Here is a 70528-nt window from a genome sequence, read left to right as displayed (position 1 = left end):
ATGCCCCTCCGTGCGCTTCCCACAGCGAGTCCACCCAGGCGGGGTCCTGGGGAAGCCAGAAGACCTGCATGCACCACCACTTCACAGTCAGACATGATTCTCAGCCAGCCAGTAAAGCAGAAGGTTTATTTAGATGACAGGAACACAGTCCAAGACAGGTCTTGCCGGCACAGACAACAGGACCCCCCCCCCCAGTTAGGTCCATTTTGGGGTCCCAGGGCACCATAGCCCCCTTGGGAGGTCACAGCCCCGTCTGCCTCCCAGCCATGTCACCAGCCCGCTCTGAAACTCCCTCCAGCCTTTGTTCAGTTTCCCGGGCAAAGGTGTCACCTGGCCTCTAACCCCTTCCTGGGTTCTCATGTTACATGCTCAGGTATTCTCCTTCACGGCCAGTCTCCCATCCCCCAATGCAGACCATCCTAGTATTCAAAGACCACATTAAGAACAGTTCCAGTTCGTCACACAGCCATTCCCCAGTTTGTAGCTGTGCATTGGGGTCTCCCTTCCTAAGTGACGTTCTTTGCTCTTGTCTTGACAGAATTTCCTCCTGTTGATTTTGGACCAATTCTCCAACTTGTCCAGGCTGTTTCAAACTCTCAGCCTGCCCTCCAAAGTGCTTGCAACCCCTCCCGGCATGGGGTCAGCCACGGATCTTAGCGACATGCTCCCCACTCCATTATCCGAGACATTAATAAACATATGGAACAGTACCGGTCCCAGGACTGGCCCTGGGACCCCACTAGACGTCCTCACAGTTTAACCATTAATAGCTACTCTTTGAGGAGGGTCTTCCAACCAGTTGTACACCCACCTAGTGGTGATTTCTTTGAGCCCTCATTTCCCTGGCTTGCTTATGGGAATGTCAAAAACCCAACGAAAATCAAGCTCTATCTCATCTTCGGTGTCTCCGCCGTGCGTTAGGCCGGGAACGTTGTCGATCTTCTGAAACACCCATCCCCACACCTCCCACAGGGTTGCCCAGGGCATCAACTGCTCCCCACACATTTCAGTTATTATTTTGATTCCCTTAGTTACTGCCAGCAGTAACCAGGATCCTGAGGTTTTGCTGCTGCGTGTTCTTTCTCTCGCCGCTTCCGTTCTCTATCTGAACCAGCCTTTGGTTCTGCTATAAAGGAAGGAAGGGTGGGGGCTCTGGCCACGGCTGGTGACTGAGACTTCAGAGAGGGAAGCACCTGGGTCCGCTGAAGCCCACGATAACCAAAGGTATGTTTATTATTCTTCATTCTACGGTAGCAGCCGGTGGCTCCGGTTAGCGATGGGCATCCGGGAGCGCCAGGTGTTGTACGCACGTACTGAAAGGGTACTGTCTTCCCCAAAGATCTTGCAGTAGAAGATCAGGGTTCCTGTTGTTCCAGGCGGTGGACAGACCCCAATATTGTCTCTGTTGTGCCGGGTGCTGCACAGATCCCAGCCAAGATCAGGGCCCCGTTGTGCCAGGCGCTGTGCAGACCCTGACCGAGATCAGCTGCTGCGTATGCAGCTCATGACAGACAGTCTCTGCCTTCAAAACACTTGCACTCTAGATAGACCAAGGAAGGATCAGTCTCTCCACTTAACAGATGGGGGAAACTGAGGCACAGTGTGATGAAATGACTCAGACGGGTGTCTGGGGCTGACCCAGGAATAGAACGTGGGTGTCCTGAGTCCCACTGGGAACAGTGCTGCTCAACATGGCCATACATTGCTAGATTATTGGGCTCAACGGGTAGTGATCAATGACTCCATGTCTAGTTGGCAGCCGGTATCAAGAGGAGTGCCCCAAGGGTCGGTCCTGGGGCTGGTTTTGTTCAATATCTTCATTAATGATCTGGAGGATGGCGTGGATTGCACCCTCAGCAAGTTTGCAGATGACACTAAACTGGGAGGAGTGGTAGATATGCTGGAGGGTAGGGATAGGATACAGAGGGACCTAGACAAATTGGAGGATTGGGCCAAAAGAAATCTGATGAGGTTCAACAAGGACAAGTGCAGAGTCCTGCACTTAGGACGGAAGAATCCCATGCATTGCTACAGACTAGGGACCGAGTGGCTAGGCAGCAGTTCTGCAGAAAAGGACCTAGGGACGAGAAGCTGGATATGAGTCAACAGTGTGTCGTTGTTGCCAAGAAGGCTAACGGCATTTTGGGCTGTATAAGTAGGGGCATTGCCAGCAGATTGAGAGATGTGATCACTCCCCTCTATTCGGCACTGGTGAGCCCTCATCTGGAGTACTGTGTCCAGTTTTGGGCCCCGCACTACAAGAAGGATGTGGAAAAATTGGAAAGAGTCCAGCGGAGGGCAACAAAAATGATTCGGGAGCTGGAGCACATGACTTATGAGGAGAGGCTGAGGGAACTGGGATTGTTTAGTCTGCAGAAGAGAAGAATGAGGGGGGATTTGATAGCTGCTTTCAACTACCTGAAGGGGGGTTCCAAAGAGGATGGAGCTCGGCTGTTCTCAGTGGTGGCAGATGACAGAACAAGGAGCAATGGTCTCAAGTTGCAGTGGGGGAGGTCTAGGTTGGATATTAGGAAAAACTATTTCACTAGGAGGGTGGTGAAGCACTGGAATGGGTTCCCTAGAGAGGTGGTGGAATCTCCTTCCTTAGAGGTTTTTAAGGTCAGGCTTGACAAAGCCCTGGCTGGGATGATTTAGTTGGGAATTGGTCCTGCTTTAAGCAGGGGGTTGGACTAGATGACTTCCTGAGGTCCCTTCCAACCCTGATATTCTATGATTCTATGATCTGGAAAAACCTGTGAGGTGATCAAGTTTGCAGATGATACAAAATTACTCAAGAGAGTTAAGCCCAAAGCTGCCTGCGAAGAGTTACAGAGGGATCTCACCAAACTGGGCATCAAAATGGCAGAGGAAATTCAAGGTTGATAAATGCAAAGTAATGCACATTGGAAAACATAATCCTAACTATACATATACAGTGATGGGGACTAAATTAGCTGTTACCACTCAAGAAAGAGATCTTGGAGTCATTGTGGCTAGTTCTCTGAAAACATCCACTCAATGTGCAGCGGCCGTCAAAAAAGGGAACAGAATGTTGGGAATCATTAAGGATGGGATAGATAATAAGACTGAAAATATCATGTTGCCTCCATATAAATCCATGGTACTCCCACATCTTGAATACTGCATGCAGATGTGGTTGTCCCATCTCATAAAAGATATATTGGAATTGGAAAAGGTGCAGAGAAGGGCAACAAAAACGATGAGGGGGATGGAACAGCTTCCATATGAGGAGAGATTAATAAAACTGGGACTTTTCAGCTTGGAAAAGATATGGCACAGGGGGAATAGGAGAGAGGTCTATAAAATCATGAGTGGTGCAGAGAAAGTGCACAAGGAAGTGTTATTTACTCCTTCACATAACACACGAACCAGGTGTCACCCAATGAAATGACTAGGCAGCAGGTTTAAAATAAACATACGGAAGTACGACTTCACCCAGCGCACAGCTAGCCTGTGGCATTCGCTGCCAGGGGCACCATTTCAGATTGGGGGGGAAACTTTAACCATCATTCCAGGAGCTATGTAGGCAGCTGAAATCTTTAGTTTTTTGGCAGATAATAACTTAGAATTAGGTGGCAGGCGCTCTGTATCTAATTCCTATATGAAGAAAGAAAAATATAGATACAAACCCCAGTGAAAGCCCCATTTTACATTTATGTGTAAATTTAGAACAATCAGGAGATAACATAGCAAGATATTCCCACCCCAAGCCTTGAGGGATCGTAAGAGAATAAGAACGGACAGACTGGGTCAGACCAATGGTCCATCTAGCCCAGTATCCTAGCTACTACCAGAAGATGATGCCAGGTGCATCAGAGGGAATGAGCAGAACAGGCATTGATCGAGTGACCCATCCCGTCATCCACTCCCAGCTTCTAGCAAACAGGCTAGGGACACTTAGAGCAGGGGGTCACATCCCTGCCCATCCTGGCTAATAGCCACTGATGGACCTATCCTTCAGGAACTTATCTAGTTCTTTTTTGAACCCTGTTATAGTCTTGACCTTCACAACATCCTCTGGCAAGGAGTTCCACCGATTGACTGCGCGTTGTGTGAAGCAATACTTCCTTTTGTTTAGTCATTTCACTGGGTGACCCCTTGTTCTTCTGTTATGAGAAGGAGTAAATAACACATCCTTATTCACTATCTCCACTATCTCCGAAAACATTTTATAGACCTCTCTCATATCCCCTCTCAGTCATCTCTTTTCCAAGCTGAACAGTCCCAGTCTTTTTAAACTCTCCTCATATGGCAGCTGTTCCATCCCCCTCTTCATGTTTGTTGCCCTTCTCTGTACCTTTTCCAATTCCAATAGATCTTTTTTCCGATGGGGTGACCAGATCTGCACACAGTATTCAACATGTGGGCATCCCATGGATTTCTATAGATCCAATATTTTCTTTTCTGTCCTGTTATTGATCCGTTTCCTAATGATTCCCAACATTCTGTTCCCTTTTTTGACTGTCGCTGCCCATTGAGTGGATGTTTTCAGAGAACTATCCACACTGACTCCAAGATCTCTTTCTTGAGTGGTAGCAGCTGATTTAGATCCCATCATTGTATATGTATAGTTGGGGTTATGTTTTCCGATATGCATTACTTTGCATCTACTTTCCTATATCAGTTTTGAAGCCTTAATACAAAAACTAACATTTTAAAGTATATTACCTTTTGGAAAATTATAAGCAGGCAAATATATGCACTTTTAATTTGTGTATCTCATTGCTCATGAAAAAGTTGAGTCTAAAGTAGTTGAGTTTCCCCTCAAACATTCTTCTAAAACATGGAATAACTAATAAATTAGAGAAGTTCATTTTGGCACTAGCTTAATAAAAAGGAAGAACAAAAAGCTTTTCAGGTGATAATTGGAAAGAAAATATGACAATAAATTGGCCAACACGGGTTTCCCATCAGCTCTAAGAAACCCGAAGGTGTATTTCCAGTAGATAACAATGTTATCACCTTTTTACAATGGTGATGCATTTTCTTTTCTTATGAAGTTACTCAGTAACTAGAAATAAAGTCTTAAAGATTGTAATCTATTTATACAATGCATTTGATAGTTCTCCAGCACAAATGAAACACCCGCCAGTTCAAGGAACTCAAGGTGTAAAGATTCCAAACGTAAAAACCAATTTATAAATTGAACAAAGGGCTGAAATAAAAGCCGGTTTTAGCCTCTGGAAGCTGTTCAGTTTTATAATGTCCTATAGGAATCCTGAGTATGGATCTACAGTGACCCAGCTGGGTGATTCTCAACGTGCCTTAAGGAAAACACAATCTGACACGAGACGTGTCAAATGTTATCAAGCAAATTTGCCCCCTAACCAATGTCATTTCTAGGGCACATTCAGATACTAAGGAAGTTGGGAAAGAGACCTGTTTCCAGGCTGTAACAACCTGGTACGATTAAGAGCCCTCCAGGAACTGTGAAAAAGTCCCAGGGTCCATAGACTAATTGAAGAAAGAAAGCATTTGTATTTGCTGATGGAGACGCCGAGGTACAGACAATAACACCCTCTGGTTTCCATGAGGAGCGACTGAAACATCTCAGGGCAGCACCGACGGTGACACAGGAAATAAAACTGCCCGGCTTTGTGGGGGAGACTCCTGGAGCTCAGCACTCACCAGGTCCCTTCTGTGGGCCAAGGCTGGCCAGGACCTGCCCTCCCCTGGCTCCCATCCCACCAGCGGGGGACCGATGACCTATTTCCCCACAGGAAGGGCTTTGAGTGCCCGCTGGTGCCAGGGCTGCGAGCGCTGCTGCTGGCTGCGGGGGCTGGCAGGGGGGCTAATGGGCACCCAGACTCTCCCAAGCCGGAGGGGGCATATGGGGAATCTCGTTATACCAGCTCTGCTCAGGGTGGGGGCGGACAGAGCCATACAGACAGCTCCCCCCTCCCCCCCGCCCGGCCACAGAGCAGCAGCAGCCCACACAGCCGGGGATTTACATCCCACAGCCTGGCGCCAAGGGGAGGGGCGGGGGGGAGCTGTCGGTGCAGCTCCTGGGGGACAGCCCTGTCAGCCAGCAGCCACGTCCCACTCAGAGGCCAGCTATGGGCTGCGGCTTCCTCCAGGGAGAGCGTGAGGCAGCGGATCATTTTCCTGTTTGCACCCTGCTGTGGTGGGAAACTCGGGGGATGGGGGGCAGAAGCTCCCCTTGCTCTCCCTAAATGGCGCCCCCGCCAGGGGATGTTGTGAAACCCAGCAGTATAACTGGGTTCAGAAGACAATGAGATCAGTTCCTGGAGGATGGGTCCATCAGTGGCTATTAGCCCCCTGCCCTGGGTGTCCCTAAACCTCTGACTGCCAGAAGCTGGGAGTGGCCGACAGAGGCTGGATCACTTGATAATCGTCCGGTTCTGTTCATTCCCTCCGGGGCACTTGGCACTGGCCACTGCCAGACACAGGACCCTGGGCTAGACGGGCCATTGCTCTGGTGATGCGGATATATTTTCTAGTGGTCTTAACTCGTTTCATTTTCTTTCTAGTCCCATCCACATTGTAACTCTCAGGTTCAGACCGCCGAGGCTCAGAGACCTGATCAGTCCCAGCTCAAACACACCAGGTCCGTGGCTGAGACGGGGAGAGAACCCAGGAGTCCTGGCTCCCAGCCCCAGTGTTTGCCTGTTAATCACCTGACCTGTCAGCACTTGCTGTCCTACAGGGCCCACGTGACCTTGTGCTCTGCTCCATCATGACAAAAGTGCTCGTCACCCTCTGCGTCCTCGGCGCTCTCCAAGCGACCGCAGCAGCTCAGAACGAAACGGGTGAGTCACCAGCGGTTGGGGCCGGCAGCCTGAGCTGTGGCCACCCCATAGGGGACAGGAGGGGTGTGGTCCTGCTTTAAAGAGCCTGTGAGCCCTCTAGCGGTGCTCACTGTGTTCTGTGATTGAGACACCCCCAAACTCCAGGTCGTTTGGGGATAACGTCGGTTGGAAAATGGGAGGTCTCAGGGGGTCCCCCCCAATGGAAATTTCAAGCTGTCCATGGAAAATCGAAACATGCAAAATTTCAACCCTGAAACGCTGCTGCAGTGCCTTGTGGGAGCTGTAGTTCAGGGACCTTGTGCTCTTTCTAGGAGGGGAGTGGGTCTAGTGGTTAGAGCAGGGTGGGGCTGGGATCCAGGACTTCTGGGTTCTAGTCCCAGCTCTGGGAGGGAAGTGGGGTCTAGTGGTTAGAGAAGGGCCAGCTGGGATTCAGGACTCTTGGGTTCTCCCCCCCCCCCAGCTCTGGGAGGGGAGTGGGGTCTAGTGAGTTAGAGTGGGGGGCAGTCTGGGACCCAGGACTCCTGGGTTCTCTATCTGTTTCTGGGAGGGGAGTGGGGTTGAGTGGTTAGAGCAGGGGGCTGGGAGCCAGGACTCCTGGGTTCTCTCCCCAGCTCTGGGAGAGGAGTGGGGTCTAGTGGTTAGAGCGGGGGGGGGGCTGGAAGCCAGGTGCATCATGAGACATGTAGTCCAGGTAGGAGAATACGAGCAGGAGACAACTGAATTTCACCTCCCATGATGCACCGGGTGCTATTTCTGGCTTCAAATATGACCATTTTTGGCCCCCGAAATCAATTCAGTTTCTGGCTGTTCAGCATTTCAGCCACAGGGGGCAGGGAGGGCAGAGTGCAGTCTCGCGGGTGGGGAAAAACAAAGACAAAACAACCCCACCAGCTACCCAATGGGCTGTGGGTGGGGAACTAGCCCTGCCAATCAGCAGGAGGTGTGGCCCAGCTGGCTCTGATCAATCACCAATCACTGCCGAGGCTGCGGGCAGTGGGCGGAGCCTGAAGGCTATATGAGTCGGACCCCGCGCACTCCAGGAGGGCCGGGGGGTGAGAGGTGACCCACAGCAGAAGGGGTCGCTCAGCCGTAAGCCCTAGAGACAATGCCAGAGCTGGGTCTGACCCACGGTGTCATGTGCGGGCACCGATCAGAACTTCTGTGAAGAGACCTGCGCATGGAGAACTCACAGGGAAATGGGCTCGAAGCAAACAGCTGCAGATGATGGTGAAAGCTGTGTTGATGCACCCCTGTTTTGTAAGAACTGCTACGTCCTCTGCTTTCCTGTCTGCCCCTCACCTCAGTTTCTGGGGCGGCTGGGTCATCTGGGCCCCCAAGCAATCGGGGGGTGACATCAGAATATTCAGCCCTTTGCCAAGATCCATTTTCCATCCATGAATCGCTGGAATGGGAAATTTTACGCTGCCGTCGGGACCCGGCGGGGTAACATTTGCGGGTTATTATCAGGTGAACGCAGAAGATGTCACAGCCCCTTGGTGGTTTGATCTGCTCCTCAGCCCTGGAGTGGAATAGTGCCCCCTTGAGTGAGGGTGGCTGTAGGTGAGCGGGGCTATTGCACACTTCCAAGGGCTTTTGCACACTCAACCCTTTCCCCCGGGCCACTGGGTAGCAGTGCCAAGTCCGGGGGAAACTGAGGCAAGCAAAATTGGGAAGCCAGACGTTGGTTGGGTACAAAGATGAGTTTTTCTCCCTGCCCCCCCTCTCTTTTCAGGGACACCTCTGGCCTGTTTCTATTGCAAATCTGGGCAAAGCTGTCACACCGTCCCCCAGACCTGCTCCCCGCCCCAGGACGCCTGCATCATCGTTCAAGAACACAACACGCTCGGTGAGTCCCGTCGTGGCGGCTGTGGGAGGCGCCCGTGCGGCGGGAACCCTGCTCTTGGGCGCGTTTGCCATGCGGCTCCCTAGCTTCCTGAGTCTGCTCCCGAGGGCGGTCGTGGGGTCCCCATCAGCGGAGGTTTTCTGACCAGGTTGGACGAACACCTGTAAGGGCTGGTCTAGGTTGCCTTGGTCCGCCCTCAGCACCGGGGGCTGGACTGGATGAGGTCTCTTCCAACTAGCGGTGGTATGGGGCGCTCGCCGGGTGATCGCAGGGAGCCCCCCAGCAGCAAGGGGCCCCCCAGGCCTGGGGACTCAGTTTCTTGTCCCCAGGGACAATATGACAGCCAAAGGGAAGTGCCCGCCCCACTCAGCATCATGGCCTAGGGATGGCAGCCCCCCCGGTGGGATGATGCCACCCCCCCTGTGGTTTTGGGGGGGCAACGCTAGTCAGGACCCTGGAATTGAGCCTAGCAGGGAGGGCACCCTGGGACAAACCCCCCACTGCTTCCAGCCCTGCGGTCCTACAGAGGCAGCTGCTGATGGTTATAAGGTGGCGAGGGGTGGGGGGCGCATCCTGGAACGGCCGCGGCTCAAGGGCCATCCTGCTGAGTGAGGAGCCAAGGAAGAAAATGTAGAGGGAACGGCTGGGATTCAGGGCCCGATCCCCTGAGGCGCCCAACTCTCCTAGATCAGGGCCTTGGGCGGGAGGCCCCTCTCTCTGCCTGGGACGCTCTCTCCCCTGGAGGTGGGCGCCCAAGTCAGGCCAGGCATTTCCCGTTTGGAAAGAAACAAGGGAGACCCACAGGCCCGGCTAATCTCTGCTCTTGGAGCTGCTCTGACTGGGGCAGCTAACAGAATGGTCCCTGGGCTGGGGAGAAATCGGCTGTATCGCCCGGTGATTAGCGCCCTCACCTGGCTGTGGGAGACCCACCTCTGAGGATCTGCTCATGCCAATATTTAACGGGGGCCGTGCAGCTGCGGTGGCTCCGTCAGTGTAACCGGCACGTGATGTTCCCTTCTTGCTTCGCTGCCTTTCCAACAGGCGCGGAGAATTCGGGCACGTACCAGTCCTGCGCCGACTCCCGCCAGAGCCTCACGGGCTTCCTGGCTTTTTACTTCGGGGCCAAGGTGGCCGTGGAGATCCGGTCAGAGATTTGCAAGAGCGGTGACTGCAGTGCCGAGTCCACGCCCTCCAGTATGTACCACTGGCAGCGGGTCTGATTCGCAGGCGCGGGGAAGCCGCTGGGTCGAACCCCAAACCTCCAAGGCGCTGCTATTCCCGGCCTCGGGGAAAAGCCAGGAGATTTCCGAAGACCCTGGGGCAAGCGGGCAGTTCGGGGGGAAGTCATTTGTCATGGGAAGCAAGTGTGGATGAGACACATGCAGGGGAGAGAGGGAAGTTTTAATGCCTTTGTCCTGGTAAGACCTTCCCTTGCACACTGTGTCCAGCTGTGGTCCCCCACCTTCAAGGCAGATGAATTCAAACTGGCCCAGGTGCAGAGCAGGGCTATGGGGCTGGTCAGAGACATGGGGAGCCGGATTTATGAGAGGGGACTGGAAGAGCTGGGTTTGTTTAGCCTGGGATAATGCAGGCTGAGAGGAGACCTCATTGCTCTCAGGGGCATCTTCTGGGGTGCAAACCGGACCAGTAAGGGGTCACCCTGTAACCATGTGTGCCTTAAAATGCCCTACTTCTGTAGCTTACAGCCTGGATGCCTGCAGCCTGTCGTCCCCTGAGTGTCTGTGGGCTGGGCAGCAGGTGTCCAGCGCTCTGCCCCTGTACCCTCCACTCCGTGGCTGCTGCTTGCAAAGGTGACCCCAACCCACGCCCCCCTGTCAGAGGCACAATCCGGTTTGTTTGCTCCTTTAAAGAGACCCTGCAGCTTGCCACAGTACCAGCAGTTAACCATCGCTTCTGTTCAAACACAGCACCAGGCTGGCTGAGATCAGTGGTTTTCAACCTGTCTGAGATGTCCAAAGGAGTCCGCACCCCCATTCGGAATTCTTTAGGGCCATTTCGTACCGACCCTTTTCTTCAATCCCTTTGGTTGAAGAACCCATCTCGGCCTCCGTCGCTGGACAGGCACCAGCGGGCTGGAGCTCCTGCACGCGGAGAAACATGGGTCCTTCCACCAAGGCGGGTTGAAGCCCCTGGAAACTGCTGGCTTTTGTCTCTCCAAAGGAGCAAACGTGCGCGGAGCAAGGTGGACGCAAGCCCTGACTGGTCCAGAGTGTGCCCCAGAACACGACAGGGGGAAGCAGCCCTGAGGGATAAGAATGATAGAAGTTGGTGGATGAGGTGGGTGTGGGAACACACGGGCCAGGAAGCGACTGAGGCTGGAAGTCAGGATGTTTCTAGTGGCCAGAGGAGAGGGGTGGCGGGACAGCTGCCCTCTGGAGGAGTGGGGGCAAATAATCACGCTAGCTGCCTGAGCGGGATGATGTGCCGGGTTGATGGCCCGGGAGGGTCCTGCCTGTCCTACGTTCTCCTGCCGCGGTTTCTTCCCGGAGCAAAACCTTCTTTCCCCGGCTGCCTTTCAGGGCAGGCTATCAGCAACGTCCCCAACGGGCTGCAGTGCCCGGCCTGCTACGCCCCGGGCTTCGAGAGCTGCGAGAGCGACGGGAACCTGCGCTGCACGGGAGGTGCTGACCAATGTGCTGCCGTTGGCGGGACACTGGCGCAAGGTGCGGCTTCCTTCACTCCGGCGCGGGTTAAATCCCCGGGGAGCCGGGGGGTGTCCTGGGGCTCGTCCGCGCCGGCTGAGCTGGGAAACGTCCCTTTGCTTAGCAACAGCTGAAACAATAGAGGTAGGGATAGAACCCACATGTCTTGGCTCCCAGCCCCCCTGCTCTAACCACTAGATCCCATTCCCCATCCACAGCCAGGGATAGAACCCAGGAGTCTTGGCTCTCAGCCCCCCTGGAGATTCCAGCAAGACTTGGAGTCCTTTGGCATATTTTTGGTGATCCGCTCTGGTCAAAAGAGGTAAAAATATTTTACCCCCTTTGCTGAGCAGCAGCAAAATTCTAGGGCCTTGTAGATCAGTTTCCCACTGGAGGAGAAATCCATGGGGCAAAGTCTAGTATTTCCTTAGGGCAGCTTGCCTGTTTACATTGTTTCCACCAGTCCTGGAACAGAGGTGGGTGTAAATGGCATGCAGGCTGTCCCCTTAATCTCCGTTCAAACTCAAGGGACTCTCAGGGAATATTTCTGGAGTCAGAGATTCATGCAGAGAGCAATTTCTCCTGCTGCTTGCCACAGCTGCCCTGGAAAGATACCACATGAAAAAAACCGGACCGCAAGCTTGTCTGACTAGGTGAAACATCTGCCCGGAGGGCATTGCTTCTGTAAGATGAGCACACTACACCCCCTCAGAGCCCCCTGTGCCCCAGGAACTCCCTGCAACTCCTCCTTATTCCATGTGCCCCCCATACCCAGGTACCCCCAAGCCAGGGGCTCCGCATGGTCCTATCCACCAAAGCATGAGATGCTGTCATACGGCATGCAGGACCTCCCTTTGCTAGGCCAGTGATAACGATTCAGAGGCCAGGGCATCTTGCAAAGAAACGTGGGTGCATCTTGAGGACCGTGCTGGAAGAAGAGCGGGCTTCCCCCAACCACCAGAGATTTATTTTACCTCCATACTTGATACTGGTTCCACCGCTGATGGAATCCTGTGTCCAGTGCTGGGGTCGGGGAGCATGGTGGTAAATTGGAGTGTGTGTGGGGGGGGGGGGTCCAGAGAAGAGCCATGGGAATGATCCGAGGCATGGAAAACCTGGCTTTAAAGTCCGGGGGGTCTACGCTACGCAGGACGCCACGTTCACTGATCACAGGGGTCCTTCCTGGCCTGAGAATTTATTAACCGGGCTGGGAGCTACCCCAAGGCCACTAGGGCTTGGAGACGAGGTCCCTGGAGAACCAGCCTGGGCCCGATCATGGTGTCACGGAAGGGATTAGGCCGTGCCGTATCTGATCTGCTCTGGTTTCCCCACACAGGTGGTGTCGCGATCCCGTTTGCAGGCCGGGGCTGCGCTACCCAGGCGGCCTGCGGCATCAAGACACTGGAATCGGGGGTGTTCACCTACAAACTGACCAATGTCCAATGCAGCCCAGCACCCAAAGCGCAGACCAGCAGCGCCACCCCGACTCTGGCTTGGGGTCCCTTCACCCTGGGCAGCATCGTCCCCCGGGTCCCCCTTTTCCTCCCTGCCCTTCTGGGGCTATTCCTCTGCTAATGCCCCATCTGCATGACTGGCCACCCCACAGGCCATTAGTGTCTCAGTATAACCAACGTGCTCTGCCTTTCCCCGCGCCTGACTGTGCCTCAGTTTCCCCCTCTTTGTAAGGGGGATAACAATGGCGAGCTGCCCTTGCAAAGGTCTTTGGGATCCCTGGATGGGCAGGGGCTTGAAACAGTGTCCGATACAGCCAAGAAGAGACTCTCTGCTAATTCCGTTGGGGTTTGGAGCAAAGTGCTGGGTATTATTAATATCCCCTCACAGCTTCTCCCCCAGCCTTTCAAAGATCCCTCCGAGGGAACAGAACCCTGGACTCCTGACTTGCAGCCCCCCAGCTCTAACCACTAGACCCCACTCACCTCCCATAGCTGGGGATAGAACCCAGAAGTCCTGGCTCCCAGCTCCCCGGAGACTCCAGAAATGGTCCGAGTCCCCCTGTGCATTTCAAACTGCTCTGAATAAAGCATGGCCAGAGATGCAATTGCCCAGGAGCGTCCCTGCATTCACTTGTGTTTGTGTGTACCAGCGCTGACCCTGTCTGCTCCGCTTTCATGTGTCTCTGCCAAACACCAGTGCTTCAGGGAGCAATTCTGCCTCCAATCAGAAGCTTCAGGGCACAGCAAACCCACCTGCTCTTGCACACCTCCCTCCACACAAAAACCTTGCACAATTCCCCCACCCCAGAACTAGCAAAACCCCAGCACATCTCCCTGCGAGTCACAATCAGAAAAAGTCCTGCCCAGGCTAAGTGTAACAGCGCCACCTGGTGACACCTGCCCTAACAATATTCTGCCTGAATAAAAATATCCATTCACTATTTACATGTTGTTATGCTGAAGGTTGCTAAGGGCTGCCAACGGGTGACTCTTGGGTGCAAAGACAACCCCAGATCACATGAAAGCTGATGGCTGTGGCAAGCACCTGCCTTCAGGCTCAGTGCAAGGAGCAATTAAGCCCCTCTAAATAGCAGAAAGAGCTAGGAAAATAGAGGTGACCACCCAAGGCACATGGCTGCTCAGAGCTGAGCCCCGTGGGCTGTGGGGAACCCAGGCACTAGGAGGTCGGCTGCAGCTGCCGTGCCGTGGAAGAGAGCGAGCTGCAGCTAATATCAGCAGACTGGGTTGTGTTTTCCTCCATCGCGTTTCATTGCAGAAAGGAAGAGCAACAGCCAAGAGAGGACTGCAAATATTCCAGTGTTGCCAGCACTACTGATATGTGGTGCTTTGTTAGAGACCCTGCTCCGGGAGTCACGGGATTAGGTGAAAATTTCAGCTTTCATTAAAAAAATAGGTAAATTTCTAATAGAGCTGATTGAAAATTTTCCAGTGGCTAATTCCTCAGCCAGAGGCTGCTCTACATGGAGTGTCTGCAAGACTAATCAAGTCTTTGTAGGCTCCCAGGGGGTCTCTGTGTTTATATGGCCCAATATGAGTGAATCCCAACCAGCTACCACTACCAGCAAGTAGATCGACGCACATGTCTCCTTGACTGTGACTGGGGTCCCAGTGGGGGCCAGCTATGGTCACTCAATTAGGATGAACTGCAAAGAATGGGCAGTCTGTGGCGGGTTGGATCACAGAAACCCCCTTGGAACTGCCACCTGATTTGCTTTGACTACCTCTGAGCCTGTTTTTCCTGCCAGCCTGGGACTTCAGTGCCCTGCCTGGTTTGAGCCAGACCCGCTAGCCTGCTCCAAACGCAGCCCCAGGTCTGAACCACGTCCCCCAGCGGCTGCAGGCTTAACTAAAAACAGAAAAAAAGAAGTGCTCCTGTCTCTAACACTCAGATGCCCAGCTCCCAATAGCGTCCAAACCCCAAATAAATCCATTTTACCCTGTATAAAGCGTATACAGGATAAACTCATCAATTGTTCGGCCTCAATAACACTGATAGAGAGATATGCACAGCTGTTTGCCCTCTCAGGTATTACTACATACTCTGGGTCAATTAATAAGTAAAAAGTGATTTTATTAAATACAGAAAGTAGGATTTAAATGGTTCAAAGTGATGACAGACAGAACAAAGTGAATTACCAAACAAAATAAAACAAAACACAAACAAAATAAAACAAAATTACAGATGAAATCTCACCCTCAGAGATGTTCCAGTAAGCTTCTTTTACAGACTTTTTCTCACCGCAAGCGTTTTCGCTGGGTCTGCTTCCTTATCCCTGGCAATTAACAGATTTTTCAGTTCCTGCTCTGTGGCCTTTTTCTTAAAAGACAACCCCCTCTGTGAGCACAATTCTTCCCGGCTTTTTCTGTCAGGATCTCGATCATGGGTCACTCACTGTAACTGATTTTTAACCCTTAAACTCTCCAATATCAAAATTAAATTTTGACAAGCTGGTGGTTCTGATTCAAAAAGCCATTTAACCCATGGTAATGTGTATCCAAGCACGACTACACCACTGTGACCGGGGTCCCAGTGGGGGCCAGCTGCGGTCACTCAATTAGGGTGAACTGCAAAGAATGGGGCAGACAATCCCCATGAAGCTGGTGGATGTTCCAATACTTAGATTCACCAAACCAGCATAAAACAGCTTCTTTATTACCTTACTGGTTACTCAGACGTCCAAACAACACAGTTCCCTTCAAGTGACCCAGCCTCAGGCCTCCATCCAGGTACCCACGTCAAACATAATGAAAACTTCTGTAAATCTTATTTCATCCTATAAAAGAAAAGGTTCTACCAATCCCAAAGGATCGGACACATCACCTCCCAGGTTAAGGAATGTTTCAGATCTTAACGTATCGGGGGGTAGCCATGTTAGTCTGTATCCACAAAAACAACAAGGAGTCCGGTGGCACCTTAAAGACTAACAGATTTATTTGGGCATAAGCTTTCGTGGGTAAAAAGAAGTGGTTTTTTTTACCCACAAAAGCTTATGCCCAAATAAATCTGTTAAGTCTTTAAGGTGCCACCAGACTCAGATCATAACCAAATACACGCTACAGCCAATTTTTATTAACTAAACTAAACTTTATTAAAAAACAAAAGAGAGAGAGTCTGGTTAAAAGATCAATCTACATGCAGACATGATTTCAGTTCATTGAGGTGCAGATTCACAGCAGAGATGGTGAACTTCGTAGTTGCAGAGAGTTCTTTCAGAAATAGTTCATAGGTTATAGTCCAATGTCCAATATCACCTTCAGAGCCTACCAGCATAACTGGGACCTCAATCTTGCGACACAAACTTCCCCTGATGAAGCCTAAGCAGATCTGAGATGACAGAATCAGGACTCAAGGATCTTTTATACAATTTCATGTCTTTTGACAAGTTGGAGTTCCTGGGGGAACAAAAGGGAATTAGGATGACATTGAAGGAGGTCTATCACCGGTACTGAGCTATACAAATTAACGTACAGCCATTTGCTTGTTCCTCCACCATCCCCAGTACATTTCAAAGAGAGATGAATACAGAGATATCCCATGTTTGCGATTCATTTAAATGACAGGATGTTCTTTTGACCTCTGAATGATCAGAATACAGCACAGACAGGGACTGTTGATTACATTGTCCACTCTACTCATACATATGTAAATACACAAAAACTGAAACATTCTCTCCCCACATGTCTTTTGAGGGTTATTTATTTTGCAGGATGTTTAACCCTTTCTAGCCATGCGTCACACCCAACACGCTATCACTACCCGCAAGTGGATCCAGGCACGCTTCTCCTTGGTGACGGGCAGCAAAGGTGGAGGACATCAACTCACCCTTTTCCTCCAGGCCCTGGCTGGGTCCATCCCATCCTGACCCCCCCTTTCCTGCCAGCCCCCTGGGTCCCACTCATTCAATAAGACCTCTGCAGTCTGGGTGGAGAAGGACAGCTTGGTTCTAATTCCCCTCTGCCACCAACCCCCTTTCTCAGTCCAAAACCCATGGAAGTCAGTTGGGAGTCTCCCAGTGTAAGGACTGGTCTTTGGATGGGGTCTTTATTGTCCCACCATTAGCCAGGGCAGCTGGCAGGACCTTGGCTGGCAGGACAAATACTCGGGACCCCACTCCTGACACCAGCACTTCTCCTGGGGAAGTCTGTGCCCTCCCATCTGGAGTGGCTCCCCTGCTGGTGTCGGCAGTGGGAAATCATTGGAAGGTCTTGCAGTTATCAACTGGACTAGGTTCTGGGTTCGATCACTGGCACAGGGCTGGGGACTCAGGAGATCCGGATGCAACTCCCCACCCTGCCACTAGCTCCCTGTGTGACTCTGGGGCAAATCCCGTCTCCTTGCCTCAGTTTCCCCATTTACAAAATGTGGATAATGATCCTTCTTTTGTCTATTTAGACTGCAGTCTCTTTTGGGGGGCAAGGACTAACCCTCATTGTATGTCCCAATTTGGGGGGTGTGTGTCTGCACAGCACCTGGAGCAGTGGGGACCTGATTGCAGTTGGGGGGCAGGAGGGGAAGCTGGTGTGGCTGTCTCTCCACTTCCACCTCTGAGGGAGGCCACGGCTCCTCGCAGTTTGGTCTGCGATAGACTTTTCCAAGCAAAGATAAAAAATGGGGGGGATTAGCGGTTCTCAAGGGGCCCCAGCCTTCAAGCAGGACGGGGCCGTAAACAGTCCAGGCTCTGACCTGCAATCAGGCAGAGCTGTAGCCTTTTATTCACCCCACCTTTAAGCAGGGCTCAGGTAGGGGTGAGCGCCACATGCAGTCTATGGGGCTCAGATAGGGGTGACCGAGGAGCGCAGGCCCCCTGGCCCATGGAGGGGGAGTCCTGGCACCCCAGGAGTGAGGTGGCAGGGGGGACACGGGCCCACCCATCTCCACCGCATCCCAGCGCAGGGCTCTAACAGCGGCAGAGGGGTCTGCCACCGGGTCAGCGGGGATCCGCCCGCAACACGCTGGTCAGCTCTCGACCAAACAGTTGCCTGGTTTCCCCCGGCTGCTTCCTACTGTCCCCCTCAGGGATACCTGTGTCCGGGGGTCGTCCTCAGTCTCCCTGAGATACACCGCCAAGGGTAGTGGTACCAGCTCCTCGGCATCGGGAGTTGCAGGGCTTTCTGGTGGCTCGTGCAGGCCCTCGGGGCAGCCGCGGTTCTCGGCGCCCTGCTGGGGAAGACGCGTCTGTCTCCCTCGGCAGCTGCCTCCGAACTGAGCTGCTGGGCCGGCCTTTTATACTTCCCCTTCCTGTCCCCGCCTCTGCATGCTGGGCGTGGTCCTCCTGGCTCCGCCCACCAGGTGGCTTGCGGTGTTCCGCTTCCGTCTCGAGGCCATACCTCCTCGCTACAGGCTGGGTTTCACCCTTAGGAGATCTTAGCTGTTTGCTTGGAGTTGGTGCGATTTGTTTGCAGGACCACCCATAGGCTCATCAGCAGCTGCCACCCCATCATCCAGCCCCACATTTGCTTTTCCACCATTGCTTGGCCCCAGGGCGTCTCTGCGTCTCACCATGATGCTCCCCTCCGGATGGGCAGATGTCTTGTAAATTGCAACATAAATGTCACCCATCTCGCGGTAGCTCCCCACCCCAGGACAGCAGCGAAGGGGCAGTGCAAATTTCACTGGGACGCAGCAGGGGTCGTGATGTAACCATTCGAGCCCACTGCTTCCCAGAGCTAGGGACAGAACCCAGGAGTCCTGGCTCCCAGAACCACCCCACCTCTAACCCACTAGACCCCACTCCGCTCCCAGAGCTAGGGACAGAACCCAGGAGTTCTGGCTCCCAGACCCCCCATTCTAACCCACTAGACCCCACTCCGCTCCCAGAGTTAGGGACAGAACCCAGGAGTCCTGGCTCCCAGAACCACCCCCCGTTTAACCCACTAGATCCCACTCCGGTCCCAGAGCTAGGGACAGAACCCAGGAGTCCTGGCTCCCAGACCCCGCACTCTAACCCACTAGACCCCACTCCGCTCCCAGAGCTAGGGACAGAACCCAGGAGTTCTGACTTCATTTCTCCAACTGCTAGACCCCACTCCCCTCTTGGTGCCATGAATAGAAACCAGGCCTCCTGGCTCCTTTTCCTTTAACTCATTACCCGGCACACCCCTCCTGGAAGCAGGAGAAGAACCCAGGAGCCCTGACTGCACAGCTGATTTCGACATTCTGTTCCACACCCTACATTTGTTGGTCTTAATCCAAGGCGTGGCTGTATAAATATCAAAGGCTGTTTGTCACGGTCTTTCCTAGTTTGGCTGGCAGCTTCCACCAAGAAGAGAAAGCCCTTTGGAACAATCCCATAGCAGCCCCAAAGATGCACGGTGGTCACCGGGTGTGGTCCAGTTTCCCTACCCAGAATTTCCCCTGAGTGCATTCCCACGGCCGCCCCATGCGCCCACCCTGTGGGTTGCAATCTGGTGCCTTATGGCAGTGGTTCCACCCCCCATGCTCTAACCCTACCCTTCCCCCAATTGGAAGGACAATGAGGCAGTGACAATGCTCCCCAGGAGTGGGGTCCCCAAATATTTATTCGGCCAGCAAAGGGTTGGGCCTAAAGTCTCACATGGGGCTGGATTATGGCAATTCAGTGCTCACCCAGGCTGAAATAATCCCCCCCCCTGCAACTTCCCACCAAAACTTTTATGACTCTCAGATTTTTGAGCTTTTCAAGGTTGTTTTTTTTTTTAATGAAATCTGACGTTTCTTCTGTGTTGGGGGCGGGAATCCAATTCTACTCTTGCATAACATTTATGACAGTGTGAGAGAATTTGGGTGACTGATAGAAGGAAGAGAAACAGCGGCTACACCCAATTTACAGAACATTTTGGGGTTTAGGTTGAAAATGACTCACTTTTGGCCAATAATTGCTCAATTAGTAGCAATTTGTAGCCAAAATTTCTCCAGTTTTAAGCCCTTTCCACCCAATGTTATTTCTTATTTTCATCTAAACAATTTTCATTTTTTGGCTGAAATCATTCCCCTGCCCCCGCAACTTCCCACCAAAAATTTTACGACTCTCAGAGTTTTGAACTTTTCAAGTTTTTGTTGTTGTTAATTAAATCTGACGTTTCTTCTGGGTTGGGGGCGGGAATCCAATTCTACTCTTGCATAACATTTATGACACAGTGTGAGAGAGTTTGGGTGACCGATAGAAGGAAGAGAAACAGAGGCTACACCCAATTTGCAGCCAGCTTGAAACCAGAGCTGTTGTCAAGGTCATTAGGAAGGTGATGGAAACTCCTGGAATGATTTTGCCAGGTGCCAGAATGGTAGAATCTCGACTGCTTTGCAGGGCCCTGGCTCTTCTTCATGCCAGGTCCCCCTGTTCTGCTCTGCATTTAAACGGGGCGGAACATGAGTGTCAATGGAATGAAGGTGGGAAAGGACCAAAAACACCCTCAGAACTTTAGCCCTCCCCATGCCCAGCACATTAATGTACTACGAACTTTGCAAAGGTTATTACGAGATCTGGTGGAGATTGGCAATATTGCTATCATGTATAAAACGAAAAGGAAAGACAGGCCCTGTGACTTTCCCAAGGACACTGAGTGATTGGTGGAGCTGGGAAGAGAACCCGAACCCGGGAGTCCTGGTTTCCAGTCCTTCTGTACTAACCTACCAGAACCCACTCCCCTCCCAGAGCTGGGGAGAGAACCCAGGAGTCCTGACAACCAGTTTTAACTACTAGCCCCCCCCCCCCCATCATGTCTCAATGGAACCCAGGAGTCCTGACCTGCAGGCCCCCTTCCTCCTGTGTTAACCCACTAGACCCCACCTTCTTATGGAACCTAGATTTCCAAGGCCCAACCAATCCTACTCCACTGTGCCCCACTGTCCACTCTATAGAACCCAGGCATCCTGGTTCCCACCCCCACGTCTCTCACCACTGAATCCCGCTTCCCCAAGGACAGGAGTAGGACCCAAGGGTCCTGCCCTTGATCTACATGGCTCCAGGAACAGAACCCAGAAGTCTTGCCGCATTGTCCCATGTTTGACCTGTTACCCTACATTGCCACCCCAAGTCTTCCCAGGGGAGTTGGTTTCACTCATTCCTCTAATTCAGTGGTTTTTCCAACTTTTCCAGCTGTGTACCTGTTTCCAGATAACGCAGTCTACCATGTACGCTCGTCTGAGCAGCGTCTAACTTCAGAGCTGGGCGGCCGGACAGCAGCAGCTGCTGGCCGGGGGTTCATGTTGTTTGCATTGCGGGGGAATTAATTTCTCTAATCCTGCTCCCGTCCCTCCCACGGCCATTTTTGCTGACAAGAGTTTGTGTTTTCAGAGTTTGGGGTCAAAAGATTTTGGGGTTTGGGTGGAAAATGATTCACTTTTAGGCCAACAATTATTCACATAGTAGCAGTTTGTAGCCAAAACTGAGCCCGTTTTAAGCCCCTTTTAACTCTTATTTTTTATTTTCATCTGAACCATTTTCATTTTTTCGCTGAAATTCACGCATGCCCCTAACCTCCCACCAAAAGTTTTATAATTCTAAGGTTTTTGAGGTTTTCAGGGTTTTGTTTATTAAATCTGATGTTATCTCTAGGTTGGGAGCAGGAATCCAGCTCTGTGCTTGTATAACATTTATAACACAGTGTGTGGGAGTTGGGGTTGACTGACAGAAGGAAGAGGTGCAGAGGCTACACCCAGTTCACAACCAGCTTGAAACCAGAGCTGTGGTCAAGGTCATTAGAAAGGCGATGGAAAGCCCTGGCATGGTTTACCCAGCATGGTAGGATCAGTTCCCGTCTTCGCTCATTGCATTGTGTCTCAGCTGCACTGCAGGGCTCGGGTTCTTCTCCATGCTCAGGTCGCTCTGTTCCACTCTGCATTTAAACTTGGCTTAACATGAGTGTCAATGGAATAAAGGTGGGAAAGGACCAAAAACACCCTCAGAGCTTTAGCCCTCCCCATGCCCAGCACTTCAAGGTACTAAGAACTTTGCAAAGGGAGAGGTTTCTAGTTGCTTTGTGTGGGGAAGCGGAGACACATAAGAACATAAGAATGGCCAGACCAAAGGTCCATCTAGCCCAGTATCCTGTCTTCCGACAGTGGCCAGTGCCAGGTGCCCCCGAGGGAATGAACAGAACAGGGAATCATCAAGTGATCCATCCCCTGTCGCCCATTCCCAGCTGCTGGCAAACAGAGGCTAGGGACACCATCCCTGCCCAGCCTGGCTAATAGCCATTGATGGACCTATCCTCCAGGAACTTATCTAGTTCTTTTTGTAACCCTCTTATAGTTTTGGCCCATCTCTGAAGTTCTGCGCTGCTTCGGGCGGTGGCACTGACTTCAGAGCTGGGCAGCCAAAGAGCGGTGGCTGCTGGCTGGGGGCCCTGCCCCTCTAAAGATGGAGGTCCAACTACTCCTGTGGTTATCCACCGTTACAGGATTTCTCACATGTACCCCCGACGAGAGCTCATGTACACCCTAGGGGTACGCGTTCCCGAGTTTGGAAACCACTGCTTGAATAGGATTTCCGGGCAGGAAGAGAGGAGTATTTGTCAGGGTGCACAGGTGGGCAGGGCCGGCGAGGGGAACAGGAATGTATAGGCATGACCAGAAGAAACTTGCTAAACCATTTGTTTCTCTATTACATCACAGCATCTATAAGCCCGTCTATAAAAAGAAAGAGACAGGTGCACCTTTCTGTTTTGCAGAATTAGCCACCTACTTCACCCCAGGCAAACTTCTCTCTAAGGAGCGTTAGGTAAGTGATACCCCTCTGGTCTGTTGGTGCTGTAACCACTAGACCCTACTCCCCTCCCAGAGCTGGGGAGAGAACCCAGGAGTTCTGGCTCCCAGCCCCCCTGCTCTAACCACTAGACTCCCCTCCCAGAGCTGGGGAGAGAACCCAGGAGTCCTGGCACCCACCCCCATCATATGAATGCTGATGAAGGCAAGAGCCAGCATGCAAATGGGCCAGCTGATGGGTGCAGCAGGTTCACATCAAAGGAGAAGCACCATTGTGCTCCAGTTCCCCTCCCAGCGAGTGCAAACAGCTGCCTGAGACTGAGGGGTGGGGTGGGGTGAAAGAGCCACCCGCTGCCGCACCGGAGAGGTGACTCTCTGACTCCCATGTAGACTCTTGGACTCCTTCAGCCGGGAGCAGGAAATCAGCTCTGTCCTCCCCTTACCAGGGAGCATGGGGCAGAACAGAGCCGGAGGGTGGCTGAGCTCCCAACGACAGGTGGGGAAACTGAGGCAGCTGCAAAGCATTGGCAATGCTGCGACACCTGCCAAAGGTGGGAAGTGTCCAAGCGCAGTGCACGGGGTGGGAGGGAGAGGGCAGAGGTCGCTGCCCCCAGGAGGGAGAGGGGATGTCTCCCCCCACTCTATGGTTGCCTGACGGTCTGTGCGAACATGAATGACCCCAGGTGGGTGCGGGAGGTGTCACAGCTGTGTGGCGTGGGGAGCAAAACCCCCACTCAGTGTGGGGGAGGGGTCAGTAAAATTCCTCCTCCCCCTGGGGAACCTGGGGTGATTGTGCAGGGGCCCAAGGCCCTGGTCTGTGGGGAGGGGGCACAGAGGGAATTTGGCTCTGGAAGAGGGATTAGGGTTTGTCCTGGCCCGGGCCCTGGGATCCCTCCGCTGTTAAAAGTAGTGTGGGGTTGAGAGCCGCTTTGCAGGGAGCTGGGCATTGTGTATTGAGGACTGTTTGTAATGGCACGCTATCACTTTAAGAGTGCGTGGGTTGGGGGAGTGGGGTTTCCTGGTCCTGCTGGCAGTCTGGGGGCTCTGCGGGGAAGTGTGGGACCACAGGCAGCCTGCAAAGAACCAGCCTAGAACAAGGTGGGCTGAGTTGTCTCTCGCCGCCATAGGGAGCAGCCTGCTTTGTCTCCCTCTTGTTTTTGGTTCTTGTGTGTGATCATTCTGGATTCCCAGAAACAGAGTCACCTTACGCCGCTAACTTCCAGCAGGAGCATTTGAGGTTTGTCTCTGATTTATCTGTGTGGGTGCCACAAACATACCAGCCACGAAGGGATCGGAGGTGCGGCTAGCCCAGAACTGTGGCAAATAGCTCTGTGGTTTCACCCACCTTATCAATGGGCTCATGCATGTGCCGTCCCTTGTCTGATCTCATTTCAGCTCGTCTGTGATCAATCCCCCAGCCAGAGATTTGGCTGCATCCCAGACCCCAGCGCCGATCTACTGCTTCGCCATCACCATGGAGGCTTCTCTTGCCGTCTGCATCCTCGCTGCTCTCCTGGCTATGGGTGAGTGGGGTTGACAGTTGGCGTGCGTGCCTGTTCTTTCTGTGTGCCGTCGCAGCTCCGCGGGCACGGCAGACCTGGATGGTATCACCCAGAAAGACACAGTCTCAGTTCAGCGGCAAAGGGGCGAGAGAAAAAAGTCCTAGCGTCCTGGCTGCGTGGTTAGAGCGTCCTAACAGTTCAGTCAGCAGCCGGACAAAGGTGCCCTCGTATGATTTCTCTTTTATACCTTGATACAAACAAGTTGCGTATCACCCTCCCGACAGTTCATCCACCCTGCACCTTCTCCTGTTGGTTCGAACACACCATGTCCATCCATCACTCTGTCCTCCTACCTTTGGCTTCACTGGGGGTCGGTGTGGCCCTGCTCCGGCTCCCAGGACGGTGTTTATACGGTAGTTTTATGTTGGGGTGGACCTGTCCTCGCCTTCTGGAATGTGTTTACATGAATATCCAGTGCCTGGTACTTCTCTTGAGAACCCGTGTTTTAGCAACACTAGCAACCCTGCTGCCAAGTTCCTGTACCAGACGCTGACCTGGTAACTCTCTGCTTTGACTTTGGGTCCAGCCACCGGTCTTACACCAGACCCTGCGCTCCTGGCTCTCTCTTTACTACAAGTGGGGCTGTGTTCCTACAGGAGCTGATTTCCTAACTTCTCCAAAGTACCAACAGCTCAGAGCCGCCTGCCAAGTGAAACTGTTAACGAATGTAACCGAAAAGCAGCCGCAGAATAACGGGGGCTGAGCTGGGGGCGTCTGAGTGACAATGTCCGGAGGAGAGGGCTGGAAGTCACAAAGTCCCCGTGACAGCGAGTGAAACAATTGTGGAAATGGGAGGAAATATTTACAGTTTAAATCACTAGAACCAAGTCGTGACTGGGCACGTTTCAGAGCTGACCAGAGGCCAAGGGCATTTCGACCGGGGATTGTCTGTTGTGTGACAGGCAGCGGGTCTGAATTTCAGTAGCAGGAGCTCAAGTCTATATGAAGGGTCATTCTGTGTGATCCCCAGCCAGTGTCAGGGGGGGGGGGGTGCAGCTGCAGTGGAGTCAGTGGGGCCAGAGCCCAGCCGGTGTCGGGGGGGCCCAGCTGCACTGGAGTCAGTGGGGCCAGAGCCCAGCCGGTGTCGGGGGGGCCCAGCTGCACTGGAGTCAGTGGGGCCAGAGCCCAGCCGGTGTCGGGGGGGCCCAGCTGCACTGGAGTCAGTGGGGCAGGGCCCAGTTGGTGTCAGGGGGCCCCAGCTGCACTGGAGTCAGTGGGGCAGGGCCCAGTTGCTGTCGGGGGGGCCCAGCTGCACTGGAGTCAGTGGGGCCAGAGCCCAGCTGGTGTCGGGGGGGCGCAGCTGCACTGGAGTCAGTGGGGCCAGAGCCCAGCCGGTGTCAGGGGGGCCCAGCTGCACTGGAGTCAGTGGGGTCAGAGCCCAGCTGGTGTCGGGGGGGCCCAGCTGCACTGGAGTCAATGGGGCAGGGCCCAGTTGGTGTCGGGGGGGCCCAGCTGCACTGGAGTCGATGGGGCAGGGCCCAGTTGGTGTCGGGGGGGCCCAGCTGCACTGGAGTCAATGGGGCAGGGCCCAGTCGGTGTCGGGGGGCCCAGCTGCACTGGAGTTGATGGCAGGTGTGACTCGGCCCTTGCTGAGAGTGACACCAGCTCACACCTGCTGGGGATCTCTCTGGGATTTGTGAGGTGGGAAAACCCACTGGGGAAATAAAATCTGCAGCAAACCTGGGGAGATGCAGCCCCCGAGCAGTGTGAAACGTCTGTAGCCAGCGGGGATGAGGGACCGAACTGGGGCAGTGCAGTGGATGAGGGACCCCAGGGCGCTGTACATAGAGATTCCCCATAGAGCCCAGGGGAAGGTGAGGGAGGGACAAATCCAGGTGGCTCATGTTCTCTCTCTGTCTCCAGGGGCCTGTCTGCAGTGTGAGGTTTGCGATGGACCAGGAACCAGCTGCACGGGCGACCTACAGACCTGCCTTGATGGACAAGACTCTTGTGGAGTCGCTCTGACAGAAATGACATGGGGTAGGTGAGAGGGACCCGACCCAACGCGGGTCAGGGAACAGTCTGGGGAGCCAGGACGCCTGGGTTCTATCCTAGTCCCAGCTCTGGGAAGGGAGTGGGGTGGGTGGGTCTGAGCAGCGGGTAAGGAGCCAGGACGCCTGGGTTCTATTGCAGACCCTGTGGCTAGCTCCCCAATGGGGCCTTCGGCTCAGCACTGCGATGCCAAACCCCCAGGCGACTTGCCAGCCAGTGGGTCGGGGCCCAGCTCCCTGTACGGTGCATGGGGTGAGGGAGGCACCTGAGGATGGGATCTGCCAGAGCCAGCACGCCGAGAAGGCAGCCACCTAAGCGAGCCAATAGGAAATGCCGAGGAGAGGGGTGTGGCTTAAGCCTCGCCCAGAGTTCAGCCCCTAAGTGCGGGCGGCACAGAGGCACCAGGCTCTGCTTGGGATCCACAGCTGGGAACCCCTCTCTGGGAATCCAGGGTCTGGACCGGGTCAGCTCTTCCTTGCGAATGATGGCTGTGGAGGAGGGGCTGCCAGGAGACCCCAGTGGCTGGGAACTCAGCTGGACCCTGGGGAAGCCAACTTCAAATCCCCACTCGGCCCGAATCGGGTTGGGGTCTTCAGCCTAGATCTCTCCCCTCCTACGGTCGTGCCTGTCCCCCTGGATCTGGGTGGGTTTCTCAGTCTCCCCTGTTGAAGCCGCCCCACGTTGTATGAAATAGTTAAACATTCCCTGGAACCTGATTCCCCCACAGCAGGAGAGTGGGGAACTGGAGGATGTAAATCCAGTATTTAGGTGCTGAAATTGCTTTGTCTAGCCCTGCGGGACCTCAGGGGAGTCACTTCCACTCCCTGTGCCTCAGTTTCCCCATGGGTAGAGGAAGGCTAATGGCACAGGGCCATCGATGGGGTGTGAGTGGAAAGGGAATAAATCTCAGACGTCTCCTCCTGTGCAGCGGGAATGAAGACCCAAACCGTTCTCAAGGGCTGTGTGACATCCAGCCAATGTAGATCTGGCCCCGTCTCTGTGAATTTCGGGAATGGAATGGAAATAAGGACACGCTTCACCTGCTGTGTGGGAGATGCCTGCAGAACAACCACAGTTACAGGTAAGTCCGCCTCTCCTGCCCCATCCCCTGCACCTCCTGCTGCCTGGAACCTACCTCATGTTCATTTCCTGAGACTGGTCCTCTGACCCCACAGGAGGCGCCCCTTGGAATAACACTGATCACCTGGGAATAGTCCTCCTGATCTGCAGGGGGCGCCCCATGGGGGTACAATTGGGGGGTGTTTTAGGGGTAATTTGGGGCTGCAGGAGGGGTGTGTGTGTACTGGGAGGGGGTAGCTGGGGGATGCTGGAGGGGTGTGTGTGTACTGGGAGGGGGTAGCTTGGGGATGTTGGAGGGGTGTGTGTGTACTGGGAGGGGTACCTGGGGGATGCTGGAGGGTTGTGTGTACTGGGAGGAGGTACCTGGGGGATGCTGGAGGGCATGTGTGTACTGGGAGGGGTACCTGGGTGATGCTGGAGGAGTGTGTGTGTACTGGGAGGGGGTAGCTGGGGGATGCTGGAGGGGTGTGTGTGTACTGGGAGGGGGTAGCTGGGGGATGCTGGAGGGGTGTGTGTGTACTGGGAGGGGGTAGCTGGGGGATGCTGGAGGGGTGTGTGTGTACTGGGAGGGGGCACCGGGGGGATGCTGGACAGGTGTGTGTCTACTGGGAGGGGGTACCGGGGGGATGCTGGACGGGTGTGTGTCTACTGGGAGGGGGCACCGGGGGGATGCTGGACAGGTGTGTGTCTACTGGGAGGGGGTACCGGGGGGATGCTGGACGGGTGTGTGTACTGGGAGGGGGTAGCTGGGGGATGCTGGAGGGGTGTGTGTGTACTGGGAGGGGATAGCTGGGGGATGCTGGAGGGGTGTGTGTCTACTGGGAGGGGGCACCGGGGGGATGCTGGACAGGTGTGTGTCTACTGGGAGGGGGTACCGGGGGGATGCTGGACGGGTGTGTGTACTGGGAGGGGGTAGCTGGGGGATGCTGGAGGGGTGTGTGTGTACTGGGAGGGGATAGCTGGGGGATGCTGGAGGGGTGTGTGTACTGGGAGGGGGTAGCTGGAGGATGCTGGAGGGTGTGTGTGTACTGGGAGGGGGTAGCTGGGGGATGCTGGACGGGTGTGTGTGTACTGGGAGGGGGTAGCTGGGGGATGCTGGACGGGTGTGTGTGTACTGGGAGGGGGTAGCTGGGGGATACTGGAGGGGTGTGTGTGTACTGGGAGGAGGTACCTGGGGGATGCTGGAGGGGTGTGTGTGTACTGGGAGCGGGTAGCTGGGGGATGCTTGGGGTACCTGTGGCCTCACTCTCAGGTGGGGGGCAGTGTTGCTCCCTGTCACTGTGCTGGGTGGATGGTGCAGGCCTGGGACACCTCGCCAGCCTGTCCGTCAGCGCCTCCCTATGGGTCTCTCCCCCTCTCCAGGTCACCCCTCCTGGACAGGCTCTGCGGCCTCTGGCACAACGGATGTGCCTCCGGGACCCTGGGTCCCCAACGTGCCTCCGGGACCCTGGGCCCCCAACATGACGGACGCGCCTCCAGGACCCGGGGCCCCCAGTGCGACGGACGTGCCTCCGGGACCTTGGGCCTCCAATGCGACGGACGCGCCTCTGGGACCCGGGGCCCCCAATGCGACGGACACGCCTCCGGGACCCGGGGCACCCAATGCGACGGATGCGCCTCTGGTACCTTGGGCCTCCAACATGACGGACGCACCACCGGGACCCGTGGCCTCCAATGCCACGGACGTGCCTCCAGGACCCGGGGACCCCAACGTGACGGACGCGCCTCTGGGACCTTGGGCCTCCAACATGACGGATGCGCCTCCGGGACCTTGGGCCTCCAACATGACGGATGCGCCTCCGGGACCCTGGGCCCCCAACATGACGGACGCGCCTCCAGGACCCGGGGCCCCCAGTGCGACGGACGTGCCTCCGGGACCTTGGGCCTCCAATGCGACGGACGCGCCTCTGGGACCCGGGGCCCCCAATGCGACGGACGCGCCTCCGGGACCCGGGGCCCCCAATGCGACGGACGCGCCTCCGGGACCCGGGGCCCCCAATGCGACGGACGCGCCTCTGGTACCTTGGGCCTCCAACATGACGGACGCACCACTGGGACCCGTGGCCTCCAATGCCACGGACGTGCCTCCAGGACCCGGGGACCCCAACGTGACGGACGCGCCTCTGGGACCTTGGGCCTCCAACATGACGGATGCGCCTCTGGGACCTTGGGCCTCCAACATGACGGACGCACCACCGGGACCTGTGGCCTCCAACGCCACAGAGGCGCCTCCGGGACCTGGGGCCCCCAACGTGACGGATGCGCCTCCAGGACCCGGGGCCCCCAACGCGACAGACGTGCCTCTGGAAACCGGGGCCTCCAACGCTCCGAGCGTGGCTCCAGCAGCCACGACCTCCCGTACAGCAGGCATGACTTCAACAACCACAACCTCCGGCGCTGCGGGCGTGGCTCCAGGACCAGCCGGGTTTCTCCTTGCAGCCTTTGCTGGCCTCCTCCTGATGACGCTTCTCTCTTAATTCCCCACCCAGTGCAACAGCTACACCGCACTGAAATCCACCCCTGGAGCCTGCGTTAGCCCCTCTCCCCTCCGGGGGTTCTCGGCTCAAGCATGGACTCACAACCCCTTGATATTGTTGCACTGAATAAAACACACTGGAGACCAAACTCTCTGGAATTTTATTTATTTATTTCAATGGAGGGAAAATGTGATTCTCATGGGTGGGACCATCAAGAAGGCAGGTAAGAACATAAGAGCAGCCACAGCTAGTCCGGTGCCCTGTCCCTGACAGTGGCACAACCAGAACTTCAGGGGCAGTGCACAGAACACAGTAATTTAGGACAGACCCACCCCTGTCTTCCCCTCCTGGCTTCTGGCAGTCAGAGGTTTAGGGACACCCAGAGCAGGGGGTTGTGTCCCTGACGATCTTGGCTAAATGCCATTGATGGCCCTATCCTCCAGGAACAGATCTAGTTCTTTTTTGAACCCTGCTGTACTTTTGACCATCCCCACATCCCCTGGCAATGAGTTCCACAGGTTAATTGTGCACTGCGGGAAAAAGTACATCCTCTTGTTTTAGTCTTTCCTCATATGGAAGCCGCTCCGTGCCTTATGATTAGGTTAGAAATATCCCTAGTGGGGAAATTAGGCAGCAGAGACCGGGGCTACACAGACCAGGAGAACGTCAGTTCAGCCGCCAATGGGGGTGCAAATGCTCTGGGACCTGCCGAAAGAGCCATGGTACAAAACAGACGTGCTGGAGCCAGGGACCTAGTCTTGAAGTAGCGGAGCCGTGGGGGTCTCCCATGGCAGCCGTGAGCCTGGCTATAAGAAGGGGATGTTCCCAGAGAGCCTGCATCACAGTCAGATGCACGGGGTCATCTCCAGTTCTCCGTTTCAATCTGCCTTGTAGCAGATCTGCGGTTAATCAGATCCTTCTGTGTGCCGGCCATCCATCTCGCTTTGGGTCTTCCAGCCCACCTCTGACCAAAGGCTGTTAAAATACCCTGTTTTCTGGATAGTCTTCTGATGTCCCCTGGCCAAACCGGCTAAGCCTGGATTCCCACCGCTTCATTGGTGCCAGTTTCCTATTTCCCCCCATTCATTTCCAGCACGGCCCTTCCTTGGCTCTCCAAGCAACCACCTCAGCATTCTGATTTCCACTCCGTTCAGGATCTGCTCTGTCTTTTCCTCAGTCCCCAGCATCCAGAGCCAGACAAAAAGGACGGCCTGATTACCAGCTTGTTGGTTTTTACTTTCAATTTGCCGAGCGGGCATTCTCCTAGCGTGGAAACATACATGTCTATAAGCCAGCAGGTGTCTTCAGCCCCCTCGAGTGGTTGCATCGTGGCAGAGGTTTATGAGTCCGGGGCTGCATTATTGCTCTTGAGCCAGACTGTTTAGCTCAGGTTTGGGTTTATTGATCCAATGTTTTGGGAGGGCTTCCCCATCTCTTCCACAGGAGCGTCCTCTTCTTCCCACCACGTCATGGCAGCCTGCATGAGTTCAAGGAACTTCTGACCGGGCTCTTCTTTTAAGCCTCCTGTTCACATCACAGCGGCGGGAATCACCAGTGTGCCTGGACAGTTTCCCTGGGGCTCCTGCTTTCTCTCAGAGAGCTCCTTTAGTCTGGCTCCAATAGGTACCTTGTCTCCACACACTTCTAGGAGGAGTTCAAATATCTTTTCCTCATCTTTCTTGTCTGCTTGTGGCCTTGGCCTGGCCCTGGAGGTGTTCCTCTACCAAGTCAACGTGATCGTCTTCAGGTCCTCTTAGCAGGCGCATCGCCGCTTTCACAGACTGGATCCACTCCTCCACCGTAACATCTGGTCTAGTAAGGAACCCATTGAACTCTGTGCTCTTCTGTTCCCGTGGGATATAAATAGCAGAGGCTTTCATAGCTTCTCCTGTCTGTTGGTGTCTTATTCTCTTAGCTAGTGACAAATCTTCTCTCTGCTTGGTTCTAGCTTGTCGTAATGCCTCAGCCTGGTCTGATAATTCACGCTGAAGTTCAGCAAATTGGGCCCATAATTCTTCAGTTCTAGCCATGATGGGGCTCCTGACCAGACCCATCCAGTAAAGTAATGGGGTGGATCCTGTTCATGATGCAAATATACAAGCGGGGGGATGGTCCCGCTCTTCTGGGGAAATTTCCTGGCTTCTGCAGCACCCCGGTGGAATCGGACAGTGACAGGATCTAAATCCTCACTCCCACTCCCTTCAGCTGGAGCCCGGCCTGCCCTTGAGGGCTCCCCTTCCTCCCTCCCACGCGGCAGAGTCATAGAATCATTGAATCATAGACTTTAAGGTCAGAAGGGACCATTATGATCACCTAGTCTGACCTCCTGCACAACGCAGGCCACAGAATCTCACCCACCCACTCCTGTATCAAACCTGTGTCTGAGCCAAATCATGGTTTAAAGACATCAAGGTGCAGAGAATCTTCCAGCAAGTGACTCATGCCCCACACTGCAGAGGAAGGTGAAAAACCCCTAGGACTTCTGCCAATCTGTCCTGAAGGAAAATTCCTTCCCGACCCCAAATATGGCGATCAGCTAAACCCTGAGCATGTGGGCAAGACTCACCAGCCAGACACCCAGGAAAGAATTCTCTGTAGTAACTCAGAGTCCTCGAAACCCCGACAAGGATTCCTGGGAGAGCGGGCGAACGTGCAGTGGGGAGAGGTGCAGGGAGAGAAGGACAGAGTCCCACTCCCTCTCCGCCCCCCACAGGCCACTCCAGGGTGCCTCTTGACCCTCCATGTCTCCTCTATGCATTGCCTGTGAACTGTCTCTGGGATGCAAGGAAAGTTCACTGTCTGTCCCTCACCCGTCCCAGGGCCAGCTGTGCTGTGGTGACACCGCAGGTCAGATCCTGCTCTGGCGGAGCCCACACTCCCTCAGGCGCTCGGGGGAAGGACCCTCTCACCAGCATCACCCGCCTCATCAGGGTCATGACCATCCTACAATCCCAGCCTGCCAGGCCTCGTGCCTGGTGACATCTCCCTGGGCCCTCTGGTATAGCTCAGTCCTGGCTCCCTGTTGGCCCCGGCTGCTCTCCACTACTTCAGCTGCTGGCTCTGGCCTGCTCCAGCTCCCAGCTCTGGGCCCTCTGGTTCTGGCTGCTGCTCTGCCCCCAGCCCAGCTCAGGCTGCTGCTGTCCCCTTAGCTCTGCCCTGCCTCAGCCCCAGGTCACATGGAGGATAGGCCCCCGGGCTCCTGATTCACTCATTGGCCTGCTGCCCTGTCAATTGGGCTGACCTAGAAAAGGTCCCAGAAAAGGACTTAGGGGTTACAGTGGATGAGAAGCTGGATATGAGTCAGCAGTGTGCCCTTGTTGCCAAGAAGGCTAACGGCATTTTGGGCTGTATAAGTAGGGACATTGCCAGCAGATAGAGGGATGTGATCATTCCCCTCTATTCGGCACTGGTGAGGCCTCATCTGGAGTACTGTGTCCAGTTTTGGGCCCCACACTACAAGAGGGATGTGGAAAAATTGGAAAGAGTCCAGGGGAGGGCAACAAAAATGATTAGGGGGCTGGAGCACATGACTTATGAGGAGAGGCTGAGGGAACTGGGATTATTTAGTCTGCATAAGAGAAGAATGAGGGGGGATTTGATAACTGCTTTCAACAACCTGAAAGGGGGTTCCAAAGAGGATGGATCTAGACTGTTCTCAGTGGAAGCAAATGACAGAACAAGGAGTAATGGTCTCAAGTTGCAGTGGGGGAGGTTTAGGTTGGTTATTAGGAGACACTATTTCACTAGGAGGGTGGCAAAGCACTGGAATGGGTTACCTAGGGAGGTGGTGGAATCTCCTTCCTTAGAGGTTTTTAAGGTCAGGTTTGACGAAGCCCTGGCTGGGATGATTTAGTTGGGGATTGGTCCTGCTTTGAGCAGGGGGTTGGACTAGATGAGTAGTATGTGGCTCGATAGCTTTCATCACCATGCATTTTTTGACAGGTTACTGCCTGTCATTGCGCATCCACATCAGAGACAACCGTTTTATTTTTTTAAAATTTAAGGCTTGCTGGTTTATGTAAAATTTAAGCCTCTTGATCCACAAGCCAAGCGGTAACCTGCTTTTTGCTTAATTTTTTACGGTGTCTTTTAGCGGCCTGAAATAAGGGGGTTACCCCCCAAAAAACTCCCAACTTCTCCAGGAGAGTAATAAATTTTCTTTAGCAACCTTGCCATGTCTAACCCGTCTTACTTTAACACAAAATTCAGTTTTTGCTTTTGCTTTTATTTAATACAGAAGCGCACATACACATCTTAATATTTTTTTTAAAAACTAAACAAGCCTTTAATACAGCAACAAAGTAATATGCACATGTATTTAATGCATAAGCAAAGTAATATAAAAAACGTTTATACAAACTTTTATTTTGTAATACAACTTAATCACTATTTTTTTCATCTCTTTAGGGTAAGGATCTGGCATGTAAAAAGTTTTCTAATCCATTTTACGAACCCTGTTACACACTAATCAGCCAATTTTGGCTGTCACCTCGTTTGACAGGTCTACCAGCAAGGACACCGGGTCAGATGTCTCTGCCACCTCCCTGATCATTTTAATAACTTCGGTTACAGGTTCAGTGGTCATGTTAAGCATTTTCAGTTCGTAGCTTTCGGCTATAATTATATTTAAAAGCTGGGTCACATTCAGTTTAGAAGAAACACGTCTAATCTGGTGAAATACTTCTGAGCAACCCCAAAAGATACAGGGGTGACTAAATGGGTTGGGCTTGTTTACCGCGCAGGCTGCACGGTTTTCCAAAAGTTGATTTTTTTAAGCAGTGGTAAATGGTTTTTACTACAACAGCCCTAATAATATTGGCCATAACGTCATCTTTGCAGCTCTGTTGGTCACCCTCCTTACTTTTTACAGACTTTTTTTTTAAATCTTGCTTCATGCAAAAACAACAGGTGCATATCATGGTTATCCCTCTCAAAGGCTGCCTCTCTTTATCCTCTTCATCCTCTGAAGAGGTCTGTCAAAAACAAAAAAACATAATTTAAATTCTTTGTTGCAATCCTTTAAAAATTAAAAAAAGGCATACAGTTTACTCATGCTACCTCAATCGTACCCTTGTCTGATTCTGAATTATCATCAGCATTATCATCCCCAGCGGACGCACTGTCGGGCCCCATGTCATCTTCCCGTTATTAAACACAAACATAAAGCCATGTTTAACCCTCCCTTATATATGTTTATATTTATATTTCTTTCAAGAACCTCTAAGTTGTTTTTACCTCATCATGTTCTTTTGGTTCTACACCTGACAACTGCGTGCTGCACCCCATGACCATGTCACTTGATTCTGAATCACCACTGGTGGGGGCTCCATCGGTCATAGTTTCAGCAACCTATTATTAAACACAAACGCATAGTAACATTTATCCGGTGGCTTACATAAATAGGTTTTCTTTTCTTTCAAATAATTTAAGCGGCTTTTACCTCATCATGCACTTCTGTTGCTTTGCCAGTAACAATGTTGCCATCTTTCCATGACTCGGGGTCTATCGGTTGGTTCTCAACATCGCTCTCCTCCGACAGTCCATCGGTTGCCATGTCCTTGTATTCAGGCTCTTCTTCCATTCCTACCTATTATAACAAAAATATTTAACCATCAATATTTATAAAACATTTGTAATTTTTTATTATTTTTTTTTATAAAAAGGGTCTTGCCTCTGCCTTCAACTCTGCTTCCTCCAAAGCCCTCAACAATTTTTTTTGCACTTTATCCTTTTTTTTTCTTTTACAAAGGGCTGTGGCTCCATAAAGGCTTCCTGTTTCTCTGGTTCAATTTCAGGATGAAATACAGGGTTCGGCAACCGTCCTGCCTCATTAGCAAAACAAGCGCAAAGGGGCCTTCTCTTTTGAACATGCACTGGTGCCCCCAGGGACAATTCCAGCTTCTTGGTTTCTGTAGGTGTCTTGTACATGGACATGTCTTTCTGTCTAGGCTCCCGGTTTTAAATCTCCGCTCACAAAAATACATGGCTTTATACACATGGTCAAATGCTCATTGGTTAGAGTTTTTCAAATAACTCACTTCACAATAGTCCATTTCTAAAAGGCTCTTGTTTAAAATCTTGGGACTACAGGATTGGTTCAACAAGTGCATTCAGTGACCTAACTGTAAAACATCCTCTGATTGGTCCATCAAAAGGAGGGGCTAGCCTCCCAGGAGCGCGGCCCAAACCAACTATCATTTCACTACCAACAGTCAGCGGGTAGGATGTTTCGCTCTGCCTGTGTTCAGTAACACAGTCATTCTATTCTTTAATAACCTGCCCTTTACCAACAGCTCTCCTTACTCAATCACCCTTTTTCTCTCAGTGTATCTAAGCACAAACACCCATTTCGCTACCAACAGTCGGTGGGGTAAAATGTTTCGCTCTGCATGTGTTCAGTAACACAAACACTCTATTCTTTAATAACAGATCTCCTTACTCAATCACATCCAATAACCTTACCCAAACGTCTCACTCTAATCTTTCAATGTATCAAAATTTCTATTATTTTATAGCATACCTTTACCAGACTCTCTCTTCTTTAATAAGCTGCCCTTTAACAACAGCTCTCCTTACACAATCACCTTTTTTCAATAAACCTTACCCAAACTTTAAACTTCTCTCACTCTAGTCTTTTAACCTTTTTCTCTCACAGCTCTCCTTACTCAACCTCACCCAATAACCTTTCTCTCCCTTTTTTCTCTAAACCTTACCCTAACTTTCTTTTTCATCTTTAAAACTTCTCTCACTCTAGTCTTTCAACCTTTTTCTCTCAATGTATCCAAGCACAAACACACACACAACACTTCCCCCATTCAAGCACACACACACAAAAATAAGAAAAAAATCAAAATGGCCGACGGCGCCAAACTTTGGCGCCAACGGAAATGGGGTGGGAGGGCGGAACAAAAGCCGCAAATGGGGCATGGAAACCTGCCAAAAAATGCATGGTGATGAAAGCTATCGAGCCGTATACTACTTAAATGACCTCCTGAGGTCCCTTCCAACCCTGATATTCAATGATTCTATGACCTGAAGTGTTGGCCTCTCCCCATTGGCCCTGGGGCCTGTCAGTCTCAAGATCCTGCTTTCTCTTCGGCCCTTCCCCTTTATTTTGGTATTGGGAGAGGGTCAATCAAACCACCACCCCCACCTCCACTGTCCAGTTTCAGTGAGGGGCCAGCAGCTCCCTGGAACTTCCATGGGAATCTGTGAGGAAACTTTCCATCACAACTTTTTTTAATGGAAAAATCAGGGTTTTTTTACTCAAACTTTTTCACAGCAAGGGCCCCTGCATTGCTCCTAAATTTCAATTTTTGTAACCCCCTTCCCCCCCAAAAAACAAAACTATTTTTTTTCTGTTTTCAGCAGGTTTGGGCCATGTTCTTTTCATTTCTTGGCTGAAAATAGTCATGTTCTCTGAAGATTTGGACTAAAAATTGTCCAGATTTGAGTCCAAAGATTTTGGCAGGTTTGGGCTAAAGATTGCTTGATCTTTGCCTGAACTCGTTTGGTTTTCAGCTGAAAATTGTTCAGCTTCCAGAACATTTTGGTTGAAAATAGTTGGGAACTCAAATGTTCTTCAGTTTGTGACTTTTTTCAGCTTAAAGGTGGTTTGATTTTGGCAGTTTCTGGGCCAAAAAATTGTTCAGTTTTCAGCTGGAAACATTACATTTTTCACTTTTTTTTTCCTGAAAACTGTTTGGGTTTTGATAGTTTGGCCTCAAAACATTGTTGGGTTTAGGCTTAAAATTATTCACGTTTAGGCCAATCATTGGTCACTTTGTAGCAGTTTGTAGCCAAAACGTATCCAGTTTTTAGCGCTTTTCAACCAACATTATTTTGTATTATCAGCTGGACAATTTTCATTTTCTGGCTGAATTTTTTTTTACCTGCAATTTTCCACCAACGGTTTTATGATTTTCAGATTTGTGAGGTTTTCAGCGGGGCTGGGTGTGTGTGTTTCTGATATAATCTGACATTTCCTCTTAGACTGGGGGCGGGAATCCATCTCTACTCTTGCATAACATTTATGACACAGTGTAAGGGAGCTGGGGCTGATGGACAGGAGGAAGAGATGCAGAGGTCAAGCTCAAATTACAGACAGCTTGAAACCAGAGCTGTTGTCAAGGTCATTAGGAAGGTGATGGGAACCCCGGGCATGACTTTGCCGGCCTGGTAGAATCTCAACTGCATTGCAGGGCCCTGGATGCTCTCCATGCTCAGGTTCCTCTGTTCCGTTCTGCATTTAAATGGGGCTTAAATTGTGTGTCAATGGGATGAACAAGGAAAAGGATCAAAAACACCCTCAGAGCTTCGGCCCTCATGCCCAAATGTACCAAGAACTTTGCAAGGGTTATTACAAGATCTGGTGGAGGGGGGCAATATTGTTATAACATGTGCAACGAAAAGGAGAGACAGATCCTGTGACTTTCCCAAGGACACAGAGTGATTGGAAGAGCTGAAAAGGGAACCCAGGCTCCTAGCCCTGCTGTAACCCATGAGCTCCTGCTTCCACCTAAGAGCTGGGCCTAGAACACAGGAGTCCTGACTCCCAGACCTTTGTTTTAATCCACCAGACCACACAGCTGGAGGCAGAACGTGGAAGTCCAGCCTCCCAGGCCCCCTGCTTTACCTTACTAGCCCCCACTCTCCTCCCAGAGCTGGAGAGAGAACCCAGGAATCCTGGCAACCAGTTTTAACTACTAGCCTCCCTCCCCCTCCACTCCTATGGAACCCAGGAGTCCTGACCGGCCGGCCTCCTTCCTCCTGCATTAACTAGATCCCACGTTCTTATGGAACCCAGATTTCCAAGGCCCACCCAACCCTACTCCACTGTGCCCTGCTTCCACTCTATAGAACCCAGGCGTTCTGCTTCTCCCAAGGACAGGACCTAGAAATCCATCCGCTCTGTCCCTTGTGTGACCCGCTGCCTACGTTGCCACCCCAAGCCTCTTAAATGGAGTTGGTTTCACTCATTCCTCTAATTTGATTCCCTGGCAGGAAGGGAGGAGAATTTGTGTGCACAGGTGTCGAAAGGGGGGCAGGGCCAGTGAGAAGAATAGAAACGTATACACTCTACCTGATGAAGCATGCAAATCTTACAGATTTCTATATTGCATCACAGCAGGTACCTGAGCCCTTCTCTAAAAAGAGACAGAGACAGCCCAGGTGTGACAGGCCAGAACGAGAGACGGGTGCAGCTTTTCCACTCTGCAGAGTTTTCACCGACTTCACCCCATGCAAACTTTACTTTAAGGAGCATTTGGGTAAGTGATACCCCTCCAGTCTGTTGATGCTGTAACCACTAGACTCCACTCCCCTCCCTAAGCCAAGATAGAACCCAGGAGTCCTGGCTGCCAGCCCTACTCCGCCACCGTATGAATGCTGATGAAGGTGAGAGCCAGCGTGCAAACGGGGTAACTGACAGCTGCAGCGGGGTCGTATCAAGGGAGAAGCACGGTTAAACTCCAGTTCTGTACCCAGCGAGTGCAAACACCTGCCTGAGACTGATAGGATGTGTCAGGAGAAAGCTGCCCGCTGCCACACCGGAGAGGGGACTCTGACTTCAGTGTAAACTTTTGGACTCCTTCTGCCGGGAGCAGGGAAATCAGCTGTGCCCTGGCACAACAGAGCATGAGGGTGGCTGAGAGTGGGGAAACTGAGGCAGCTGCAGAGCACTGGCAATGCTGTGACACCCTGCAAGGGTGGGAAGTGCCCCAGCACAGTGCATGGGGAAGGGGAGGCAGAGGTAGCTGTCACCAGGAGGGAAGGGGAATGTCTCCCCCCAGCCTATGGCTCCCTGATGGCCTGTGGCAACGTGAGGGACCCCAACTGGGTGGGGGAGGTGTCACAACTGTGTGGTGTGGAGAAAAAAATTCACCTGAGTGTGGGGAGGGGTCAGTGCAATTCCTCCTCCCCCTGGGAACCTGGGGTGATGGTGCAGGGGCCCCAGACCCTGATCTGTGGGGTGGGGGCACAGAGGGAATTTGGCTCTGGAGGAGGGATACGGGTTTGCCCTTTTCCAGGCCCAAGGATCCCTCCGCTGTTAAAAATAGTGCGTGGCTGAGAGCCGCTTTGCAGAGACCTGAACTTTGTGTATCAAGCACTGTTTGCATTGGCAAGCTATTGCTTTAAGAGTGGGTGGGGGTGGTTTCCTGGTCCTTTTGGCAGTCGTGGGGGTTCTGCAGGGAGACGTAGGACCAGATGCAGTCTGGAAAGAACCAGCCTAGAACAAGGTGGGCAAGTTGTCTCTCGCTGCCACAGGAAGCAGCCTGCTTTGTGTCCCTCTTGTTTGTGTTCTTGTGGGTGATTGTTCTGGATTCCCAGAAAGGGAGTCACCTCACGCTGTAACCTTCCAGCAGGAGCATTTCAGGTTTGCCTCTGACTTATCTGTGTGGGTGCCACGAACATACCAGCTGCCAAGAGCTCAGTGCTACGGCTACCCCAGAGCTGTGGCAAATGGCTCTGTGGTTCCACCCACCGTGTCAGCTGGATTGTGCATGTACAATCCTTCGTCTGATCTCATTTCAGCCCGTCTGTGATAAATCCCCCAACTTGAGATTTGGTTGCATCACAGACCCCAGTGTTGATCTACTGCTTCCCCATCACCATGGAGGCTTCTCTTGTCGTCTGCATCCTCGCTGCTCTCCTGGCTACGGGTGAGTGGGGTCCGTTCCTACGGGGATGATTTCCTAACTTCTCCAACGTACCAATAGCTCAGAGCCGCCTCCTGGGTAAAACTCTTAATGAACGTAACCGAAAAGCAGCCACAGAATAAGGGGGGCTGAGCTGGGGGCATCTGAGTGACAACGTCCGAGGAGGAGAGGGCTGGAAGTTACAAAGTCCCTGTGACAAGGAGTGAAATAATTCTGGAAAAGGGAGGAAACCTCACTAAAACCGAGTCATGACTGGGCACGTTTCAGAGCTGGCCAGAAACCAGGGACATTCCTGAAAGGGGATTTGCACCAGGGCAGGGCCTAGTCTGCCTTTGCAGCCACGTCCATGTCTTCCACCTCCAGGCCCTGCAGAGACTCCTTTATGGTGCAGGTAGTCCAGCATGGAGCATGTTGGCGCATGCCTTCCTCCGCCACCTCCGAGGGCTCCGATATGACCGGCAGCTCTTTTTTCTCCACCCGAGGCCTCTCAGAGCTGCCAGTCTTCTACCAGGACCTCCTCCAGACCTGGAAGCTCTTTTCGGTGACCAAGTCCTTTGTGGCCACTGAGGGGGTGGACCTCCTCGCAGATCCCCTGCTACACAACCCCGATCTACGTGTGCAGGTGGCGGAGTCTCCCTCAGTGCGCTGAAGGTTGGTCCTGGCAGAAACCGCCAGGGTCGGAGACCTCCTGGACTACGACGGGGGGACTGGGTGGATCCCCATGTGCTCGGTCAGCGCATGGGGCTCTCCACCCTTCCGACCCCCCTGCGTGTACTTCGGGAGGTGGAGGCCGCCTTGTCACCCGTTTCTCTCGTCTTCTTTCAGTGGGCCCTGCAAGAGGGCGCTCCCTGCCCACCCCTCCCCCCAGGCCCTACGGACATTTTTATTCGGCCCCTGTTCCGTGAGCCACCCCGGCCTTCCCGTTCTCACACCCTGAGCCAGCTGCACACCCTGCAGCTGGTCCGGTTCCGAACCGCGCCTAGAGACCAACTGTACACACTCGTGCTCCACACACTGCATTTCCTCACCCTCGCGTCCCGCCCCGACACCAAGTGGCGGGACTATCTTCAACCTACAGGGCGTGAGGAGCCCTGGTGGGCCAGCCTTTATTCCACCTTGGTCCCACGGCTCGCCGGGGACATCAGTTGGCGGCTCCTTCACAGAGCCGTGAGCATGGGCGTGTACCTGGCGCAGTTCACACCCGTACCCGAGGCCTGCCCCTTTTGCGGCGTGAGGGAGAACCTAGCGCACGCCTATCTCTAATGTGCCAGGTTGCAGCCCCTATTCCGGCCCTGAGGAGGAGAGGGCTGGAAGTCACAAAGTCCTCGTGACAGCGAGTGAAACAATTCTGGAAATGGGAGGAAATATTTACACTTTAAATCACTAGAACCGAGTCGTGACTGGGCACGTTTCAGAGCTGGCCAGAAACCAGGGACATTCCTGAAAGGGGATTTGCACCATGAGTTTGTCTGAAAGGAAACAGATCCGAATTTCACGCACATGAGCTCAAGGCAATATAAAAGGCATTTCTACATCTTGATCCCCAGTTGGGATCAATGGGCTGTGGCTTCATTGGTGTCAATGGGGCCAGATCCACAGCTGGGGTCAGTTAAATTAAGGGGAAAGTGAGGGGGCAAGGAAGGGATAAATCTAGACCATCATTTTCTTTCTCCTTCTCCAGGGACCTGTCTGCAGTGTGAGGTTTGCAATGGACCAGGAAACAGCTGCACGGGCAGCATGCAGACCTGTGCCGCTGGGGAAGACTCTTGTGCCTTCGTTCTTACTGAAATCATACAGGGTAGGTGAGATGGACCCTAACCAACCTGGGTCAGGGAACAGGCTGGGGAGCCAGGACTCCTGGGTTCTGTGCTGCACCTTCCTCTGGGATGGGAGTGGGGTGGCTGGGTTCAAACAGGCAATGGCTGGGAGCCAGGACTCCTGGGTTTTGTGCTGCATCCTGTGGGCTAGTACACCAAAGGGGTCTAAGTCTTAGTATTGCAAGCAGTGGGTCTCACATGAAAGGCCCAGCAAATTCACAGTGGCTGCAGTTTTTACAGTTCAAACACTGTCCTGGCGACAGTTTGACGTGCCGTGTCAGGACAGGCAGACACCCGGACGGTGTGAAGAAGAAGAGGTGCTAGGAAGAATGCCACCAACGGGACATGCTTGCAACTAGCTGTATGAACTGAACAGAAGGAGTTTGCTGTAAGAAAGCGATTCAGACTTTTTTGGTAGCAAAGCCGTCGTAAATATCAGGGAATGATTTTCTATTTCATTCACGGCAAAGGGGGAGAGGAGAGAAAGCCAGATCCTCCCTCCCCTGGACAGAGCCAGCCTCCCTACGGCACTCTAAGGAAACACCACCGCCCCCACAGTGCTGCTCCAGGAGGCAGAGCCGGTGCCAGGAGCTTGGGGAAGGGGCTCTGGGACCCCAAATGTCATGGCGGCTGCAATTGAAGCTTCTGGTGGCCTCATGTGTCCACTGTAGCTGCACCTGGGAATCAGTCCAGGTGACTAGCCAGCCCGTGGGCCGGGGCCCACTGAGTATGGGATCCGCAAAAGCCAGCACAGCCAGCAGGAGCCGCCTAAGCCAGCCAATAGGAAATTCCGAGGAGAGGGGTGTGGCCTAAGCCCCGCCCCTCACCTGGAGTTTGGCTTCACAGAGGCGCCCAGCTCTGATTGGGATCCACAGCTGGGAACCCCTCACAGGTAGTCAGGCATCTGAACTGGGTCAACCCTTGCTTGCAGAAGACAGCATTGGAGGAGGGGCTGCCAGGAGACCCCAGTGGCTGGGAGCTCAGTTGGGCCCTGGGGGAGCCAAGTTCAAATCTCCACTTGGCCAAAATCAGTTGGGGATGTCAGCCCAGATCTCTCCCCTCCTATGGTCTTGCCTGGCCCCCTGGCGGGTCTCTCAGTCTCTCCTGTTGCACTTTGTATCAAATAGTTAAACGTTCCCTGGAACCTGATTCCCCCACGTCCACAGGGAGCGTACGACCCATTGGCTCCTGGGTATCCGGGGGGAGCAACCCAGCATCTCCTCCCCCGGCTGGGCTTTGTGCAGGGCCAGATCTGGTGGGTGTGCTCCAGGGGCGTAACCTGGCTCCGACCCTGCAGGTGAGATCATCAGGGAAACGTCTAGTCTGTGAATACCGCCGCGGCTAAGGGGTGGTTGGATGCCCTGTGTCAGGATCTCGGCAGCCCGGCACGTACCCTCTGGTGGGAACTTTAGCATCAAAACGTCTTTCTGGGTAGGAAATTTGGGGCCCTCAGGGTTAGGTGGCAGCTGAGTGGGGAGCTGGAGGATCCAAGTCCTGGGTTTAGGTGCTGAAATCTCTTTGTTTGGCCCTGTAGGACCTTGGGTGAGTTACTTCTCCTCTCCGTGCCTCAGTTTCCCCATGGGCAGAGGAAGGATAATGGCACAGGGCCTCGTTGTGCAGAGGGTGTTGATGGTGTGGGAGTGGAAGGGGAACAAATCTCAGACTTCTCCTCTTGTGCAGTGGGAGTGAAGAGACAGAGCTTTCTCAAGGGCTGTATGCCATCCAGCGACTGTAAAGTCGGCACCATCTCTATGAATCTTGGGTATGGAATGGCAACAAGGACGAGCATCGTTTGCTGCGTGGGAGACGCCTGCAGAACAACCACAGTTACAGGTACCTCTCCCCATCTCTGCCTCTCCTACCCCATCCCCTGCACCTCCTGCTGCCTGGAACCTGCCCCACATTAGCTTATTGACCCTGGTCTTCCTGCCCTGCAAGGGGCGCACCATGGAATAATGCTGAGCCCCTTGCTGGGTGGAGTTTAGTGGGTGGGGCTTTAGGCTCCCACCAGGTGTGAACCCAGCTGACCCCACCCGGGGCGGGGTCCCGGGGTCCCTGCTGCAAACATCTCCCCTGCCCCTGCTGCCTCTGGTGTCCCCGGAGCTACAGCTCCCCCTGCAGGGGGAACCCAGGGCTGAGCTGTGCAGCTCCCAGCTGCTCTCCCTGCCCCGACACCTCCTGGGGCTCGTCCCCTGAGCTGACTGCGTTTGCTCCACTTCTTCCCAGTGCCCCCGGCCGACACCAAACCCAACGGCCGGAGCTGCCGTGGCTGCTACGTGTTGAATGCTGGTCAATGCAATGAACAAACCATAGCGTGTACTGGACCTGAGACACAGTGTATAGACGTCGCTGGGACCGTAACGATAAGTAACTTCAGTTCATTTATTCTGGGGTTATTTTTCCTTTGCTGTTCCCCACCACCACCCCCGCCCCATAGGGTAGATGCGAGATGCTGCTTGGGGCCGTTAGATAAAGGTATTAGCTGCAGATCAGGACACCTGGGTTCTGTCCCCAGCGCTGGCCTCCACTGTGAACTTGGTGTGACGGGTTGGATCACAGAAACCCTCTTGGGGCTGCCAACTGATGTGCCAAGACTACTTCTGCCCCTGCTTTCCCTGCCCTGCCAGCTTGGGACTCCAGAGCCCTGCCTGGCTGTGCCAGACACGCTTGCTGGCCACAAACACAGCCCCAGGTCTGAACCACGTCCCACAAACTGCAGGCTTCACTGAAAACAGCTTAAGAAGTGTTCCTGTCTTTAACACTCAGATGCCCAACTCCCGATGGGGTCCAAACCCCAAATAAATCCATTTTACCCTGTATAAAGCTTATACAGGGTAAACTCATAAATTGTTCACCCTCTATAACAGTGTTAGAGAGATATGTATGGCTGTTTGCCCCCCCCCCCAGGTATTAATACAGACTCTGGGTTAATTAAGAAGTAAAAAATGATCTTATTAACTACAAAAAGTAGGATTTAAGTGGTTCCAAGTGATGACAGACAGAACAAAGTGAATTACCAAGCAAAATAAAATAGAACACACACGTCTATGTCTAATAGAGTAAGAAAAATGAATACAGATAAAATCTCACCCTCAGAGGAGTTCCAATAAGCTTCCTTTTACAGACTAGTCTCCTTCTAGTCTGGGTTCAGCAATCACTCACACCCCCTGTAGTTACTGTCCTTTGTTCCAGTTTCTTTCAGGTATCCTTGGGGGTGGAGAGGCTATCTCTTGAGCCAGCTGACGACAAAATGGAGGAGTCTCCCAGGGGTTTAAATAGACTTTCTCTTGTGGGTGGACACTCCTTCCTCCCCCTGTGTAGAATCCAGCTACAAAATGGAGTTTTGGAGTCACATGGGCAAGTCACATGTCCATGCATGACTGAGTTCCTTACCAGCCAGGCCACATTCCTGGGAAAGCTCAGATGTGGATTGGTGTCTTCAAGTTCACTGTTGGCTTAAGTGGTTCTTGATTGGGAACTTAATTTGCACATTCCTTTCTCAAGAAGCTGATGAAATGCTCTACTAGGCTACTTAAAATCAAGCAAGTACACAGCCAATATTCATAACTTTGAATATAAAAATGACACATGCATACAAATAGGAGGAATAGATTCAGTAGATCATAACCTTTACAGAGATATGTTACATGGCATGTGTAGCATAAAACATATTTGAGTTATGTCATATGTACATTCATAAGCATATTTCCATAAAGCTTTCTGGGGTGCAATGTCACACTTGGGCTGGTGTCTTCCCCTCCCTGTGCCTTTGGTTCTCCTCCATCCATTGCCTGTCAATAGTTAAGTCTGTAAACTCCTTATTGTAGGGCCTAGCTTAGTCCTGGGAACCCCTGTTGTGCCCGGCACTGGACAGACCCCTGAGCAAGATTTGGGTCCCCTCTTGTGCTGGGTGCTGCAAAGACCTTTGACTGAGATCGGTGTCGCCTCTTCTGCCAGATGCTGAAGGGCTCCTAGTGAGACACAGTCCCTGCCCCCAAAGAGCCTGCAATCTAAGCAGGCAAATGAAGGATCTTTCTCCCCATTTTAAAGGTGGTGAAACTGAGGCACGGAGCAGTGCCGTGACTTGCCCAGTGTGACACAGGAATGCTGTGGCAGAGCTGGGATCTGAACCTAGTTTTGCGGAGTCCCCTCCTGGTGCCTTAATTCACTACAAAGCCACCCTGCTTCGATTCTAGATTCTAGATTCTCTCTAGGACTGGAAGTTACCTCAAGAGGTCATCGAGTCCAGTCCCCTGTCCTCATGGCAGGACCAAATACTGTCTAGACCATCCCTGATAGACATTTATCTAACCTACTCTTAAATATCTCCAGAGATGGAGATTCCACAACCTCCCTAGGCAATTTATTCCAGTGTTTAACCACCCTGACAGTTAGGAACTTTTTCCTAATGTCCAACCTAAACCTCCCTTGCTGCAGTTTAAGCCCATTGCTTCTTGTTCTATCCTTAGAGGCTAAGGTGAACAAGTTTTCTCCCTCCTCCTTATGACACCCTTTTAGATACCTGAAAACTGCTATCATGTCCCCCTTCAGTCTTCTCTTTTCCAAACTAAACAAACCCAATTCTTTCAGCCTTCCTTCATAGGTCATGTTCTCAAGACCTTTAATCATTCTTGTTGCTCTTCTCTGGACCCTCTCCAATTTCTCCACATCTTTCTTGAATTGCGGTGCCCCGAACTGGACACAATACTCCAGTTGAGGCCTAACCAGCGCAGAGTAGAGCGGAAGAATGACTTCTCGTGTCTTGCTCACAACACACCTGTTAATGCATCCCAGAATCACGTTTGCTTTTTTCGCAACAGCATCACACTGTTGACTCATATTTAGCTTGTGGTCCACTATAACCCCTAGATCCCTTTCTGCCGTACTCCTTCCTAGACAGTCTCTTCCCATTCTGTATGTGTGAAACTGATTTTTTTTCCCCTAAGTGGAGCACTTTGCATTTGTCTTTGTTAAACTTCATCCTGTTTACCTCAGACCATTTCTCCAATTTGTCCAGATCATTTTGAATTATGACCCTGTCCTCCAAAGCAGTTGCAATCCCTCCCAGCTTGGTATCATCTGCAAACTTAATAAGCATACTTTCTATGCCAATATCTAAGTCGTTAATAAAGATATTGAACAGAGCCGGTCCCAAAACAGACCCCTGCGGAACCCCACTTGTTATGCCTTTCCAGCAGGATTGGGAACCATTAATAACAACTCTCTGAGTACGGTTATCCAGCCAGTTATGCACCCACCTTATAGTAGCCCCATCTAAATTGTATTTGCCTAGTTTATCGATAAGAATATCATGCGAGACCGTATCAAATGCCTTACTAAAGTCTAGGTATACCACATCCACAGCTTCTCCCTTATCCACAAGGCTCGTTATCCTATCAAAGAAAGCTATCAGATTGGTTTGACACGATTTGTTCTTTACAAATCCATGCTGGCTATTCCCTATCACCTTACCACCTTCCAAGTGTTTGCAGATGATTTCCTTAATTACTTGCTCCATTATCTTCCCTGGCACAGAAGTTAAACTAACTGGTCTATAGTTTCCTGGGTTGTTTTTATTTCCCTTTTTATAGATGGGCACTATATTTGCCCTTTTCCAGTCTTCTGGAATCTCTCCCGTCTCCCATGATTTTCCAAAGATAATAGCTAGAGGCTCAGATACCTCCTCTATTAGCTCCTTGAGTATTCTAGGATGCATTTCATCAGGCCCTGGTGACTTGCAGGCATCTAACTTTTCTAAGTGATTTTTAACTTGTTCTTTTTTTATTTTATCTGCTAAACCTACCCCCTTCCTATTAGCATTCACTAGGTTAGGCATTCCTTCAGACTTCTCGGTGAAGACCGAAACAAAGTAGTCATTAAGCATCTCTGCCATTTCCAAGTTTCCTGTTACTGTTTCTCCCTCTTCTCTGAGCAGTGGGCCTACCCTGTCTTTGGTCTTCCTCTTGCTTCTAATGTATTGATAAAAAGTCGTCTTCTTTCCCTTTATTCCTGTAGCTAGTTTGAGCTCATTTTGTGCCTTTGCCTTTCTAATCTTGCCCCTGCATTCCTGTGTTGTTTGCCTATATTCATCCTTTGTAATCTGTCCTAGTTTCCATTTTTTATATGACTCCTTTTTATTTTTTAGATCATGCAAGATCTCGTGGTTAAGCCAAGGTGGTCTTTTGCCACATTTTCTATCTTTCCTAACCAGCGGAATAGCTTGCTTTTGGGCCCTTAATAGTGTCCCTTTGAAAAACTGCCAACTCTCCTCAGTTGTTTTTCCCCTCAGTCTTGATTCCCATGGGACCTTACCTATCAGCTCTCTGAGCTTACCAAAATCCGCCTTCCTGAAATCCACTGTCTCTATTTTGCTGTTCTCCCTTCTACCCTTCCTTAGAATTGCAAACTCTATGATTTCATCATCACTTTCACCCAAGCTGCCTTCAACTTTCAAATTCTCAACGAGTTCCTCCCTATTTGTTAAAATCAAGTCTAGAACAGCTTCCCCCCAGTAGCTTTTTCAACCTTCTGAAATAAAAAGTTGTCTGCAATGCTGTCCAAGAATTTGTTGGATAGTCTGTGCCCCGCTGTGTTATTTTCCCAACATATATCCGGATAGTTGAAGTCCCCCATCACCACCAAATCTTGGGCTTTGGATGATTTTATTAGTTGTTTAAAAAAAGCCTCATCCATCTCTTCCACCTGGTTAGGTGGCCTGTAGTCGACTCCTAGCATGACATCACCCTTGTTTTTTACCCCTTTTAGCCTAACCCAGAGACTCTCAACACTTCCGTCTCCTATGTCCATCTCTACCTCAGTCCAAGTGTGTACAGTTTTAATATATAAGGCAACACCTCCTCCCTTTTTCCCCTGTCTATCCTTCCTGAGCAAGCTGTATCCATCCACACCAACATTCCAATCATGTGTATTATCCCACCAAGTTTCAGTGATGTCAACAATGTCATAGTTGTATTTATTTATTAGCACTTCCAGTTCTTCCTGCTTATTACCCATACTTCTCGCATTTGTATATGGGCATCTAAGATACTGGTTTGATCTTTCCTCCCAGTTTTGCCCTGACCCTCCTTTCTCTCTGCCATTATAGCCCACACTGCCTCTTGTTTCTGACCCATCTCCCAGGTCTCCATGTTCCCCACTTACCTGTGGGCTTTGCTCACCTGTCCCCGTCGAACCTAGTTTAAAGCCCTCCTCACTAGGTTAGCCAGTCTGTGTCCAAATAGGGTCTTTCCCCTCCTCGAAAGGTGAACGCCATCTCTGCCTAGCAGTCCTTCCTCGAATAGCATCCCGTGGCCAAGGAAGCCAGAGCCCTCCTGGCGACACCATCTTCGCAGCCAGGCATTCACCTCCATGATGCATCTGTCTCTGCCCGGGCCCCTACCTTTGACAGGAAGAATCAAAGAGAATACCACCTGCGCTCCAAACTCCTTCACCCGTATTCCCGGAGCCCTGTAGTCACTCTTGATCTGCTCAGTGTCACACCTCGCAGTATCATTTGTGCCCACATGGATGAGTAGCATGGGGTAGTAGTCAGAGGGCTGGATAATCCTTGACAATGCCTCCGTAACATTTCAGATACGAGCTCCCAGCAGGCAGCATACCTCCCGAGATGAAATGTCAGGGCGACAGATGGGCGCCTCCATCCCCCTCAGCAGAGAGTCTCCGACCACCACTACCTTATGTTTCCTATTCGCAGTGGTGGCAGCAGACCTCCCAGCCTTAGGGGTACGAGGCTTCTCCTCCTTTACTGTAGGGGGTGATGCCTTCTTTCCTGTATCAAGAAGAGCATAACGGTTACCATAACGGGAACCACAGTGGCAGGGTTCAGGGCAGGGGTGGTGCTCTGCCTGCTGCCAGAAGTAACCAGCTGCCGGTGTCCACCCTGAGCCATCTCCTCCTCCACCAGTGGTGTGTCAGCAGTCCTGTGTACTGGGACAGCTACCTCAGCTGTCTCCACATGGACACTGTCCAGGATTTGCTTGTGGATTCGGATGCTCCTCAACCTAGCCACCTCCTCCTGTAGCTCTCCCACCTGCTGCCTGAGAGATTCCACCAGCAGGCACCTTTCACATTGGATGGTCCCCCCAGCCTGGATATCAGTAAGTGGAAATTGCAAGTTACAGTCTCTGCAAAACCACACCAGGATCTGGGCAGAAGCATCCATGCTCAGGCGCTCTGTCTGGCTACAGGCGCAGGTGGAGGAGACAGAAGCAGTGCTGGCACAGGTGTTACGGGTCTTCCTAACCATCGTAAGCCTCCCTCTGTCAAACTCCCGTCTGCAGCCCCCTGTCTGCTGAAAGGGTTGTTTAAGCAAGAAGTTTTTAATGTAGTTGGTTTATAGGTTTTAAGGGGAATAAAGGGAAAACAGATAGAACTGGCAAGGGACCCTCGCTCCCTTCCCACTCCCCTTCCAAACTCCCTTGCCGCAAAAGTTCCCTGGTCGCTTCTGCGCTGCTTTATAAAGCCCTGGCCTGGCCTGTATGAATGCCCCGCCCACTGATTAAGGCTCAGCCAATTACCAGAGGCTTCTAGCTTTCAGACCTTCCTTTGAAGCTCACAGCTTCCAACTGCCAGCCACAGCACACGGTCCTTCAAACAACCAAACAAACAAACAGACTGACAAACACAAGCTCAGCACACAGCAAGTAACCCCCAAACACAAACAAACACACACTACAGACAGTCACTTACCCCAAGGGTCCTGTATTTGCTCCTCCTTCACCTGGAGAACTCCCTTGCGAAACTCCCTGTTAGCAACCCCTGCACCAGAACTGAGCTGCTGCTTTGCAGATGAGCCGTGGGGTTAATACAGGCCTCATCTAATGTACGTGTTGTCAGTGGGCTCTGGATCAGGGCTGCAAGTGACTGGTTTACAGACACACAGCGAGACTGTCCGAGTGGAGGAGAAGGGGGAGGCCATCCCAGGCCAGACAGGCTGGTGGGAGCAGACAGATGGGGAGGTGAAGGCTGTGGGGGTCAGGGGAGGTTGGTGGGGCCGTGAGGAGCGGGGAGGCCATTGTGTCCCAGTCCAGCTGAAGGAGTGGAGCTGCTCCCCTGACAATCGCCTGTTTCTCCCAAACACGCAGGTGGAAGTCAAATGCAGACTGTCATGAAGGGCTGCGCTTCCGAGTCCATGTGTGCCGATATAAAAGTGGGTTCAGGGACCTTTGCAGGGATTAGTGGAGATCTAACCACGGCCAAATGCACAGCGGCCTCTGGCGCGGCGGGCATGACTCCGGGACCAGCCGGGCTCCTCCTCCCGGCCCTCGCTGGGCTTCTCCTGCTGAAGCTTCTCTCCTGATTCCCCACCCGGTGCAACAGCGACAGCGCACTGAAATACACTCTGCAACCTGCGTTATCCGCTTTCCCCCCCGCAGGGGCTTTCGGCTCCGGGATGGACTCACATCCCCTTGATGTTGTTGCACTGAATAAAACACACTGGAGACCAAACACTCTGGAATTTTTATTTATTTATTTATTTCAAAGGGGAAAAATATAATTCTCGTGGGTGGGACCATCAAGAAGCCTGTTAGGAACAGAAGAGCGGCCACAGCTAGTCCAGTGTCCTGTCTTCGACAGTAGTACAACCAGAACTTCCAGGGCAGTGCCCAGAACACGGCCATATTGGAGAGACCCAGCCCTGTCTTCCCCTCCCGGCTTCTGGTAGACAGAGGTTTAGGGACACTCAGAGCAGGGGGTTGTGTCTCTGAGCAATTGGCAAATTGCCATGGATGGCCCTATCCTCCAGGAACTGATCTAGTTCTTTTCTGAACCCTGCTATACTTTTGCTCAACCCCACATCCACTGGCAATGAATTCCACAGGTTAATTGTGCATCGTGGGAAAAAGCACGGCCCCTTGTTTCTATAAAACCTGCTGCCTGTTCGTTTCATTCGGTAATCCCAGGTTCTGGTGCTGTGGGACAGGGGAAATAGCAGTTCTCTGGTCACTTTCCCCATGCCATGGCATGATTTTCTAGCCCTCTGTCGCATCCCCCCGAGTCGTCTCTTTGCCAAACTGAACAGCCCCAATCTTTCTAGTCTCGCCTCCTATGGAAGCCGTTCCGTGCCCTAAGATCAGGCTCAGAAAGACCCCAGTGGGGAATTAGGCAGCACCGTGTCCCGGGCACCAGGCTGAGGGCTCTGGAACCACTCGGAATGAAGTTCAGACAGGCCCCTCCTGCAGTGACCCCCTGTAACGAAGCGTTTCTGGCGGGACCCAACTGAGAGTGCCAATTCAGGACCAATTGCTAAAACAGGGCAGTCACAGCCCAAGCCTAGGGTCTTTCCACCTCTAAGGCAAACTAAACCAGCCAGACCAAAGAGGACTTTGGTCTCACCCACTGGCTAACCACAAGTCACACAAGCAATTCCCTTAGACACTTCAGTTTCCCAGTATCACCACCAGTGCCACTCGTTATGGGGACGAATGGTTATGAAAACCAATACCCCAGTAAACGAAAAAAAGGTTCTCTCGATCCCAAAGGACCAAGCCCCAGACCCAGGTCAATATACAAATCAGATCTTACCCATAAATCACGCTGTTGCCAATCCTTTACAATCTAAAATCTAAAGGTTTATTCATAAAAGGAAAAAGATAGAGATGAGAGTTAGAATTGGTTAAATGGAATCAGGTACGTACAGGAATGGCAAAGTTCTTGGTTCAGGCGTGTAGCAGTGATGGAATAAACTGCAGGTTCAACTCAAGTCTCTGGAGCATCCCCAGCTGGGATGGGTCATTCAATCCTTTGTTCAGAGCTTCAGTTTGTAGCAAAGTCCCTCCAGAGGTAAGAAGCAGAATTGAAGACAAGATGGAGATGAGGCAGGTGTAAGAACACCTCTTTGTCCTTACTGTGGAAAATTACAGCAAAATGGAGTCTGGAGTCACATGGGCCAGTCCCTGCATACTTTGCTGAGTTACAAGGCGTATCTGCCTTCTCTCAATGGGTCAATTGTGTAGCTGATGGTCCTTAATGGGCCATCAAGCAGCCTGGGCAGAGCTAACACCAACTTGTCTGGGATGTCTCCTAGAAGCATAGCATAAGTTTGAAATATAGACAGTATAGAGCCAATATTCATAACTTCAACTACAAAATTGATACACACATATAGACAGCCTAATCATAACCAGCCAACCATAACCTTGTCTTAGACACCTCATTTGACCCCCTTTATACAAGATTTGGTGCCACTACAGGACTTTGGTTGCAACCATGTTCTATATGGTCCCAGTTCAAATCAATAACGTGACACCCCCCTCAGGCCAGACTCTCACCAGGGCCAGCCTCTGACCTCGGAGCGCTCAGCCCCCTGTTCACACCGCAAGCTCCCCGCAGGGAGTGCCCCGAATCATACACTTGTGAAAGCCGTACCCGCCCCCGCAAAGGGCCCTGCCCCCCAGCGTCGCAGTCAGCAGTGACTCAGCCAGCGTGTGACACAGAAGGGTCGATTAGGCTACGATTATGTCACGGAGGTAATGGAATCCGTGACTTCCAGAGACCTCAGTGACATTTTCAGCTTCAGCCCCGGGGCAGCGGGGATCCCAGAGCTCTGAGCTGCCGCAGGCGGCGGGGCCCCCCGCAGCTCCCGGCTGCCAGTCCCAGAGCGCCGAGCCGTGGCAGGTGGCAGGGGGCTCCCACTGTTCCCAGTCACTGTGGGTGTGAAGAGGGTCCCCGCAGCTCCCAGCCACCCTGGTGGCGGGGAGGAAACCCTGAAGCTGGAGCTGTGGTGGGTGATGGACCCCCTCCCCACTCCCCATTTTGTCACAGTTAATTTTAGTAAAGTCAGGGACAGGTCACGGGCTTCTGTCAATTTTTGTTCTCCAGCTCCTCCAGCTGCCTCGTGCAGAGGATGGGCCCCGGCCATCAGGTGCCAGGGAGGGGGTGGCTGAATGGGGGTGCAGGGACACATGGGGATGGAGAAGGGGGGTTTAGGGACATGTGGACATTGGAAGATGTGCCTGACTGAATGGGAGAGGCTAGGGGTCAGCCATGGTCTGCATGAGGCAGGCTCCCCAACTCCCTAACAACCCCCCCTCAAAAAAACCTGTTCCACACTTCTCCCACCTGCACCCAACAACCTTCCAGGTTCACTCCCAGGCTCCTTCCCAGCAATGACTTCCCTCTCCCAAGGCTCCTCCGTTACCTCGACTATCCCCAGCCTTTGCAATGCTTCTGAGGGGTGCAGGAAATATGGTTCTGTATTGTAGTTTAAATTAATTATCACTCAGAGTGCTGTATTAATGTGCCTAGTAAGGAATCTATTGATCAAAAAAACATTTCCTGAAACTTTTTCATTGTCTGTACTGTTACAGACATACTTGCTGACAGGTATTTTGAAATAAATTACCAAAATTGAAACTGGTGGGATTATACTGTTTTCTTTTGACAGATAACATATGCAGAATTTTGAAGAATTTTACAATATTGTGCGCAGAACTTTTAATGTTTTGGTGCAGAACTCCCCCAGGAGTAAATCATTTAAATGATCATTAACAGAAATGACATTTGCCACCTAGTGGTGCATTGAAAAACTACAAACAAAATGATTTTATACAGTTTATATGGAACGTAATTCAAAAAATGTCCCTCTTCATTTTCCTAATGTCCAACCTAAACCTCCCTTGCTGCAGTTTAAGCCCATTGCTTCTTGTCCTGTCCTCAGAGGTTAAGAAGAACAATTTTCTCCCTCCTCCTTGTAACAACCTTGAAAACTGGTATCATGTCCCCTCTCAGTCTGCTCTTCTCCAGACTAAACAAACCCACTTTTTATTCTTCCCGCACTGCTCATGTTTTCTAGACCTTTCATCGTTTTTATTACTCTTCTCTAGACTTTCTCAAAATTGTCCAGATCTTTCCTGCAATGTAACAGCCCAAGGACAGGAGCAGGACCCAACAGTCCTGCCCTTAATCTACATGGCACCAGGAACAGAATCCAGGAATCCTGCCATCCTGTCCCTTGTGACCCGCTGCCCCACGTTCCCACCCCAAGCCTTCCAAGGGGAGCTGGTTTCATTCATTCCTCTCATTCAATTTCCTGGCAGGAAGGGAGGAGAGTTTGTCATTGTACCCAAAGGGTGGGTGGGGCCAGCGATGGGAATAGAAACTTACGGCTTATCAACACTGGCACTTTACACCACTGCCACTTTCTCACTCGGGGGTGTGAAAAAACACCCCCCATCCCACCGAGCACTGCAAGTTTTCCCTCATGGAGGTGGGGTTTTTATAGCACTGGGAGAGTTCTCTCCAAGCGCTGCGCCGTGACTACACAAGCCATGTTAAAGCACGGGCAGGGCAGGGCTGCTGCGGCAGCGTGTGAACGTTGCTAGTGAAGACATGCCCTTATAGACTCTTCCCGATGAAGCACGCAAATCCGTATACATTTCTGTATTGCAGCACAGCAGGTACATGAGCCCTTCAACCAAAAACAGGAAGAGAGACAGACACAGCCCCGGTATGACAGGAAATAGCCAGAGATGGGTGCAGCTTTTCCACTTTGCAGAATTAGCCACCGGCTTAACCCCAGAGACTCTTTACTCTAAGGAGCAGTTGGTAAGTGATACCCCTCTGGTCTCATAGACTCATAGACTTTAAGGTCAGAAGGGACCATTATGATCATCTAGTCTGACCTCCTGCACAACGCAGGCCACAGAATCTCACCCACCCACTCTTGTAACAACCCCCTAACCTATGTCTGAGTTATTGAAGTCCTCAAATCATGGTTTAAAGACCTCAAGATGCAGAGAATCCTCCAGCAAGTGCCCCATGCCCCACGCTGCAGAGGAAGGCAAAAAACCCCAAGAGCCTCTGCCAATCTGCCCTGGAGGAAAATTCCTTCCTGACCCCAAATATGGCGATCAGCTAAACCATTAGCATGTGGGCAAGGCTCACCAGCCAGACACCCAAGAAAGAATTCCCTGTAGTAACTCAGATCCCACCCCATCTAACATCCCATCACAGACCATATTGTTCTGTAGGTGCTTTGACCACTAGACATCACTCCTTTTCTGAAGCCAAGGATAGAACCTGGGAATCTGGGCTCCAAGCCCCCCTGCTCTAACCATTGGGCACCACTCCATTTTTGGAGCCAGGAATAGAAGCACAGAGTCCAGGGTGCGAGCCCTCCCATACACTCTAAGCACTAGACCCAATTCTCTGTCTGAAGCCAAGAAAATAACCTGGGTGTCCTGGCTCCCAGCCACCGTGCTTTAACCCACAAGACCCCACTCCCCTCCTGGAGCTGGGGAGAGAACCCAGGAGTCCTGGCTCCCAGCTGCACTCCTCCACCCCATTCATGTTACTGGATGTTGTATATTGAGGACTATTTGCAATGGCAAGCTATCGCTTTAAGAGTGGGTGACTTGGAGGGCTGGGGTTTCCTGGTCCTGCTGGCAGTCTTGGGGGCTCTCCAGGGAAGTGTGGGACCACTGGCAGTCTGCAAAGAACCAGCCTAGAACAAGGTGGGGTGATTTGTCTCTCACTGCCGTAGGGAGCAGCCCGTGAGAGCGACTGAAACAATTTTGGAAATGGGAGGAAATATTTACAGTTTAAATCACTAGAACCGAGTCCTGACTGGACATTGTTTCAGAGCTGGCTAGAGACCAAGGATATTCCTGAAAGGGGATTTTCCCCGCGAGTTTGTCTGAAAGGCAGCAGATCTGAATTTCACTAACATGAGCTCAAGACAATATGAAAGGCATTTCTACATCATGATTCCCAGTTGGGGTCAATGCGCTGTTGCTCCAATAGTGTCACTGGGGCAAGATCCACAGATGGGGTCAGTTAAATTCAAGAGAAAGTGAGGGGGCAAGGGAGGGATGAATCTAGACCCTCATGTTCTCTCTCCTCCTCCAGGGACCTGTCTGCAGTGTGAGGTTTGTGCTGGAGCAGGAAACAGGTGCACGGGCAGTATACAGACCTGCGCCGCTGAGCAAGACTCTTGTGGCATCTTTCTTACTGACAGCATACTGGGTAGGTGAGATGGACCCTAACCAACCTGGGTCAGGGAACAGGCTGGGGAGCGAGGACTCCTGGGTTCTATGCTACACCTTCCTCTGAGAAGGGCGTGGGGTGGATGGGCCTGAACAAGCAATGGCTGGAAGCCAGGACTTCTGGGTTCTATGTCAGACCCTATGGGCTACCTCCCAATGGGGCTTAGACTCAGCATTGCATGGCTGAGTCACTTTCCCGTGCCGTGCCTCAGTTTCTCCATGGGTAGAGGAAGGCTAATGGTACAGGGCTGTCGTTGTGAAGAGGACAGTGATGAGGTGGGAGTGGAAGGGGAACAAATCTCAGACTTCTCCTCCTGTGCAGAGGGAGGTCATTCTCACGGACTGTACAATATCAAGCGAATGTAAATGCAGCCCCATCTCTATGAATTTTGGGTACATAATGACAAGGATGAGCTTCACCTGCTGCCAGGGGGATGCCTGCACGCTGCCCCCCCTCCACTTCAGGTACATTTCCCCATTTCCACCTCTCCTTCCCCATCCCCCTTGCCTCCTACTGCCTGGAACCTACCCCACAGAAACTTCCTGAGACTGGTCCTCCCTCCCTGCAGGGGGCGCCCCATGGAATAACACTGAGCCCCTGGCTGGGTGGAGTTTAGTGGGCGGGGATCTAGGCTGCCCCAGGGTGTGAACCCAGCTGACCCCACCCGGGGCGAGGTCCAGGGGTCCCTGCTGCAAACCTCTCCCCTGCCCCTGCTGCCCCCAGAGCTACAGCTCCCCCTGCAGGGGGCGCCCAGGGCTGAGCTGTGCCACCCCCTGCTGCTCTCCCTGCCCCGACGCCGCCTGGGGCTCGTCCCCCGAGCTGACTGCGTTTGCTCCGCTTCTTCCCAGTGCCCCCGGCTGACCCCGAACCCAACGGCCGGCGCTGCCGTGGCTGCTACGTGTTGAATGCTGATCAATGCATTGAACAAACCATAGCGTGTACTGGACCTGAGACGCAGTGTATTGACGTCGCTGGGACTGCAATGATTGGTAACTTCTGTTCAGTTATTCTGGGGTTATTTTTCCTTTAATTTCCCTCCCCCGCATAGGGAAGAAGCGAGACGCTGGGTGGGGGCCGCTAGGGAAAGGTATCGGCTGCAGAGCAGGACACCTGGGTTCTGTTCCCAGCGCTGGCCTCCGGTGTGACCTTGCGCCAGTGTCTTCCCCTCCCTGTTCCTCTGGTTCTCCTCCATCCGTTGCCTGACAATAGTTCAGTCTGTAAACTCTTTGTGGTAGGGCCTGGCTTAGTCCTGGGAACCCCTGTTGTGCCAGGCACTGGACAGACCCCTGACCAAGATTTGGGCCCCTCTTGTGCTGGGTGCTGCACAGACCTTTGACTGAGATCGGGGTCGCCTCTTCTGCCAGATGCTGAAGGGCTGCCAGTGAGATACAGTCTCTGCCCCCAAAGTGCCTGCAATCTAAACAGGCAAATGAAGGATCATTCTCCCCATTTTAAAGATGGGGAAACTGAGGCACGGAGCAATGCTGTGATTTGCCCAGTGTGACACAGGAAGGCTATGGCAGAGCTGGGATCTGAACTCAGTTTTGCGGAGTCTCATCATGGTGCCTTAATTCACTACAAAGCCGCCCTGCTTAGAGATCCCACGACTGCCACCAGCACTGAGCTGCTGCTTTGTAGATGAACTGTGGGGCTAATACAGGCCTGATTCCATCCAGGTGCTGTCAGTGGACTCTAAATCAGGGCTGCAAGTGACTTGTTTACAGTCACACAATGAGTCTGTGTCAGAGCAGAGGAGGAGCAGAAGGCCATCCAGGCCCAGACAGGCTGGGAGGGGGGAAGCAGAGCAGATGGAGGCTGTGGGAGAGTTTGGTGGGATCCTGAGGAAGGGGAAGCTGTTGTGTCCTGGTCCAGCTGGAGGAGTGAAGCTGTTCTCTTGACAATCACCAGCTTTCCCCCAAACGCGCAGATGGAAGTCTAATGCCCATGGCCATGAAGGGCTGCGTTTCCGAGTCCGTGTGCGCCCACTTCAAAGTGGGTTCGAGGAGCATTGGAGGGATCGGTTTAAATCTAGCCCTGGCCAACTGCACAGCGGCATCCGGCGTGGCAGGCGTGCCTCCAGCAGCCACAACCCCCGGTGCAAGAGACGCGGCTCCAGCAACCACAACCTCCCACGCTGCAGGCGTGGCAGCAGGAGCAGCCGGGCTCCTCCTCCCAGCCCTCGCTGGGCTCCTCCTGCTGACACTTCTCTCCTGATTCCCCATCTGGTGCAACGGCGCCGCCGCACTGAAATACACCCCTGCAGCCTGCGTTAGCCCCTCTCCCCTTCCCCCTGCAGGGGTGCTCAGCTCCTGTGAATTTTTGTTCTCCAGCTGCCTCGTGCAGAGGCTGGGCCCCGGCCATCCGTTGCCAGATAGGGGGTGGCTGAATGCGGGTGCAGGGATACGTAGGGATGGGGGAGGGGCTTAGGGACATGTATGGACATTGGCAGATGTGTCTGACTGAAAGGGAGAGGCCAGGAGTCAGAGCAGGCTCCCCAACTCCCTAACAATCCCTGCCCACCCCCGCAAAAACCTGTTCCGTACTTCTCCCATCCGCACCTAACAACCCTTCATGTTCACTCCCAGGCTCCTTCCCTCTCCCTCAGCTCCTCCATGACTCCCCCCAGCCTTTGCAACGCTTCTGAGGGGTGCAGGAAATACGATTCTGTAGTGTAGTTTAAATGAATTTACACTCAGAGTGCTGTATTAGTGTGCCTAGTAAGAAATCTATTTGTCAAAGAACATTTCCCAAATCTTTTTCGTTGTCTGTATTGTTTCAGACATACTTGTTGACAGGTATTTTGAAATAAATTACCAAAATAATTGAAACTGGTGGGACTATACTGTGTTATTTTGACAGATAACATATGCAGAATTTTAAAGAATTTTACTATATTGTGCGCAGAACTTTTAATTTTTTTGTTGCAGAATTTTTAATGTTTTGGTGCAGAATTCCCCCAGGAGTAAATAATTTAAATGGTCATTAACAGAAATGACATTCACCACCTAGTGGTGCATTGAAAAACTACAAACAAAATGATTTTATACAGTTTATATGGAACGTAATTCAAAAACTGTCCCTCTTAATTTTTCATAGCTCCCCCAAAATGTTTAGGGGACAGAAATCCTCTATAGATGGAAAACTCCCACCCCTGGACACACCTAGGAAATTGTACTCACCGGTGTTCCCGATGCTGACCGTTCTGGAGCAGCTGGCTGGATTAATAGCTGCGTTTCTCTGATGAATGCATCTGTTCTGGAATTTTAATGTTCTTGCTCGGTTGAAGAACTCAAGACAGGGCAAAGTGCAGTTTTTCCAGGCCCTGAGAATGGCTTTCCGGCGTTTCAGCCTTGGATCCGGATTGTTCTGCTGGGCACAGGTCATTCAGGGCAGAAAACACCCTCTGCACTGAAGCATTATGGCCAGGCAGGCAGAGGCTTCATTCTGCGTGTGGCACTGAGGATTGCCTGAGATGTTTGATTGCTTCATCCCATTGGCCACGTACTGTGATCACTGAAGTGGTGTCATTCCAGCCATACAGTTTCCCCTAGTCACAAACTCCTTTAACCGAGGGACTCCATCCAACAGCGCCTCCTCGCCAATGGTCACATTCGGGCATTTCCCCTGCAGTAATTCGACAGCTGCTTCAATCTCATATCTGAAAGGAGCTGGCTTTAGAGGCAGACACTTCAAATCTCTCCACGCAGCTGTGTGCTTTCCCCAGGCACGGAGGTGTTTTATGGCTGTAGCGAAGAAAGATCTTGACACACTGAGATAGCGCCGACGTAACTATCCTGGGGACGTTGTTTGCCCAGGGACACAGGACATCACCTGGGGACTGGCCCCAGAAAACAGGGAAGTATCATCACCCTACCATGGTAGGGCTTTTGACCAGAGCTGGCCTGTGCCATGGGAACCCAACCAGTAAAGCAAAGGATCCTGTTTGTGGCGCCAATTACATAAGTGAGGGATAGCCCCGCTCTTGGGGGGGAACTTTCTTGGCTTCTGCACTATGAGGGTGGAATCAGATGGAGATAGGATCTGAGTCCTCGCTCCCACTCCCTCTACCCAGAGGCCGGCCTGCCCTGGACGACTCCTCTTCCCTTCTGTCCCACGGGGCACATTCCTCATAGCCCCGACAAGGCAGGGGCAGCACTTAGGAAGGATGGAGCAGGGGTTTCTCCCCCCCCACCCCGAGTTTCCTACCACAGCGAGGTGCAAACAGGAAAATGATCCGCTGCCCCGCGCTCTCGCCGGAGGAACCCGCAGCCCTTAGCTGGGGTCGGAGTGGGACGTGGCTGTTGGCTGACAGGGCTGTCCCCCGGGAGCTGCACCGACAGCTCTCCCCCGCCCCCCCCCTCTTGGCACCAGGCTGTGGGATGTAAATCCCCGGCTGTGTGGGCTGCTGCTGCTCCGTGGCCGGGGGGGAGGAGGGAGCTGTCCGCGTGGCTCTGTCCACCCCCACCCTGAGCAGAGCTGGTATAACGAGATCCCCACATGCCCCCTCCGGCTGCGCGGCTGAGAGCCTGGGCACCCATTAGCCCCCCTGCCAGCCCCCGCAGCCAGCAGCAGCGCTCGCAGCCCCGGCACCAGAGGGCACTCAAAGCCCTTCCTGTGGGGAAATAGCTCCTCGGTCCCCCGCTGGTGGGATGGGAGCCAGGGGAGGGCAGGTCCTGGCCAGCCTTGGCCCACAGAAGGGACCTGGTGAGTGCTGAGCTCCAGGAGTCTCCCCCACAAAGCCGAGCAGTTTTATTTCCAGTGTCACAGTCGGTGCTGCCCTGAGACGTTTCAGCTGCTCCTGATGGAAACCAGAGGGTGTTATTGTCTGTACCTCAGTGTCTCCAACAGCAAATACAAATGGTTTCTTTGTTCAGTTAATCTATGGACCCTCGGACTTTTTCACAATTCCTGGAAGGCTCTTAATTGTACCAAGTTGTTACAGCCTAGGAACAGGGTCTCTACTAACTTCCTTAGTATCTGAGTGTGTCCTAGATATGACATTGGTTAGAGGGTAAATTTGCTTGATAATATTCAAGCCGTCTCGTGTCAGATTGTATTTTCCTTAAGGCACGGTTGAGAATCACCCAGCTGGGTCACTAAAGATACAAACTCTGGATCCCTGTATTCCATTATAAAACTGAACAGTTTCCAGGGGCTAAAAGTTATTAGTGCTTGTACTGAGGCTCCAAAACTGATAAAGGAAAGTAAATGCAAAGTAATGCCTATTGGAAAACTATCCCAGCTATACATACAAATGAAGAGGTCTAAATTAGCTGTTTTCCCTTGAGAAAGAGATCTTGGAGTCATTGAGGATAGTTCTCTGAAAACATCCACTCAATGCGCAACAGCATCAAAACAGCGAACAGAATGTTAGGAATGGGAAAGATAACAAGACAGAAAATATATCTCCTCTATATAAATCCATGGGACGCCCACATCTTGAATACCGTGTGCAGATCTGGTCACTCCATCTGAAAAAAGATCTATTGGAATTGAAAAAGGTTCAGAGAAGGGCAACAAAAATGATTCGGGGTATGGAACAGCTTCCGTATGAGGAGAGAGGAAAAAGTCTGGGACTTTTCAGCTTGGAACAGAGACCACTAAGGGGGATATGCTAGAGGTCTCTAAAATGTTGAGTGGTGTGGAGATACTGAATACGGAAGTGTTATTTGGTCCTTCCCATAACACAAGAACTAGGGGTCACCATATGAAATGAACAGGCAGCAGGTTTAAAACAAACAAAAAGACGTCTTTCTTCACACAATGCACAGTTAACCTGTGGGACTCCTTGCCAAGGGATGTTGTGAAGGCCAAGAGTGTAACAGGGTTCAAAAAAAGAGCTAGCTAAGTTCATGGAGGATAGTGTTGGGATACGTAAGGGTTAAGTAAAGACATGGAAAACCACTGGTGTGCTGGCATGGTATCTGGGAGTAGGCACAGGCACACACTATTCCTTCGCTTGATAGATAAATTGCCATCCCTCTCCCTTCTGCTCGATAAGGATTGATCAGCATTGCAGCTGTGTAAGGAATGTGGGGATCTAAGGGATAATCTCCCCCTCCCGTCCTTTCCCAGCTACACAAATGAGCTTGGGGTCATGGCCCCTTCCTCCCGCCCCTGTGAACTGCTCATCCAGGGAATTTGTGGCTGCAATTATTGCAGAGAAATGTATCTTCAAGGTAAAAATGTCTGCATGATATGCTTAATGCTGTAAACAGTAAATAGGGGCGGGGATAGTTATATTCATTGTATGGGCGTTCATATTACTAAAGAAGGGGTTTGGGGGTGTTGTAGTGAATGTAGATATTTACATACAACCTAGATAAAAGAGTATGATGTAATTAACTCAGTGCTTACTCGACAATTGGCCCGAGGGGAACAAGCACCGCAATAAAGAAGCCGGTACTCAAATCCGCCTGTGGGTTCCCCTGTTCTTCTTCTAACAGATAGCCATTGATGGACCTATTAGCCGGGATGGTGTCCCTAGCCTCTGTTTGCCAGAAACTGGGAATGGGCAACAGGGGATGGATCACTTGGTGATTCCCTGTTCTGTTCATTCCCTCTGGGGCACCTGGAGTTATCCTCTGACAATAGCCAGGAGACCGGGCTAGATGGACCTTTGGTCTGACCCAGTAGGGCCACTTTTAGGCTTTTATGACTCCTCAAGGCTTGGGGTGGGAATATCTTGCTGTATTACCTCCTGATTGGTCTAAATTTACACACTAATGTAAAATACGGCTCTAAGTGCAGTTTGTATCTATATTTTTCTTTCTCCATATAGGAATTAGATACAGTCCTCCTGGTAGCTAATTTCTAAGTTATTATTGGTCAAAAAAATGAGAGTTTTCAGGTCCCTGAGTAGCTCCTGGAAGGATGGTTAAAGTTGCTCTCCCCCTCCCTCCCCCCGCAAAAAAAATCTGAAATGGTGCCGCTCCGGCAAGGATGTGCCCCCAGTCCCGTCATGGTCACTTTGGCCAGGGGCTTGGGTTGTTATGCTTATAAGAAGCACAGGGGAAAAGGCAATACACCGTGTTTATTGAAGACACAACAATTAGCACATGCATTCACTCACCCACACACACACTGTCCCGCCAGTCGATATTATAGTTACCAGTCTAGGGTCTGGATCAATCTAGTGACCATTCAGATTGGTCACGGTAGGGAGGAGCCAGGGTCCATCGGTCGCAACACAAAGTTCTGGGGAAATCTTGGCAGGATGAACCCAAAATCCAATGGCAAAGCACCTTGTTTATATAGCAATTTTTACTCATTAGGACCAATGAGTTTTGAATTATGCTGTAATTAATTGCCATTTTATGAGTGTTTGTTTTCTTAAATTGTCCTTCTTATCCTTTATCGTGTTCTTTTATCAGTCTCTCGGAGTTGCCCCATGCTGGTTTTGAGCACGGCTATCTTGTCCCCATTGATAGGTGTCTGCTTTATTTTTAGAGTCATCACTTTGCTCTTGTCTGACATCGCAATAGGGGCGTGTTGCAATCTCCTGGTGCCTCCACATCTGTCCTCAGTTCCGCCCTAGAAGGTCTGGTCCCGTGATGGCCTTCACACTTATCTTCTAACACACTCACACCCCTCATTTGCACACAAAACAGGATTGATTTACACAGAACATTTGAACAGGAACATCATGCCATGCAGGCAGGGGACTGGACTCGATGACCTCTCAAGGTCCCTTCCAGTCCTAGAATCTATGAATCTATGAATCAAATTGCAATGCAGGAGAAAACGATCCTGGCATTCTTTTACCCAATTCAAAATGCTAATTTTAACTCTGTAACAAAGTGGTGACCCTAAAGGTCTGTTACTGCCTTGAAATCAGCTTCAGAGAAAAGATTCTGGCTGATGCATCTTTCCCTGCTTTCAGAAAGTGTGACTGGCAGAGTATGGTTCAAATCATATCATACATTAATACATCATCACCCCTTATCCGTCATTCTAAATTATGCAAACATAAAATCCTACTACTACAGTGTATCCCCACCCTGGAGTCCTCTCACCACACCTGACACCTCCCTGAGCTCCTGAGCCCTGCATTAAGTTCAAACAAAATACAGTGTATTAAACAAGTGTAAAAAAAAAATAAGAAAAACGGGAAAGGTTAAAGGAACAAGGACCCTGCCCTGTGGGCTGGGGACACCCCAACCAGCCGTCTCTGGGAAGTGAGACAAGTTCACTGTCTGTCCCTCGCCCATGCCAGGCCCTGGCTGTGCTGCGGTGATACCGTGGGTCAGACCCGCTCTGGTTGCTGAGTGCCACCTGGGTCAGGGGCAAGGTGAGCTCAGGGGATGCAGAGATTCTGCCATCTGATTGGCTACCAGTGGCCTAGAACGAGCCAACCCAGAGGTGAGGATTTCCCCATTTGCTGGGGGAACGAGGAGGCAAGGCAGGGGCGGGGCTTCCTAAACATCCCGTGGCCCACCCAGCCATCAGCCGCTCTGCTGGTGCTGCCAGCCAAGGGTCTGGCTGGTGCCGGGGGCGGGGAGGGGGCTGAGACCCAGCAAACTCCATTCACCCACCGGGCCACTGAACCGCTGAGCCAAAGGGGCCTGAAGCCCCCCAGCCAGCCCCCTGCCCTGGTGCCAGATTGGAGCCAGCGCCCCCTAGAGGGGAAAGGCCCCGTGCCCCATTCCCCACTCCCCTGAGCCAGCCACTCCCGACCCTTGTCCTGGGTCAGAGCTGGTGCCTGTTTATCTCCCAACCCTTCCCATTTCGGGCCTCATTGCCCCCTCCTGACCCCATTATAAACAGCCCCCGTGCCCCACCCCAGATGTGGCTGTATCTCAGTGCTTATAGAGGGACCCCCTTGCCAAACAGTGACAGTGCCCCACCCCAGAGGCAGCTGCCTCTCTGTGCTGAGTGCAGCATTTGGGTATGTCCATTCTGCAAAGCCCTTTGGGGCATCAGGTGCTAGAAAGTGAAGTTTAAATACCCTTGACATGGGAACACAGAGACCAGAGACGTGAAAATGTCCCACCAACAGCCCTCAACACCCCCCCCAATACAAATACACACACACAGATACATGACAGTCCTCAACAAACACACACACCGCTTGTCTGCCAATGCCCATGTAAGCAGATAGTTTTCCAGATGAGGGGACACTTGGGGGTACACAAGACAAATCAGGCTCGTGCAAGGGGTACAGGAGCCTGGAAAGGTTGAGAGTCTAACCCACAAGATCCTGCTCCACCCACCCACCGAATAGACTCATAGACTATCAGGGTTGGAAGGGACCTCAGGAGGTATCTAGTCCAACCCCCTGCTCAAAGCAGGACCAATCCCCAACTAACCCCCGTGTCCTGGATCCTAGCCCCCCACTCTAACCCACTAGCCCCCCACTCCCCTCCCAGAGCTGGGGAGAGAACCCAGGAGTCCTGACAACCAGTTTTAACTACTAGACCCGCCCCCTTCTCTATGGAACCCAGAAGTCCTGGCCTGTGGGCCCCCCTCCTCCAGCGTGAACATTAACCCACTAGAACCCATGTCCTTATGGAACCCAGAGTTCCAAGGCCCACCCAACCCTACTGTGCCCCACTGTCCACTCTATAGAACCCAGGCGTCCTGGCTCCCACCCCCACTTCTCCCAAGGACAGGAATAGGACTGAAGGGTCTTGCCCTTAATCGACATGGCACCAGGAACAGAACCCAGGAGTCCGGCCGCCCCGTCCCTTGTGTGACCCGCTACCCCACATTCCCACCCCAAGCCAAGGGGAGCTGGTTTCACTCGTTCCCCTAATTCAGCAGTTCTCAAACTGTGGGACGGGACCCCAAAGTGGGTCGTGACCCTGTTTTAATGGGGTCGCGGGGGCTGGCTTAGACTTGCTGGGACCTGGAGCCAAAGCCAAAGCACCAGCCCTGGATGGCAGGGCTCAGGTTACGGGCCCCCTGACTGGGGCTGAGGCCCTTGAGCTTCGGTTTTGGCCCCCTCTTCCCCCCGCCCAGGGTGGTGGGGCTTGGCAGGGGGCTGAGGCTTCACCCCCCTCCCCCTCCTGGGGTCGTGTAGTAATTTTCATTGTCACAAGGATGTTGTCCCAACTATACATATATGTATACACTTATATATACACAAAATGATGGGGTCTAAATTAGCTGTTACCACTCAAGAAAGATCTTGGAGTCATTGTGGATAGTTCTCTGAAAACATCCACTCAATGTGCAGTGGCAGTCAAAAAAGTGACCAGAATGTTAGGAATCATTAAGAAAGTGACCGATAACAAAATAGAAACTATCAAGACTGAGGGGAAAAACAACTGAGGAGAGTTGGCAGTTTTTCAAAGGGACACTATTAAGCGCCCAAAAGCAAGCTATTCCGCTGGTTAGGAAAGATAGAAAATGTGGCAAAAGACCACCTTGGCTTAACCACGAGATCTTGCATGATCTAAAAAATAAAAAAGTAGTCATAAAAAATGGAAACTAGGACAGATTACAAAGGATGAATATAGGCGCAAACAGGAATGCAGGGGCAAGATTCATAGATTCTAGGACTGGAAGGGACCTCGAGAGGTCATCGAGTCCAGTCCCCTGGCCGCATGGCAGGACCGAATACTGTCTAGACCATCCCTGATAGACATTTATCTAACCTACTCTTAAATATCTCCAGAGATGGAGATTCCACAACAAGATTAGAAAGGCAAAGGCACAAAATGAGCTCAAACTAGCTACGGGAATAAAGGGAAACAAGACGACTTTTTATCAATACATTAGAAGCAAGAGGAAGACCAAAGACAGGGTAGGCCCACTGCTTAGTGAAGAGGGAGAAACAGTAACAGGAAACTTGGAAATGGCAGAGATGCTTAATGACTTTTGTTTCGGTCTTCACCGAGAAGTCTGAAGGAATGCCTAACATAGTGAATGCTAATAGGAAGGGGGTAGGTTTAGCAGATAAAATAAAAAAACAAACAAGTTAAAAATCACTTAGAAAAGTTAGATGCCTGCAAGTCACCAGGGCCTGATGAAATGCATCCTAGAATACTCAAGGAGCTAATAGAGGAGGTATCTGAGCCTCTAGCTATTATCTTTGGAAAATCATGGAAGACTGGAAAAGGGGCAAATATAGTGCCCATCTATAAAAGGGAAATAAAAACAACCCAGGAAACTACAGACCAGTTAGTTTAACTTCTGTGCCAGGGAAGATAATGGAGCAAGTAATTAAGGAAATCATCTGCAAACACTTGGAAGGTGGTAAGGTGATAGGGAACAGCCAGCATGGATTTGTAAAGAACAAATCATGTCAAACCAATCTGATAGCTTTCTTTGATAGGATAACGAGTCTTGCGGATAAGGGAGAAGCTGTGGATGTGGTATACCTAGACTTTAGTAAGGCATTTGATACGGTCTCGCATGATATTCTTATCGATAAACTAGGCAAATACAATTTAGATGGGGCTACTATAAGGTGGGTGCATAACTGGCTGGATAACCGTACTCAGAGAGTTGTTATTAATGGTTCCCAATCCTGCTGGAAAGGCATAACGAGTGGGGTTCCACAGGGGTCTGTTTTGGGACCGGCTCTGTTCAATATCTTCATTAAGGACTTAGATATTGGCATAGAAAGTACGCTTATTAAGTTTGCGGATGATACCAAACTGGGAGGGATTGCAACTGCTTTGGAGGACAGGGTCATAATTCAAAGTGATCTGGACAAATTGGAGAAATGGTCTGAGTTAAACAGGATGAAGTTTAACTAAGACAAATGCAAAGTGCTCCACTTAGGGAAAAAAAAAATCAGTTTCACACATACAGAATGGGAAGAGACTGTCTAGGAAGGAGTACGGCAGAAAGGGATCTAGGGGTTATAGTGGACCACAAGCTAAATATGAGTCAACAGTGTGATGCTGTTGCAAAAAAAGCAAACATGATTCTGGGATGTATTAACAGGTGTGTTGTGAGCAAGATACGAGAAGTCATTCTTCTGCTCTACTCTGGTTAGGCCTCAGCTGGAGTATTGTGTCCAGTTCTGGGCACCGCATTTCAAGAAAGATGTGGAGAAATTGGAAAGGGTCCAGAGAAGAGCAACAAGAATGATTAAAGGTCTTGAGAACATGACCTATGAAGGAAGGCTGAAAGCACTGAGTTTGTTTAGTTTGGAAAACAGAAGACTGAGAGGGGACATGATAGCAGTTTTCAGGTATCTAAAAGGGTGTCATAAGGAGGAGGGAGGAAACTTGCTCACCTTAGCCTCTAAGGATAGAACAAGAAGCAATGGGCTTAAACTGCAGCAAGGGAGGTCTAGGTTGGACATTAGGAAAAAGTTCCTAACTGTCAGGGTGGTTAAACACTGGAATAAATTGCCTAGGGAGGTTGTGGAATCTCCATCTCTGGAGTTATTTAAGAGTAGGTTAGATAAATGTCTATCAGGGATGGTCTAGACAGTATTTGGTCCTGCCATGAGGGCAGGGGACTGGACTCAATGACCTCTCGAGGTCCCTTCCAGTCCTAGAATCTATGAATCTATGTTGCCTCTATATAAATCCATGGTACGCCCACAGCTTGAATACTGCATGCAGATGTGGTCGCCCCATCTCAAAAACGGTATATTGGACTTGGAAAAGGTTCAGAAAAGGGCACCAAAAATGATTAGGGGTATGGAATGGATTCCATATGAGGAGAAATTAATCAGACTGGGACTTTTCAGCTTGGAAAAAAGACAGCTAAGGGGGGGGAAGAATATGCTAGAGGTCTATAAAATGTTGACGGGTGTGGAGAAAGTAAATAAGGAAGTGTTACTCCTTCTCATAACACAAGAACTAGGGGTCATCAAATGAAATTAATAGGCAGCAGGTTTAAAACAAACAAAAGGAAGTATTTCTTCATACAATGCACAATCAACCTGTGGAACTCTCTGCCAGAGAATGTTGTGAAGGCCTAGACTGTAACAAGGTTCAAAAAAAAGAACTAGATAAATTCACGGAGGATAGGTCCATCAATGGCTATTAGCCAGGATGGGCAGGGATGGTGTCCATAGCCTCTGTTTGCCAGAAGGTGGGAATGGGCAACAGGGGATGGATCACTTGATTCCCTGTTCTGTTCATTCCCCCTTGGGCACCTAGTACTGGCCACTGTCAGAAGACAGGTGTTATGGGTTCGGTCACAGAGAACCCCTTGGGACTGTTACCTGATGTGCTGAAATTACCACTGAGCCTGTTTTCCCTCCAGCCTGGGCCTCCAGAACCCTGCCTTGTTGAGCCAGACACACTAGCCTGCTGCAGCATAGACCCAGGGCCATGTCCCCAAGCTGCAGACCTTAACTGAAAATAGGTACCTTGCTGTGCTATCTCCAACCCCGATGGGTTCTAAACCCCAGAAAAATCTGCCTTACTGTATAAAATTTTATACAGTATAAGTTCACATTGTTTGCTCTCTTTATCAATGAAAGAGAGATACACAAACTGTTTGCCTCCCAGGTAACAATTACTTACACTGGGTTTATTAATAAACAAAAGTGATTTATTAAGAACAAAAGGT

General features: G+C 51.7%; 2 protein-coding genes across 2 annotated transcripts; both read left to right on the top strand.

The window, feature by feature from the left end:
- The first annotated feature begins 1125 nt into the window (after positions 1-1125).
- On the top strand, positions 1126-13461 carry LOC135892551 (phospholipase A2 inhibitor and Ly6/PLAUR domain-containing protein-like). The gene is made up of 6 exons (XM_065420353.1): positions 1126-1224; positions 6513-6791; positions 8524-8637; positions 9676-9828; positions 11175-11318; positions 12634-13461. Exons 2-6 carry the CDS (start codon positions 6719-6721, stop codon positions 12870-12872), a joined length of 723 nt encoding a protein of 240 aa, XP_065276425.1. The 5' UTR covers positions 1126-1224; positions 6513-6718; the 3' UTR covers positions 12873-13461.
- Positions 13462-23928: 10467 nt separating this feature from the next.
- On the top strand, positions 23929-51359 carry LOC135892698 (phospholipase A2 inhibitor gamma subunit B-like). The gene is made up of 5 exons (XM_065420489.1): positions 23929-23977; positions 25880-25996; positions 26937-27089; positions 44267-44407; positions 51145-51359. Exons 1-5 carry the CDS (start codon positions 23929-23931, stop codon positions 51357-51359), a joined length of 675 nt encoding a protein of 224 aa, XP_065276561.1.
- Positions 51360-70528: the final 19169 nt, after the last annotated feature.

This window comes from Emys orbicularis, chromosome 20, assembly GCF_028017835.1.
Source record: "Emys orbicularis isolate rEmyOrb1 chromosome 20, rEmyOrb1.hap1, whole genome shotgun sequence".
In the NCBI taxonomy this organism is placed as follows: domain Eukaryota; kingdom Metazoa; phylum Chordata; order Testudines; family Emydidae; genus Emys; species Emys orbicularis.
The sequence above is the reverse complement of the archived record's forward strand: the minus strand, read 5'-3'. Positions and strand labels throughout refer to the sequence as shown.

Coding starts and splice junctions, on each gene's coding strand:
- LOC135892551 (XM_065420353.1), top strand. CDS start 6,719: ATGACAAAAGTGCTCGTCACCCTCTGCGTCCTCGGCGCTCTCCAAGCG. Junction 6,792..8,523: donor AGCAGCTCAGAACGAAACGG/GTGAGTCACCAG, acceptor CTCTCTTTTCAG/GGACACCTCTGGCCTGTTTC. Junction 8,638..9,675: donor TCAAGAACACAACACGCTCG/GTGAGTCCCGTC, acceptor CCTTTCCAACAG/GCGCGGAGAATTCGGGCACG.
- LOC135892698 (XM_065420489.1), top strand. CDS start 23,929: ATGGAGGCTTCTCTTGCCGTCTGCATCCTCGCTGCTCTCCTGGCTATG. Junction 25,997..26,936: donor TCTGACAGAAATGACATGGG/GTAGGTGAGAGG, acceptor CCTCCTGTGCAG/CGGGAATGAAGACCCAAACC. Junction 44,408..51,144: donor CGCTGGGACCGTAACGATAA/GTAACTTCAGTT, acceptor CCAAACACGCAG/GTGGAAGTCAAATGCAGACT.